At 35.2% G+C, this 72,089-nt stretch overlaps 3 protein-coding genes and 2 long non-coding RNA genes across 12 annotated transcripts; 4 read left to right on the top strand and 1 right to left on the bottom strand.

Moving 5' to 3' along the window:
• Positions 1-31,843: 31,843 nt before the first annotated feature.
• Positions 31,844-33,241, top strand: LOC140991715 (uncharacterized). The gene is made up of 2 exons (XM_073461837.1): positions 31,844-32,558; positions 32,991-33,241. Exons 1-2 carry the CDS (start codon positions 31,844-31,846, stop codon positions 33,239-33,241), a joined length of 966 nt encoding a protein of 321 aa, XP_073317938.1.
• A 2,587-nt stretch (positions 33,242-35,828) lies between these two features.
• Positions 35,829-38,875, bottom strand: LOC140959196 (uncharacterized). The gene is made up of 6 exons (XR_012171945.1): positions 38,837-38,875; positions 38,638-38,737; positions 37,257-37,900; positions 37,009-37,179; positions 36,359-36,921; positions 35,829-36,281 (listed from the first exon to the last, which is right to left on the bottom strand). It is a non-coding gene; the product is annotated as an uncharacterized lncRNA (long non-coding RNA).
• Positions 38,876-41,076: 2,201 nt separating this feature from the next.
• On the top strand, positions 41,077-44,849 carry LOC140959199 (uncharacterized). 2 transcript variants are annotated; one of them, XR_012171946.1, is made up of 4 exons: positions 41,077-41,349; positions 41,602-42,474; positions 44,191-44,273; positions 44,621-44,849. It is a non-coding gene; the product is annotated as an uncharacterized lncRNA (long non-coding RNA). The 2 variants fall into 2 exon arrangements; XR_012171947.1 differs by having other exon boundaries at positions 41,602-41,759.
• Positions 44,850-58,147: 13,298 nt separating this feature from the next.
• Positions 58,148-67,489, top strand: LOC140966007 (probable helicase MAGATAMA 3). 7 transcript variants are annotated; one of them, XM_073426291.1, is made up of 9 exons: positions 58,149-58,301; positions 58,406-59,004; positions 60,339-61,841; positions 62,527-62,709; positions 63,169-63,270; positions 63,358-63,514; positions 64,172-64,301; positions 64,388-66,154; positions 66,246-67,489. In XM_073426291.1, exons 3-9 carry the CDS (start codon positions 60,503-60,505, stop codon positions 66,669-66,671), a joined length of 4,104 nt encoding a protein of 1,367 aa, XP_073282392.1. In that variant the 5' UTR covers positions 58,149-58,301; positions 58,406-59,004; positions 60,339-60,502; the 3' UTR covers positions 66,672-67,489. The 7 variants fall into 7 exon arrangements, with proteins under 7 accessions (XP_073282397.1, XP_073282392.1, XP_073282388.1 ...); XM_073426296.1 differs by lacking the exon at positions 58,406-59,004 and having other exon boundaries at positions 58,148-58,301; XM_073426287.1 differs by lacking the exon at positions 58,149-58,301 and having other exon boundaries at positions 58,308-59,004.
• Positions 67,490-68,934: 1,445 nt separating this feature from the next.
• Positions 68,935-70,414, top strand: LOC140959207 (non-specific lipid transfer protein GPI-anchored 31-like). Its single transcript, XM_073417051.1, has 3 exons — positions 68,935-69,375; positions 69,478-69,516; positions 70,048-70,414. The coding sequence occupies exons 1-3, from the start codon at positions 69,012-69,014 to the stop codon at positions 70,221-70,223; spliced, it is 579 nt and encodes a 192-aa protein (XP_073273152.1). The 5' UTR covers positions 68,935-69,011; the 3' UTR covers positions 70,224-70,414.
• The last annotated feature ends 1,675 nt before the right edge of the window (positions 70,415-72,089 follow it).

Below are 72,089 nucleotides of genomic sequence, written 5' to 3' on the forward strand. Positions count from 1 at the left end.
TGATAGATTTCGGTTTTTGCATGGAAATGATGATCATGTAATGTTAAATAATGATAATAGGACTTGATTGAAGAGTCAAGGAAGAACATATGCATGCCTGGTTTCGTTTGAAAGAAAAACGAAAGAATGAGACGATTCGGCGCGGAGGAGGTGGAGCACTTTCTTTCCTAGCTTCTTGCTCTCGGTTTTTCTTCTTGATTCAAGCTATGAACCTCACGGTTTAAACACTCTGAATGCTCAAGGATTTCGGTGGAGAGGAGGGGAATAAGTGGTTAGGGGAGTGAGGGAGATGGGTGCAAAATATAGGGAACAAATCAAGACCAAGTCTCCACCATTTTGAATTTTGAATTGTGGGTTGCTATCAAATAATTTGTTGGTGCTTTGTTGGAGGTGGAATCGCCGAAATATACTTGCTAATCTAGGTTAGAATTATGCTTATTAATTAATTAATTAAGGTTGGCCAATAAATAAAAAGGTTAACATGCTAAACTAACCAAGAATGGGTCAAAGATGATGAGTTGGTAAAGCATTACACACACAACTAGGGGGCCGAAATTACAAAATAAATTGAAGGGAAATGTTGATTATTTTTGTAAATTTATAACCCTTAAAAGCCTTACCTATATTTTAAATAATTTAGTGAATTAATCCCTTAATTATTGGAACTTAAATGAACTACTTTCCTACTCACCTCAAGTTGTATAAATAATTCCCAAAACCTCCTTATTAACCTAAATTAACTTACTTGCTAGTTAAAATAAATTCTGGAAATGTTTTCTGAATCTTAAATTTTGTCTCAAAGCTCCAACTCCAGTCCGGCCTCACTGAAACAACTGAAATGCTAACAAATAAACTGATACGGAAACAATTAAATTTAAATACTCATGCAATAAAATCAATTTAATTTAAATACTAGAATTATGCATGGCTTGTACATAGTCTAAGTTACGGGCTCTACAATAATACATTCAAAATTTCATGTTCTTAATTGTTTTGAAACTTTAAAAATTCATATAAAATTGAAATCATAATAAAATTCAATTCCAACTTTGAAAGTTAGTTTCTCGTCAGTTATTCTATTGCATATATTGATTTTGAATTCAAATACATATTATTCCAGCAATTCAATAAATAAAAGTGTTGAATCCAATAGAAAATTACTTCAAAAGAATACTTTCAACACGATGATTCAGAATATATAATTTTTTTGAGTTGCGAAAACGTTTCGAGGAAGATTCGGACAATGTAACATGAATTCCTTGTTTTCCTTCTCAGTTGGAGAGAAAAGGAAAGGGTAATTAAGAGAAAAACCATGCTTATCGACCTTAAATGTTGTGCAGGTAAGGTGGTGGGTGCGGTTACATGATATCACACTCGTCTTCATTGGTGTCCGGAAGGAGTTTGACAGAGTATGGCAAGCGGGCGCGCAATTTCAATGCATGGGTATGCGCCTTGTTCAGTCCGAAACTCTATTTTGCTCTTCGAATTAGCAAAATTCATCAACATTAAATTGAAGATATGTCTTGACTTTCGTTTTCCATTGACCACACTCAATTTGAACACCAGACACGGAATTTATGCTCATTATTATAAAATGTGTCAGTGCAGGAACTTCAATACACACGACACACTTCGAGATGGTTTTGCCCCTATTTCCAAATAAATTTGGATAAACTCAAAACATTAAATTTTTAGTGTTATGTATTAGTTTATAATGAAATTGATTTCATCTCATTTGAAATAAAACTCAGATTATTATGCTAGAAACCATAACATTTGTCATTTCTCTATTGTGGTTCAACATACTTTTCAAACATAAATCAATTACTAATACAATCTTTCTGTTGGAACATCTCATGTTCGCAATCTTGATTTTGATGTTAACAAAACTTGTTATTTGGTTTCTAATGATTTATCGTAGTGCGCAGAAAGCTGGAACTGATTAGGCTTCGAACTGATCAGTTAACCGAGCCAAATACTGAAGCTATCGAGACGCAAACAAAAAGTGCCAGCTGATTGCCAAAACTGAATCAGCTCAACTGCTATATCAAATAACAGTTCAACTGATTGTCCAGCTGATAGGTGGTTCAGCAAGAGAACTTCAGAAGCCCGGCAAGCTGATGAAGTGCTCAACTGATTAAGAGCCCAGTTGACCAGTTCAACTGAAGGAGTGAAATCAGTTCAACTGACTAGTCAAGTGATTTCACCAGCCCAGTTGAAGATCAGTTCAGATGACTAGTTAAGAGCATCAGTTAGGAATCAATCAGTTGCAGATCAAGACAAGCTTATCTAAGTAGATTCCAACTACGCACAAGGGTACAAAGAGCATCTCTACTATCAATAGTACAATGATGGACGTTGTAGCAAATCATGAAGCCAAAATGTTCCAGAATGGCTGTCGGAAAAGTCGAGACACAAATCTCAAGGAACACATTCAAGCTGCAACGTATACAATTATTGAGTCTCACTGTACAATAAGTTTCCCGCCTATAAATAAAAGATCAGTGAAGACTAATATAGACAGATACAGAACAAGTGTGTGTGTGAAGAAGAGAGGAAACACTTCAACGTGTTATCAACTTAGTATAGAAGCCCTATTTCCCTCAGTGTGTGAGAAAACCTTCGTGAGGTATTCATTGTTCCGTTCTCTCACACGCACACACACATAATCACTCACATATATCAGATAAGTTGAGCGTATTGAATAATTGAGTGAGTCTTGCACAAAGACAATAAACTTGTGTATGTAGTCTTTGACACACAGACGTTAAACAAGTGTTGATTGGAAGGTGCTATCTTCAGTCTAGTCTAGGAGTTCAGTTAGGCAGTTGGGTAAGTTTTAAGCTGAGTGGGTTTGTACAAATCAATTGTATATATCAAAGTCTTCTAGTGGATCCTACCCGAGATGGTAGAAGGGGTGACGTAGGAACAGTTGAAGTCTCCGAATATCTATAAACGTATCTTGTGTATTTAATTGTTTAACTACCGTTCTCAAACTGATTTGATCAGTTAGAGTATCCGTCAGTTCAGTTTTCACCATAACTGAACTGATATATGCCACAACTGATTCCCTTTATTTTCAGTTATTCAGTTGCACTGGATATAAAATATATCAGTTTTTCTTAACGAATGATTACTTCGAGTGTTTTTCGCTTGATTTAATATCAAACTCGATTTAATTTATCGGTGTAAACATTCTAAGAACACGAGCTATTACAGCTCCTGGAGAATATTATGTTTGAAGCACCTCAAGGTGCCCAGCACACGATCTTTCACTTTCATTATCACAACATATTTTCTCACTTTCATTGTTCATTATATACTCCATACACTCAATAATATGACAAATATCATGAATTATCGAGAATCAAAATACAATTTATGATAATATGATATGAGGGCTTTACATTTCTCCCCCACTTAAATGATTTTGTCCTCGAAATCTTAAGTATCTATATATACATAACATTGACAATCATATAATACCTCACCAGTTATAATACATATCAAAAATAAAATCAATAAATGGATCATCATACATTGAATACAGTGGAACAGATCCTGATATGATTATCTCATCTTGCTTTCCAATTCCCACGTTAACTCCTCCATACCACGTCGTGTCCATTGTACTCTTACTAGTGGAATCGAATTGTTACACAATACTTTTCTCCTTCCGATCCATAATGCAAACATGTTGTTCAACATAGGAAAGAGAAGGATCAAGCGCAAGCTCAACAGGTCAAAGCGCGTGTGATGGATCTGGTTCATATTTTCTCAACACAGAAACATGAAACACATCGTGAATGACAGATAAAGTTGGCGGCAATGCCAATCGATAAGCAAGATCCCCAACTCGATCAAGGATCTCGTATGGAATAACATACCGAGGAGATAATTTCCCTCGCATTACAAATTGAACATTGCCTATGAAGGGATATATTTTCAAAAATACGCTATCACCTTTCTAGAATTCTAAGGGTCATCTTCGTTTGTTAGCATAACTTGTTTGACGATCCTGAGCAGCTTTCATTCATTGTTGAATCAACTGAACCTTGTCATTCGTTTCTTGTATCGTTTCAGGTCTAGTCATTTGTCTTTCACCAATCTCATCCCAGAATAATAGTAACCTACATCGTCTCCTATATAATGCTTCAAACGGTGTCATGCCAATAGTCATTTGGAAGCTATTATTAAAAGAAAATTCTACTAATGGTAAAGTATCTTGCCATACAATTTTGAAATCCATCACAATATAACGTAACATGTCTTCTAATATTTGAATCGTACGCTCAGTCTGGCCATCAATCTGAGGATAATAAGCATTACTCATAGCAAAACGTGTACCCATAGCTTCTTGGAAACTACCCCATCATTTACAAGCAAACCCAAGATCACAATCGAAACTGGCACACCGTGTATTCTCACAATATTCTCGATGTATAAACGTGCCATTTTCTTATAAGGATAATTCCGCTCATACGTAATGAAATGTGCAGATTTTGAAAGCTGGTTAATAATAACCCAAATAGCATTACAATCCCTGGGTGAACGAGGTAAATGAGTCACCAAATCCATAGCAATATGTTCTCAATTCTATTTGGGAATTTCAAGACTATGGAGTAATCCTCCATGTTTCATTATCTCGACTTTCACTTGCTGACAGACAAGATATTTAGAAATAAATTTAGCAATATCTTTCTTCATATGTCTTCACCAGAAATGAGGTCTCAACGAGAAATACATTATCCGACCCCCGGGGTGACACTACAACAAAAATGGATTTCCGCAGCACGCATATGGGCTTTCCGCAGCGCGCATTGCACGCTTCAAAGTTACAAGCTGTTGAAAGTTCAAGATTATCCGCGGTGTACATGTGCACGCTGTTAATACTATTATTCACGGCGTGCATATGTACGCCGTTAATACAACTATCCGCGGCGTGCAATGTACGCCGTTAATATCTTTGAACGTATAAATATTAGCGACGGGTTTATCACAAACCATCGCTACTTAGCGACGGTTTATAAACGAAGAGCCCGTCGCTAAATTAGCGACGATATTTTAACCGTCGCGCATTTAGCGACGGTCATAACACCGTCGCTACCTTTAGCGACGGTTCAAAACCCGTCGCTAAAGTTTTAGTAAAAATAAAAAAAATTTAATTTTATAGTTTAATAAATTTTAAAAACAACTATAATACAACGTTGATAACTAACATTATTAATCAAAATTGAAAAAAAAAAGTACTTAGATCGAAACAAAAATCGTATAAGAGAGAAAATTTAAAGTGTTGTAAAGTAATGTAGAGGAAAATGAAATAGAAATCGGATATTTATAGATAATTTGCGACTATTAGCGACGGTTGTCCTTTAAACCGTCGCTAAAAATAGAACTGTCGCACATAGCGACGGTTTAATATTTAACTGTCGCTGATTTACGCCATTAGCGATGGTCTAAAACATCCGTCGCTAATAGAGACGGTAAAAAATAAACCGTCGCAAATATTAAATTAGCGAAGGTTTTAGTAAAATCGTCGCTAATTTAAAATTTCGAACCAATTTTCCGCAGCATGCTAATAATATGCATGCCGTGAATAATACTATTAACGGCGTGCAATTAATGTATGCCGTTAATGTCTAAATACGATTTTTTTTTTTAAAAAATGATTTATTTTTAACAGCGCACAGAAACATGCACGCTGTTAATAATACTATTTACGGTGTGCCTTTATTGTGCGCTGCGAAAATTTCATAGGTTATCCGCAGCGTGCTTTTACTGCACGTCGTTAATAATACTATCCGCAGCGTGCTTTTACTGCACGCCGTTATTTCTTTCAAGTGCAACACTAATCGCACGTATGGGTGCACACCGTGGAAAGTAGTATTCGCAGCGTGCTTTTAATGCACGCTGTTGATGAAGTGCTGCGGAAAATCATTTTTCTTGTAGTGTGAATACTGTATTTGCTACAATGTGTTTCACGAAGAATGACAGATTTCAAATCAGAATTATCAAGGACTACCAGCCGACCATGAAGCCGTAAAAAACTATATGAAGAATTATGAAAGCTAGAAAGATGTCCTGTAGATACTAGTTCTTTAGAATTTTTCATCTGAGCATCGCTTTGTTGGGCCTTTCGTATTTTAGATATCAAGTTAGGCTCAATTTAAAATGCTGAGATGGTGAAAGAATTTCAATTTGAGTGAAAAGTCCAGATAGAAGTACATATATCCTCGTGTACTTTGACGACATTAACATAAGTTAAACAGAGTCATGAACTTTCAAGTAAGGGAATCTATAGTAACGTTCATCGATCCAGGGTGATACTGAATCTCACAATCAAAGTCCTTCAGGAGATCCATTCACATGCGTTGCCTCATATTTAAATTAGATTGAGAAAAGAGATATTTCAGACTCTTATGGTTTGAATAGATAACAAAATTTTCTCCATATAAATAATGGCGCCAAATCTTCAGAGCAAACACAATGACAATCAATTCAAGATCTTGAACAAAGTAACGAGTTTCATGAGATTTAATCGATGAGAAGCATAAGTGACCACCTTGTCATGTTGCATCAAAACACAGCTAAAAAATTTACTAGATGCATCTGTACACACTACAAATCCTCTGGTACCTGAGGAAATAGTAAGTACAGTTGTTGTGCTCAATCTCGTCTTCAATTCAAGAAAACTTGTTTCATATTCATATGACCAAATGAATTTCTGATTCTTCTGTATCAGTTGAATAACATGTTTAGCTATTTTCAGAAAATTTTCAATAAAAAGACGATAATAACCAACTAAACCCATGAAGCTACGGATTTCAGGGACATTCGTAGGTCTCGACCAATTCAATACAACTTCAATTTTCACAGGATCAAAAGATATGACATGTCTCGAAATGATGTGGTCCAAAAATACTACTTTGTCCATCCATAATTAACATTTGAACAATTTGGCATATAAATGACCAATGCGAAGAGTTTGAAGTATCAGTCTCAAATGTTCAACATGCTCCTTTTTTGATTTCGAATATACAAGAATATCATCAATAAGGACGACAACGAATAGGTCAAGAAAATCCCAAAATACACTGTTGGAACTTTTCCAGTTCGCAATCTTGATTTTGATGTTAAAAAAACTTGTTAATTTGTGTTACTAATAATCTATCTTATTGTGCAGAAGCTAGGATCAGTCACGAGCTGTTTACATCACAAATTGAAGACCTAACTGATCGCACAAACTGAATCAGTCTAACTGTTATGTCAATTGAGCAGTCCAGCTGATTGTCCAGTTGATAGGTGGTTCAGCAGGAGAACATCAGAAGCATGGCCAGCCGATGGAGTGTTCAATTGATGAAGAAACCCAGCTGATCAATTCAACTGAAAGAGAGTGAAATCAGTTCAACCGACGAGTTAAATGATTTCACCAGCCCAACTGAAGATCGGTTCAGCTAACCAGCCCGAAGCATCAGTCAGAATATTTCAATTATAGATAAAGACAAATTCTTTCAGTGGATTACAGCTGTGCTTAAAGGTACAAAGCCATTGTCCAGTCAAAGAACAATAATGGACGTTACATCAGAGCATTAAATACAAAACATTTCGGAAGTGCAGTCGAAAAGTCGAGACACAAAGTCCAAGAACGAATTCAAGATGCAACGGATACAATAAATGAGTCTCACTGTACGATCAGTTTTTCCCGCCTATATAAAGATAAGATCAGTGAAGACTCAACAACAACAAGAAGAAGAATAATCAATACAATGCAAATAAGAGAGTAAAGAAAGGGCATGCATATTGAAAATCAGCTTTCAAAAGAAATCAGCCCAGAGGGACACTTAAACGTGTTATCAACTTAGTATAGAAGCTTTTATCCCTCAGTGCGTGAGAACATCCTTGTTCAGTTCTCACAAACACTCTCAACCACTCAAATACCGTCTTGCACAAAGACGTTAAACTTGTGTATGTAGTCTTTGACACATAGACGTTAAAGAAGTGTTGACTGGAAGGTGCTGCCTTCAGTCGTAGCTAGGAGTTCGGTTTAGGCAGTAGTGTAAGTCCTAGCTGAGTGGGTTTGTACAAAGTGTTGTATAAATCAAAGTCTTCTAGTGGATCCTACTCGTGGAGGTAGAAGGGGTGATGTAGGAGCAGTTGAAGTCTCCGAACATCTATAAACATATATTTTGTATTTAACTGACTAACTGCTGTTTTCAAATTGTTTTTGATGAGTTAGAGTATTCGTCAGTTCAGTTGTCATCATAACTGAACTGATGAATACAAAAACTAATCTACCCTTTTCAGTTATTTAATTTACATAAGATAAAATGTTTTCTAATAATAGTCTTCTTCACGAAGGATTACTTCGAGTTTCTTCCGCTTGGTTTTAAAACAAACTCGATTTAATTCATCGGTGTTAACTTTCTTAGAACACGAGCTATTGCAGCTCATTGGAGAATATAGTGTTCGAAATGCCTTCGAAGGCACTAGCACACTCGATCCTTCATACACTATTCATTAGGTTCATGAAGACAGAATGATCATTAGTGAGACCGAAAGGCATAGCCAAAAACTCATAGTGTCCATACCTCGTACTAAAAGTAGTTTTAGACACATATTCTTCTAGAATTAGTACTTGATGATAACCAGAACGAAGATCGATCTTAGAATAGACAGAAGTGCCGTGAAGCTGATCAAATAAGTCATCAATATGAGGAAGTGGACACTTATTTTTCACGGTATCGCGATCAGTTACCTATAATCAATACTCATTCGCATAGTACAACCTTTCTTTCGAACAAATAAAACTGGAGCTCCCCAATGTGATATACTCGGTCGAATGTATCCCTTATCGAGAAGATCTTGCAATTCTTCTTCTTTCAATTACAAAGGTACCATGAAATAACGAGCTTTAGAAATAGGCACAGTCCCCGATAAAAAGATCAATACTAAATTTGACTTCTCAATAAGGAGGACAATCAGGAATCTCCTCGGGAAATAACTCCAGGAACTCTTTAGCAACATGGATATTAGATAAAGATGGCTCTTTTTTATAGACATCAACAACATAAATAAGAAAACCATTATCTTCGCTAAATAAAATTCGGGACAATTCTAGATAAGATACCAAAGGAATTTTAGTTTGGGAAAACATGTCATTAAAATTCCACTGAGTCCATGAACAGGTCGAAATCGAACCATCCCATGAAAAAAATCAACAATTGCTCGATTGGTTGTCAAGATGTCCATGCCAACAATACAAAGATGGACAATCAGATTTAGAAATATCACATTATCCTCATAGATCAATATACAATTATGCACAACTTGTTTAGACATAATAATATTTCCTGTTGGTGTAGCTATTGATAAAGTATCATACAGTGGAGTACAAAATGTAATGAGATGCAACAAATGCATGAGATATGAATGATTGAGATGCTCTTGTATCAAATAAAACACGTGCAAGATATCGCAAAGCATGCAGATAGCTGTAATAACACCACCAGGAGCTTCTCTTTTCTGATCCTCAGTCATGGCATACACTCTAGCTTGGGGAGGGCCTTGGACAGTCTGACCACTGGGTCTTTGATATTGTGGAAAGTTTGATTGCTGGAAAGAGGGAGTAGGAGTAGCAGGTCTCATCGTACTAGGGCCATCTCGAAATCCTAGCTGGGGTTGGAAAGAAGTCATACCCATGTTCGGACATACACGTGAAAAACGACCTTCCTGCCCACATCGATAACATGCACTAAACATACCTGACATTGCTGGATAGTATGATTCCCTCCACGGTAGCCACAGTAGGGAGAAATAACGCACTCCCTCTCTGGGATCCGTTAGAACTAGAAGAAAATGAAGAAGTAGTACAACCAGCCTTTTTAATATTTTTATCTTTCGGATGCAAAGTAGGCTGCTGAGCTGGCACTTGAGGTGGAGAAAAGTACTGAGGACCTCCTCGCCTTAATACAGCTTCGGTTTCCTTGGCTCGTTCAACCGCCTCTGTATAGATAGTACGCAAACCAGAAGTAACAAAATTATATATAGCATGATGTAAACCATTCATAAACATGTTATATTTTGCTTTTGGATTTGCAGCTACATGAGGCGAATATTTTAGCAAGGTAGAAAATTTAGAAGCATATTCTGCAACAATCATCGTCTCCTGCTGCTGACTATTGAATTCATTTTTCTGGGCAGTATAATAAGATGAAGGAGAGTACTGCTCAATAAACTTGGCCTTGAAGACATCCCACGTGACTTCAACACCGGCCTCATTCTGTCCAACCTCAGCGGGTTCCCACCAAGATTTTGCACGGTCCTTTAATTAATAAATGACAAGTTTCATTCTCCGAGGCTTTGAATATTCCACAATGTTAAACAATTGCTCGATATCCTTCAGCCATGCCTATGATCTTTTTGCACTCTCATTGCCAAAGAACCTTGGTGACTTCAGATCTTGGAATCGAACTATAACCATATCCATGGACATTCTTTTGAATTGTCCGACCATCCTATCCGTACCAATACTCATAGTAGTTTCAAGATTTGTGGGATCCATCTACAAAAGTATAAAATGAATATCATAAATAAATATCAACTATACATACTCATCATATCATATAATTAATCTCATCAACAAATTATTCAAACTAAATCAAGTAAAAACAAGTAATACAAATAATTCAAGGCACAAACGCACAATTAATCTGTGCCTATTTAAGTGTACACAAGAATAAATCGAGCTTTCCCAGTTATGCTCTAAATCAAGTTCCAGAATTGTTTTGAAACTTTGAAAATTCATATAAAATTGAAATTGTAATAAAATTCAATTCTGACTTTTAAAGTTAGTTTCTCGTCGGTTATTCTATTGCATATATTGATTTCGAGTTCAAATACATGCTATTCCAGCAATTCAATAAATAAAGGTGTTGAATCCAATAGAAAATTACCTCAAAAGAATGTTCCCAACACGTGAATTTTGAATATATAATTTGTTTTGAGTTTTAATAATGTTTCGAGGTAGATTCGGATGGCGTAACATGAATTCCTTGTTTTCCTTTGTAGTTGAAGAGAAAAAGAGCGCGGTCGCATGCCTGTTCCTATCTAGAAGGAGTTTGGCAGAATTTGGCTTACTCACACGCATTTTTCTGTCCGAAACTCTATTTTCCTCTTCGAATTAGCAAAAGTCATTAACATGAAAGTCGTAGATCTATGTCTTGGTTTCTTTTTGTTGACCACACTCAATTTAAACACTTGATGTGAAAGTTATGCCCATTCTCATAAAATGTGTCACTGCAAGAACATCAATACACGCGACACACTTCAGGGTGATTTTACCATTTTTTCAAATGGATTTAGACAAAACTCAGAACATAAAGGTTTTAGTGCTATGTATTATATTTGTAATGAAATTGGTTTCATCTCATTTGAAATAATACTCATATTATTATGCTAGAAACCGTAACATATGTCACTTCTCCATTGCGGTTCAGCATAGTTTTAAAATATGAATCAATTACTAATACAATCTTTTATCATCGCAATATATTTTCTCACTTTCATTGTCAATTATATACTTCACACACTCAATAATATGACAAATATCATGAATTAGCGAAAATCAAAATACGATTTACACTAATACAATGCGAGGAATTTTGTGGTGCCCCAGGTCCAACATTAATACTAAAAATTATATATATAACAACCCAAACGATTTAGTAAAACACATAATATGTGGTTCACAAACCGATATAAATATTGTCAAAATAATTTAAAGGACTTAAATGTTTGAAATATAAGTTTTAACATGCCCAAAATAAACTAGTGAACCAAAGTAATCCAAACATCATCAAATAGCTCTTAAGACCCGAGAATCCCACTCTAACTCGTATCTCCTCGCCTGGAGCCGGACTCTAGCATCCCAAGCCTCGCCTCACCTACCGTCAAGCACATGAAAACAAGAGGTAGCCGACGTGCCGGTGAGTATAAACCCAGTATGATACAATCAATAACATGTGAGAATTAAAATGATAACTAGTTCATATAAAATCCATAAAGATGCACAATAATGCAATGCATGATCAGAAGCTGTGGGCTATCAATAAATCTCAAGATCAAGTAAATCATCTGGTCATAGGGTACCCAAGGGAATAGAATCCCCCAGCAAAATCCACCGACTCATCCGCTAAGGGTGAGATGCTGTGTTCTACAATCCCAGGACTATGGTGCGCCTATAGAGAGTGTTCAGGCCATAGCAGCTACCTCCGCATACACTATGCCAACTCAACTATAGTCCCATACATCCAATAAATCAATAAACCAAGGCGACCTCTGCCATATCAAATCTTAATTGACAAGTGGCTCAATATGCAATGTAATGATGCAAATCAATATCATCATCTCGATATCATAATAAACTCTTCTCAAGACAATCATTATCATCAAATCAGAAGTAATTCATCGAGCCATAGAATTTTTCATTTAAAATAAAAATGATACTTTTACCTCATATGTTACCGACCGTAAAATACCTTTCAAATATTACCAAAAAGAGATCGAAATGTGTAGTTGAGAACTCTTGAACTTCTGAAGTATACTATAACTCAAGTACTCGGATCATTTATCAAAATAGAGCAGTTCTGTTCAAAATTCATAATTAATTCCATACTGCTTCAAATCAAGATCCGAAAATTGGATATGCAAGAAAACTCAAAGTCCAACAATTATTCTTCACAAAGTTTTGTCAAATAAATTCGTTTACCCAGTCGTTCATAATATAAAACATACAACAACATTCGGTCGAATTCTGCATAAGTACACATCTGGCACATTTTAGTATTTTGAGCATAACTTTCTCAATATCCAATGGAATCAAGCCAATTTGATATCATTTCGAAGACAACACAATGTTCTATAACTTTCATTTGAAATCAAATCCAGAGTCCCAACCAATAAATCCCAAAATTTGAATAAACAGAAGGCATGTACACAAATCTGCACTAACCCGGAATACTAGACCAGTTTTAGTAAAAATCACATATCTCTTTCAATTCTTCCTGAAATTGAGTGATTCAAGAACAAAATCGAAGTAACTTGATGATCTACAAGTTTGATGAAGACCCTAACTCCAAAATCCAAACACAACTGTCCCATATACACGAAATACAGAAGGTGTATATCTGTTTGTGCATAGAACAAGAAACCATGCTCATATCCTTTTTTAATTCAAACAAACTCAAATAAAACATATTCAACAGCTTAATATCTCAAATATCAACTCAAATATCAATTTTAAATTTCAATCCATTTCCAAACTTGAATAAAAATGGGAAATACTTGCATCATCTTGAAGCTCGTGATGAGATAATCACAAATCTATTTTCATTTCATATATTTCTTGAGAAAATCTCCCTTAAATTGAAGAATAAGTTTAGAAATGGAAGGAGAAAAAGGGTTTTGATGGAGAAGGAGGAGGAAAAATGATGGAGAATGAATGGTGGAAGTCAAAGTGGGTTTACATAATCACTTTTCGCGTCTGTAGCTCCTCAACCCACTTTCCAGTGCCTCAGTGCCAAAATCCCACAGCTCAAGCACCTAGGCGTTAATATTCTAGCGCCACAACGCTTGAATAGTAACCTCGTGGTGGTGGTTCTACGCGTTCTCTGGCCCGTTGGTTGTAAGCTGCCCGAACAGCTTGTCATTCTAACTCCCGTGCTCCAAGCCCGATGCTGCTAGTAAAAACAGTGATTGGTCCCTTGGATTTCAAAACCTGTCCATATGGTCCCCATGATACACCAGCATGATGACATAATGCAGTGATAGTATGTGGACACGGGAGGCTGACGGTCATAAGTCCCGCACCAGCACGCATAATGGAACATTAATTATCCTCCCAAGATCCACTGTCTTTCCCGACATGATGGCGTAGATAAATGCCACTTTATCTTTTGTAATTTCTGTCTGAAGGGACGATGGCATGATTCTCGATAGGATGAACGAGGCCCAACGTCTTGGGTCACGGAGAAATTCAGATTTTTTTATAGTAACCGGAGAGCCTTGATTCAATCGCCACTCTACACCTTCGATGCACAATTCTCGGATGATAACACCATAATCTACAGTGCCGGTAATAAATTGTCTATACTCATGGTCATCAAATCTCGGCAGATTATGTTAGAGTAGATGCCCTGCAAGCCAACGGTTGGCTAGGGAACTTATTGACTCAAGTATAATAAACAATCTTTATTTTAATATAATTTACTTTTTAATGGTTTCGTTATACTTTATCTGTATACTCATGCAAACAGCATAGATAAAGTCCTTGATTATGCTTTAATACAAATGAATCGTAATTCGATGTTGAAACTCATTTGTAAACACTGCATATTCTAAATTCGTTCCTAGTCGATTCAGCCGCCTAAAACATGGATAAAGGTCGCTTGAGCTCGAGACTAGCATCTGTGATGTTGTGTACTGCGTTTCTTGGTAAGGGCATAGAGATGTCCAAACATGCAGATGGGTAGTCATATGATGATTATACCGAACAACCCTCCCACGGACTTTCCAAGTGGTTATCATTCATCGAGAGGATAAGTTCGTGGTTATGATTGTGCATCATTAGTCCTTACGACCCGGGACAACACTGAGGCTCTATATGCTAGGGCTGTGCTTTGACTCGTTTACTGGCTCCAGGAGAGTCATCAGGTGGCGAGGTTGGGTACAGTTGCGAAAAATATAAGAGCCAGTGCATTGTAGTCGGGGATTCACAGCTCACCTGCGGGTGTGGATATCCTATGTGATCTGATGAAATTATAGTGCATGGAATCTCTGGCCAGAGTATGAGATGTACGTTGGAGAAGGAGTTCTCGAACGGTACATGTGATGCCACTATTTATAGTTATCACATAGTTATCGAATTAATATACAACTCTCGATGAACCAATGGTTGCAGATTCGATCGTGATATATGAGATGAAGGGACTGTACTGTACGTTAATCATAATCGACTGGTTCTTGCAGGCACTATCAATGATACCTAGGGGATCATGGGACGATGCTACTAGAAGCTCTTACCATGATCTGATGGGTGCAATCAGAAATGAGTTCTGACATTCTTGATCAAGGTGTTGATGAAAAGAATGGGGCTAACTAGGGTAAGCCCGAATAAAGGATTATGTCATGAATCACAAAGAGTTGTGAACTCACGGCTAGCTGTATCCCTGAACCATTGAGGGTCACACAAGTACTGGATCGTTTGTTCCCGTTGAGAGAATAAATTCAAGAAGTTGAATTTATATTATATAGTAAATTCAAGGAGTTGAATTTATAAAATTTGATAATTTAATTTATTAAACTCAAATGTTGGGTTTATTAAATATTAAATTTTGGAGGTGATAAAATTCAAGGAGTTGAATTTATAATAATAAATTCAAATGTTGAATTTATAATGGATTTGATTTATTAAACTCAAGAGTTGAATTAATTAAATATTAAATTAAATATGATGGGAGGTATGTTTAATGGGCTTGTAGGAGTACAAGTCCAACATATTAAATGATTAAAGTTCTTGATGGACTTTAATATAATTAATTAAACTAGTTTGACTACTCTATTTAATTAACAAAGCCCATTGGATTTAATTAAGGAACCTAATTAATCCATAATTATGGAATTTAGGTTAAAGGTCTTATTTTTAATATATAAATTTAAAAAAAAAAGATAGCCTCCACACATATGATATGAGATTTTCGAGAATCTCAAACAAAAATTTCTCCAAAATTTTTGGCCACTTTACAAGAACAAGAAATTTGAGTCATCTCTCAAATTTTTGATCTCAACGTAAAACTTCTTTCAAATATTCTAGTGCTATTTGAAAGATGAACAAATCTTCTGGTCGTGGACTTGATAGAAGAAAACTCGAAGAAAGTTCGTAAAGAATTTATCAAGAGCTATCTCCGCTAACCCCGGAATAGTTGGAGCCTTGTGAAATTTTCACCGAAGGTATAAATTCTAACATCCTATGAATGTTTTGATTTTGAAAACCATACGAACGCCTAATCAAATATATTTTGATTGTCAAAATAAAATTAAAAAAAAATTTAAAACTTACGCTGCGTTTGGGCGTGTAGAAAACCGAGATCCAACATATTATAGATAGAATTTATGGTTTCCAAGGCAAAAAAGACCAATTTCCCTCGCACCAAGACCTTGTAGTCCTCATGTTTGATTCTCAAATTGGCATAAAACTCGCGGACTATAGATATAATTGCGTCTAGCGGTGACTGGGCTATCTCCAACCACCCTCTTTGCTCAACCTCTTCAATTACCACACAGTCAGCGGTGGTGAGATCTAGCCCTCTTTCTTTAATAATGGACCTAGACAAAGTGTTCTCGTAAATTCTGAAGGCTTCCTCGTTCCAAAATTTGTTGGCGTCATAGGAACGAGAAGAGGAGGCGACACCTTTTGATCTCCTTTTAGGCATGATATTTCAACTCTATCCCACACTTTCAACACAAATATAGAACAAAACCGTACCCAAAATTGCTTGATTGCTAGAAATTAACCCAAATAACGACAAAGTAGAGGAATCGGTAACCTCAAGTGTAGAAAAATAACTCAGATGACACTCGGCGGTGGTAGGCGATGGAGGTGGCGTTAGTCGACGGCGGTTGCGGCGGTGTGGCGGCTCTGAGAGTGGTGGTGACTGTCGGCGGCCGAATGGCAGCGGCTGTGGGGAGATGGTTGTTTTGAGATGGGGAATTGTTTAAGATTTGTGGTGGAAGGGAGGAGTGTTTGTGGGTAATTTGATGGAGGAGAGTGGTGTTGGTGGAGTGGAGGAAAGATTGTGTTGGAAGAATATAGATTGTGAGGGAGGGTGTGCAGATGGGAGATTTATGTTGCCCTGGCGTGCCCTTCCGTCCATCTGAAATAATTGAGCGTGCGCGGTAGCGCGTGAAGTGGCGCGGCCACGTGCGCCCTTCTGTCCATCTGAAATAATTTAGCACGCGCGGTAGCGTGTGAAGTGGCGCCGACGCGCACGCCTCTCTGGAGTTTTCCATCGATCTTTGGTACGAAACTGCGCGAGATGCTGAGCTGCAGCGCGCATGCTTCTGTTTTTTTTTTAAAAAAAATAAAAAAAACAAATGTGTTGCCTCTCATTCAGCGCTTGGTTTAATGTCGTCAGCCAGACTCTGTTTCACTTTAAGTAGACTCGGCCAGTGGGATATTGTCCATGTTCCGCACCTCGTTTCAAAAATAATGTTTCACTAGCTGGCCACTCACCTTAAATGTTCTGCCATCATTACATTTGAGGTTGATTGCTCCATATGGGTGCACTGCCTCCACTATGAACCGTCCTGACCATCTTGATTTCAACTTTCCAGGAACAGTCTAAGACGAGAATTGAAGAGCAACACCTGTTGTCTCGGTTCAAATTCCCGTTGCACAATGATCTTGTCATGCCACTTTTTGGTTTGCTCTTTGTAGATCTTGGCATTCTCATAGGAGTAATTTCGAAACTCATACATCTCACTCAACTGTAATTTTTTAATATCCCCCGAGGCTTGCAAATCAAAGTTTAATTTTTTCACTGTCCAAAATGCTCTATGCTCCAACTCCAATGGCAAGTGACATGCTTTTCCAAAAACCAGCCTATAGGGAGAAATCCCAATAGGTGTCTTGAATGCAATACGATAAGCCCACAATGCATCATCTAACTTAATGGCCCAATCCTTCCTGTTTGTGTTGACAATCTTCTCTAGTATTTGTTTAATCTCCCGGTTGGATATTTTTCAGCTTGTTCATTTGACTGAGGATGATATGCTAGTGCCACCTTGAGCTTCACACTGTATTTAGCCAAAAGTGAGTTGAAAATTTTATTGCAAAAATGCGTACCTTCGTCACTTATGATAGATCTCGGTGTTCCGAATCTGGTGAAGATGTTCTTATGCACGAATTTAGCTACAACACGAGCGTCATTAGTATTGGTGGCGATTGCTTCCACCCATTTCGAAACATAGTTCACAGCTAATAAAATATAGGAATGACCCAAAGAAAGAGGGAAGGGTTCCATGAAATCTATGCCCCATACGTCAAAAAGTTCCCTTCCAAAATATTTGTCAGTGGTAGTTCGTGACGTCTAGAGATGTTTCCTAACCTCTGACATCTATCACATGATTTTACTAAGGTATAACTATCTTTAAACAAACTAGGCCAATAAAACCAGATTGTAATACCTTAGCTGTTGTTCGTGATGCTCCAAAATGTCCACCATACGGTGACGAATGATATTGCTCCAGAATTTGGTGTGCTTCGACACCATCCACGCATCTCCTAATAACTTGGTCAGCACACCTTTTGTACACAAATGGATCATCCCACGAGAAGAACTTGATATCATGGAAAAACTTCTTTTTCTGATGATGGCTCAAATCTGGAAGAAGGGTACCACAAGACAAAAAATTCGCAATATCCGCAAACCAAGGAAGTACAGAGTTTACCTCGAAGAGTTGTTCATCCAGAAATGTTTCCTGTATAGCTCTCTCTTCTTTCTTCTCTTCCAGCTCAAGTCTCGACAAGTGGTCAGCCACTTGATTCTCACTCCCCTTTTTATCTTTGACATCGAAGTCAAATTCTTGTAGTAGCAAAATCCACCTTGTCAAGCGTGGTTTTGCATCCTTTTTGGCAAATAGGTAGCGAATAGCTGCATGATCAGTAAAAACAACTACCTTGGTGTCGATCAAGTAGAGCCTGAATTTGTCGAAGGAAAATACTACTTCAAGCATCTCTTTCTCATTTTTAGTGTAATTTTGCTGTGCGTCATCCATTGTACACCGGTGCAGTCACCAATGCCTTCTCGATCTTCTCAAATGCCTGTAAACAATCATCATTAAAGATAAAAGTAGACTCTTTTTCAAGTAAATTACATAGGGGTTTAGTGATCTTAGAAAAATCTTTAATAAATCTACGATAAAACCCTGCCCGTCCTAGAAAGCTCCTTATTCCTCCGATGTTCTTTGGTGGGAGAAGTTTTTCTATTGCAACCACCTTGGCTCTATCTACCTCTAATCTCCTATAAGACACTTTATGTCCAAGAACAATACCCTCTTGGACCATAAAGTGACATTTCTCCAAGTTAAGAACTATGTTCTTTTCCTGGCATCTCTGCAACACAAGGGATAGGTTGTGTAAACAATGATCAAACGAAGACCCAAATACCGAAAATTCATCCATGAAGACTTCCATTATTTCCTCCATCATGTCTGCAAATGTGGCCATCATGCACCTCTGAAAAGTAGCAGGTGCATTGCATAGCCCAAAAGGCATTCTCCTAAAAGCAAACGTGCCATAGAGACACGTGAAAGTAGTCTTCTGGCGCTATAGCAATTTTGTTATAACCTGAATAGCCATCTAAAAAATAATAATGACAATAACTAGCAAGCCTATCAAGCATTTGATCAATAAAAGGCAGTGGGAAATGATCTTTACGTGTGGCATTGTTTAACTTTCTGTAGTCAATACATACTCGCCAGCTACTTACAGTACGAGTAGATATTAGTTCATCATTTTCATTTCTAACCACAGTTATTCCACCCTTTATGGGTACAACTTGCATAGGAGACACCCAACTACTGTCGGAAATAGCATAAATCACACCAGCATTTCATAATTTCAGTACTTCATTTTTTACAACTTCTTTTATCGCTGGGTTCAAACTAATCTACCCCATAACCAATGGACAACCCCACGCCTCAATCCCCTACACACTTCAAACTCTTATTTTCTCTCAATTACATGGCACAAACATTATTTTTGAAGGGTGAAGTTCGAAAATTGCAAGGGTCTTCAAGATATCGTCTTCGGGACGTCGTTCTTCGATTCGTCAACGTAAAATCGTGCGTTTAAAATGCAAAGACAAAGCATATTTATTTTCTTTAAACATCTATCACACCAGAATAAATATTTAATCATGTTTTGTGTGAAAATAAGTGACATTTTTAATTATTTTCATTTTTGCATGAACATGAATTTTTAAGGCATGATTTATAATTCAAAAGTTGTTGTTTTCATGTAAAAAGGGGTTGCCATGATTAGGGGAGGGTCAAGGATTGTTTTTACACAATTTCAAGAGTCCTAAAAACACACACACGCTGCAAACACGAACCGATTACGCTGGAACCGAATTCGAACGTTTGGGTCATAGGTGATCGGGTTTCATGATGTATGGTGCATAGCTTGGCTCGGTTGCATCCAGGGCTGGGCTAGAGTCATGAGGGGTCAAGGATCGAGTCCTAGCCAGGCTAGGACTCAAGGGTCACGGTTGGGGAGGAGTCCTAGCAAGCTAGGACTCCACCCAAGATCACCCGAGAAGCTGCGCAGGTACAGCAGTTTGTGCAGTGGAGAGATGGCTCGGCCTGGGGGCTCTGGGCTAGGGTAGGTCAAGTGGTTGGGTCCTAAAAGAGTGCTTGGGGGAGTGGTTCAAGGGGTAGCTCAATGGTTGGGTGTCTAGCAACAGAAACCAAGAGTGCAAGTCAAGGGTGATTCTCGGCCAAGCATGAAATCTGGTGCAGTGCTTCGAGCGCGAGTTCAAGGGGCTGGGCTGGCCTAGGCTGGGTCTGAGCGTGGTCCAGGGAAGGTTAGGGTTATGAGGGGTCAAGTGATTAAGGGGCTGGTAGAGTCCTAAGGCATCTGGGAAACCTAATACAACTAGGATACCCTACACGTACACACACGTGCAAATGGGTCTTCTGTCCAGCAAGTTTTTGAGCGGGCCATTGCTGGCTCTTTGGGCTGGGCTTGGTCAATAGGGTCCCTAGGGGGGTTGACAATGATTTGCCTCGAGGTGGCTCGAGCGTGGCTCGAGTATTTTGGGAGATGGCTCGGTATGTTCGTCTAGGTGTCAAAAACGAATATAATAAAGCTAAAATTGAATCCATGGGTCCACAAGTGTTGCTCATGACTTGGAAGGGTAGAATAAATCATAAAAATGTTATGTTTAAAATTTGGGATCAAAATACCGAGTTTTGAATTTATCCGGGATTTAATCGCCGCACGAAACGTTAATTAAAGAATTAAATCTAAAGCCTAGTTTTATTCTTAATAAAATTATGAAAAATTATATTTAAACTCAAATAATTATTAAAAGTCTAATTTTTTTAATTTGGGAATTTTATATTAAGGTTTGGTTTAATTCGGAATTAAAACGCAGTAATATGTTATATTTAAAGAATAATTGAATAGTCCTTGATTTAAGCTAAATAAAAATACGAGAAAATTCATGTAGGCTTAAATAATTATTTGGGACATGTTAGAGTCAATGAAATTAAGAAAAATGTCAAAAATGGGAAATTTTACGTCTAGAGGTAAAACGGTAATTTTACACCAAAAAATTAGTAAACGTCATGGAAGTGCCCTGAATGCTGTTTTATATGCTAATATGATTATTTTGAATGTTTGTGAATTTTTATATGTTAAATTATGATTTTTAAATGTTCATGGATTTTATGGTTTAATTATGGACATTTAAAAGAGATGTTGCGTTCTTGGTTTAAAAGAAAAACGTTATATGCATGTTTAAATTTTATAAAGTGATGAGAATACGAAACGTTGAAGGAAGCGAAGTAATTGTGACTAATACGATGATATGTTGGAGATATAGTGAGGGTTATGGTCCCAGTAAGAGCCCGACGATCGTGTTTCCTTGGATACGGAAATGTATATGTATACGATGATATGGTAATACGTAAGGCCAAGGCCCTGTTGATCGGTGAGAGTGTTGCTGGTATCCCCGCTGCCCAGTACTGTGGTTACATGTAGATGGATCCATCGCCCAAAACGTAGACGTAGATGAACACGAAAGTCACAATTAACGATCTGAATTCAACGAAAGGAAAAAAGAATACGTATATGTTGATGATGAAATGAATATGTTGAGGATGATATGAATATGAATATTATGATATGAGTATGTGGATATGAATATGGATACGAATATGAATATGTTTATGTTTATGTGAAAATGTTTATGTTTAAAGTTGATGCATCATTATGAAAATGTTTTTATTTAAAGTTTATGCATCATGATAAAAATGATATTTTAAATACAAGTATTTTTACGATACATGCGATCTGTATATGTAGTACTTGTAATCAAGAATATGATGTGTTGACTCTTTAGACTCACTAGGTGTGATTGATGCAGGTGATTATGATAATAATGTTAATGAAGGCCTTGATGGTTGACTTTGCTGGACTGAAGCTGCACATGACCCGAGGACCGACGCTAGTTTTCCGCACTAATTATTATTTATGATTTCAAGTTAGGTTAAAGATATTTTTATGACTTTGATTATGTTTATGAGTGGTTTTTGAGATGTTATAGTATGGGCTATACTTTTCAAATAATGTTTTTAGGTTTGGTAAAACGTTTAACAATTTAATGATTCAAGCTATTCTCCTTTGGATTTTTAAATGTTAGTTGGTTGTCTTATTTTAAAAGTGGTGTCAAGGTATTTAAAAGTATTTATATATATGTATATTTGGAGTTATGGAGATTAAGGAGAAAAAAAATTTCCTAGCATGTTTTAAGGAAACGAATAGCAGACGTTTCAGTGGCGGTTCCAGCAAACTGGTTCTGCTGAACCATATTTATAAGAGCATGCTTCAACTTGAAATTATTGGCGTTGATGGTCCCTCGAGCAACGCCATAATAATGAGTGTTGATCACTGGTCGGAAGTGATCTCTGATAGGTATAGCCTCTGGCAGGTTATGTCAGTCATTCTCTCTGTGTTCAGCCATTGCTTGGATCTCTTCTCTTCTCGCTTATCTTAATCTTCTCGCACTTCTTTCGATCTCCGGATAAAAAATAAGCAAGTCAGGGCTTTGCGATCTTTGCATGCACTGTCAAGCAGAAAAATGAACAACTCAATAAATATTAAATAAAATAAAAAGATCTAAATTAAAATCTAGACTAATTGGTAACAATAACGATATAAATTCAAATTTTGACACTCCCCGACAACGGCGCCAAAAACTTGTTGCTTATTTTTCGCTCGCAAGCACACAATTGTCAAGTTTTAATATATGTAAGTAAAGTATCGTTCCCACGAGGAGTGTGTATGTGAGAATGTAACATTACTTGTAATTAAAATAGCCACGATTTTATCTAGAAAAATCAATAAAGAGTTGATTTGTTTAAAACAACTTAATTGCAAGTAAATAATTAATCTAATCACCGAAATGAGAAATGTCAAAGAGAGAAAATATCTAGAGGACTGATTTCACTAAGTTTTCACGATAATTATACCTGGTTGAATTTATATTCATGAGTTCTTATTATTTAATGGCCAAGAACACTTAATTATTTTATTCCCCCTCTCCCAAGTGACGAATGAACTGTATCAATCAAATGTCGATTCAAACATTCCTAATAAGAATATAAATTTAATTGATAAATGCAAACAATGTTCTTACCTAGGCCTCGCTAAAGTTATACCTCTTCCGAACAATATAAACATTCAACGATGCGTCTCTAATGATCTATAATCCCAGTCCCTCTCCCGAGTTTTAGAATTAATCAGACAACACACAATTTATGGCCAATAAATTACAGTCGAATAAACACTAAGAAATACAATAAAATCAAACGGAATTTAATCATATAAATAACCACGTTAAATCATCATGTCCACAGTTACATCATCCTCTAGAATGGAAAATTAGTTCATCACAAAATCTAAGCAAAAACAAGACATGTTCAAGGTTTTAGACATGGCAACATAATAATATAAAGAATCAAAAGAATAGATGACAAATCAGAAGTGGCGTCTCTGTCCTAAGATTCGTCGTTCTTCGTCTTCGTGATCAGTCTTCGTGCTTCAGGGCGATTTCCCGCGTGTGCTCCGCGTCTCTCGTGTGTTTTCTCTCCAAAAGAGGCTGTCCCTCCATTCCTGACCTAGCCTCGCGTATTTTATAATTTCTGGACGCTGCGCGCGGTTGCGCGTGAAGTCGCGCGGCCGCGCGCGCGCCTCTGGTCTGTTGCTTGTATCTACACGCACGGTCGCTTGCACGCTTCTAGATATCTTGCTGCAAATGTGCGCGCGCGCTGTCCGAAGGTGTGCTACGCGGCTGTGTGCTTCTTGGTCCACTTGGCTTCGTGTGCACTTTTTTCTCCATTCCTGTAATGACAATCAAACCAAACCAAGAACGCATAATTCCATTCGAAACTAACATAATTCAAAATGGATTCTTAAGTAAATTAAGTGCAAATTTTGCACTTATCAAACCCCCCAAACTTTAACTTTTTCTAGTCCCGAGCAAAATAGCAATGAAAATAAAAAATCAAGGAAAAATTAACGCCAACGACTAAGGTATATGCAAAAAGTTAACGCCAACGACTATAATCATGTATATGGAAAAATCAAGGAAAAATGAACGCCTCTGGTCTGTTGCTTGTATCTGCGCGCGCGGTTGAACGTGAACTCGCGCGGTCACGCGCGCGCTTCTTGATATCTTGCTGCAAATGTGCGCGCGCGGCTGCGGGTGAAGTGGCGCGGCCGCGCGCGCGCCTCTTGTCAATCGGCTTATTTTCTGTGCACGCGGCTGCGCGTGATGTCGCGCGGCCGCGCGCGCCTCTGTCTAAAGGTGTGCTGCGCGGCTGTGTGCTTCTTGGTCCACTAGGCTTCGTGTGCACTTTTTTCTCCATTCTTGTAATGACAATCAAACCAAACCAAAAACGCATAATTCCGTTCGAAACTAACATAATTCAAAATGGATTCTTAAGTAAATTAAGTGAAAATTTTGCACTGATCATGAATTTAGAGTAAAATTTGTTATAGAATGACTAACTAAAGTCAAGCTCTTCAGTGTCAATGTTTTCTGAGTGATGCCATCATCATCTTCAACACCATTGCTATCCTCATTACCATTTTCATCATTATCATCCTCCAAGTCTTCATCTACTTCAGCATCATCACTTTCTATAGTATGGTCTGAAGAGTCCGAGTCAGAGTCGGAGCCCGAGGTATCAGACTTTCCTGGCCTAGTGTCATCAAATTCCTACTGCATCTTGATTGATATAAAAAATTTATATTTATTAAATGTTTTGTATAATATTTTATAATTTAAATTGAATTAAATATTTAAATTTTATAATAATTTTTGTATAAAAAATATGTATTGTATAATTTTTATTATTTTTAATGGTTCGGTAACAAGAATAACGTTGGCTAGAAAAATGAGAATGAGATGATTCTTAAACTTGTATAAAGTTGATTCCAATATCCACAATATTTAAGAAAATAATAAGATAAAGTTATTTTCACAATTAAGGTCAAATTGAGCAACAAATGAAAGTGGTGCCAATGAAATTACTGTTTTATCAAGCTTGAGTATATGTGTCAAAATACTTGGTAAACTAATATGAAAATTTACCACAATTCAGAAATTTCAATTATTAACAACATTTGTTTTAAGTGGAAGAATCAAATCCAATGGAAAGATTGTCAAAAATAGAGTGCAAAATGCAATAAATGTTTGGGTCATTCATGAAAAAAAAGAAAATTACATCAATTATATGTACGAAATAATATTTTATTTTCTCTTGTCTCCCTAAATTGACCAATAAATAGGAGTGTATTGTGATGAAATAAATCATCCCTAATTCTATTAAATAAACTTTGATTTAATATTTTTCTCTTTTTATTTTTTTACTTAATAAAATTATCATGCTAAGTATTTCAAAGCTTCATTTCCATCATGAATAACTAATCTTCCAAAGTCGAGATGAAAATGTGAAGCTCTTGATATGATAATAAGGTAATAATATTCAATTAACTTATTTAATCTTTATTTATTATTTATGTTATATATTTTCTTTTATTACACATTTTTATACCCTACTGTGGAAGTTTTGATTTATTGATGTTATATGTTACACCAAATTCTTGGTACCACTTAAATATTAGTTTGATATTACCAACAATTTAAAATGGTTAACTAGATTTATTATATATGAATATTATCATAATATTGAATTCTTGGTATCATTTAAATGTTAGTTTAGTATTACCAACTATTTAAAGTAGTTATATTGATTTGGTGTTTACAAATATATAGTTCAATAAATAATTGACAACAGTTATAATTTTTTTGTGTATATAATATATGAATAATAATAATAATAATAATAATAATAATAATAATAATAATAATAATAAGAATGATGATGATGATGATGATTATCTAATATGTTAGAACCATTTTATCAAGTGGATCTCAATTATGTTTATTTATTCTAACTTTCTTTAAATATGAAGAGTGAATCTTCTAATTTCGACTATTTAATTTGAAATTTTAAACATATAAAAATTATCATCTAAGGTTAAAATAAGTAAAAGATAAAAAAATATCAAAATGGATTTGTAATTATCTTAACTTCTCCCTGTATATGACATTAAGACTTACTGAATTATACTACTTGTAGATAACTATTATTGGGAGTGGAACAATCGAAGTTGTGGCAAGTTTTTGCGTCCTTGTTGGGAAATATATTTGTGAGGGTCTGTGCTCTTAATTAACACTTAATTACCAAACAATAAGGATTAATTAGAGTAAACAGCGAAAACGAATTTAAAATGTTCATTTGAGCCTACAGAAATTTCGGCATTAACCTCCCCGTAAATAAGACATCCGAAAAATTTCAAAACACAATAACAACAATATACGCTCGAAAGTAACACCAAGTTCACAATCAAACAAACTAATATCCTACGGCCACACTGGCCAAGACTAGACACAACATAACACAAACAAAATCCAAAATAACATAAAAGCATCATAATACAACTACACAGGCCATATCCCTAACAAAAGTATCAAATCAGTATAATATATATATATATATATATATATAGGAACTCTGACACAAACAGACTGACTATTGGATACCACTCGCTGATGCTCCACCAGACGCGTCAAATCCCCTGGAATTACCTGATATGCCATAAAAAAACAACCACAACGTAAAAGAAAACAGGGATCGACCCCAATACGACAAACCAGTAGAATTACTACGTATATAAAAGACATGTAATAATACCAAGTAAATGCAATGATATGCGATGCATGAATGGTAACAATGGACTAACGGATACCAAACGGAGTCCAAACGAATAGCATCATCAACAGTAACAGTGGCCACCCATGTCAGGAATGCAGTATCAAATCGCCGCTCGTCCACGCACGTAGCATCGAGAATGCGAGTAGCTAAGTCGCTCGTCCTTAGCTGTAATCTGGGAATGTGGCTAATCCAAACCCACTCGTCCCTCTGATAACTCGGTATATATCTCAACAGAGTCAACAAAAATCGTCAAATGAGTCAATGCTCAATATGTTATGCCAATACAATTAATGAATGAATGCATCAGAATAAACATTCAAGGCACATAATAGCAAACAACATCCACTGAATATTCCTACATTCCAATATAAGCGTCATAATAATATAGGTTTGAGCGTACCTCAACTACAACTTACAATAGCACAATAATTTTTAAGGACTTTCTGATGAACTCATCCAACGATATAACCTACAATATAAATTCACTATATACTTCAATACACTTTATTTCAACTTACTAAAATAATTTAAATTGGATCGGTTAAAAATCGAATTCTTGGCAGCCTATAAACCCATTCAAAATCTGGAATTTCAAGCTTAATACCTCAAGAATCGAGGCTTCATACACAACGGTTATCTCGTAGAGGTGGCTCGCCGGAAAAGTCTCCGGAAATACTGTTCACGGCAGAAAACAAGCTGGATAACAGGGAAAAGCTTAATACTTCACTTATATAAACTAATCCACCAAGAACAATCAAGAATCGAAGCCAAAATATTACCTAAAACGGGATCAAAGCTCACACGCACAAGTGATGGAAAACAAGCCGATCGAGCTCGTAACCTTCCGATTCATGGCAGGAAAAAGGCTAATAGTTTGGAGGAAGAAGATTGCTAGCTGCAACCGCCCCACTTCTCTGGCCGCTAGCGGCGCTGCACTACTGCTACAGAAAGAGGAGAGAAAAGCGACGAGGTGCAAGGCAGGGAGAAACTTTTCTTTCTATTGTTGTACGCATAATACATTACAAGAGTTGGGTTAAATAATAAAATGAAATGGGCTGGGATGGGCTGGGCCCAAATGAGTTATTGGGCTCTCACAATATTTTACTTTCAAGCCTATTTAATTTTGTTTTAATTTTTATTTTTCTTTATTTGAATTTTTATTGTTTGGTGTGTTTTTTCTCTTGCATTTACATGAGCATTTGATCACGTTCACCTAGTGGTAAACTCAATAGAAACAACCATCTATTATTACAAAACATGGATGAACAAACCGACCAATTGGAACATGAAGAAAATAATGATGAAATTCAATCCCAACATGATCTTGATAGACGAAGAACACTCAGAGATCACATGAATCTTACACGAACTAGTGCACTTTCATGTCTAGTTTTTCCCTCTAATTCATCTCATTTTAATTTTAAGTTTGACATTATTCAAATTTTACCAAATTTCATGGTAAGATTCTGAAAATCCATATATGCATTTACAAGAGTTTGAAGAAGTGTGCAACTCATATAATGATTTAAATTGTAGCATGAACATTATTCGACTTAAGCTTTTTTTCCTTTTTCTTTAAAATATGAAGCTAAAATTTGGCTACAAAATATTAGATCAGGATCCATTAGAACTTGGGATGAATTACAACAACATTTTTTGAAAAAGTTTTTCCATTTCATAAAACAAATTCTTTCAGAAAGCAAATCATCACATTAACTAAATAAAACAAGGGGAAACTATTTATTAGTATTGAGATATATATAAATAATTACTTAATATTTGTCCACATCATGATTTTGAAACTTGAAGAGTCATTTATCGGTTTTATAAAAGTTTGACACATAAAAATATACAAATGGTTGAATTTATGTATAATGGAACATTTGAAGATAAAGATCCAACTGAGGCAATTCAGTATCTCGAGTCACTAGCTGAAAATGCTCAAAATTGAAACACTATAGGCACAATTGAACCATCAAACAAGATTCAATCTCTCACATCTGGTGGATGTATGTACACCCTAAAAGAAGAGCATGATCTCCAAGCCAGATTTGCATCTTTGGCAAAAAAAGTAGAGGCACTTGAAGAACAAAGTTTCTCAAATTCAAAAGGTGAGAACATGAACAAAAATATCATTTGCGGCTACAATAAAATCCCGCAATGAAGTACTATCTCAAGTCCCACACTGAGATAAGTCACCAAAAAAATTGTGAAGAATTTAAATCAGTTGAGAAGCAAAAAAAAAAAAAAAACAATAAAAACCATAAAAGTTATATAGTCAGATTTGCTTATGACAACTAAAGAAAATCATCAAACATTTGGAAGGCATGCCATTTGAAAAACATAGTTAAACTTGAAGCATAAATTCAAAATAATCAAACATATAAAAGACACGATACGTGAAAAACACACTCAGACTATAAGTATAAACTCAAATTCATAGTTCAACAATTTCACATCACAAATCGTCTGTATATTTGATTTTTGAGTTGTGTCTTTCGAAATCAATAAAAAAATAAGATGTCAACCAGCTTACACTGCTGATCTTGACATTGAATTTCATTTTTTTATGCCAAAAAAGAATACGATGGATGAGAAGATGGACAAGCTTGGGGAAGAGGCCGTTGGAATTGCTCGAGTAAATGGATGGAAGATTTATATTTAATAAATATGTTAGTAATAAAAAAATAAAATTGTAAAGTTAGCTTGATAAAGAGTTAAAATTATTTTTAATGTGCTGTCGGATATCAATCCATAAATTATATTACATAAGTAAAAAATTCTAATATAAACAGTAGCGGAGAAATTTTATCGCAATTTACCGTTACAACTATCTCAATATAAATCATTTATGATATAAATATATATATCTGTACTATGACTCACCCGCCAATTTATGAGAAAATTTGTAAAATAAACTCGGTCAACTATTTAATTAAGAAAATGATCTCAAATGAGAAGATCATTTTCTTAATTAAATAGTTGACGGAAGTTAAAAACCAAAATTCCCCTATTTATCTATACTTCCCCCACTTCAAAAGGGGCACTCTAAAATCTAACCCTAAGCAAATTTTAATTTTAAATATTAGCTTTTAGAATTCAAAATTTGATAAATAACATCCACTTAAAAAAAATAATTAATTAATTAAAAAACAAAAGAAGCGTACAAAACAGAAAGGGGAGAAAGGAAATGGGTTCTTGTTCCCTCCATTCTTCTCATCCGTCTCACAATGATTCTTCTTTTCTTCATCCTTCACTCATTGGTCTTCTCTTTAATTTTTTTTCTTCCTCTACATTAAGTAAGAAAATATTGTAGTACTTTGTTTTCCTAAAAAAAATTTCAATTTTTCTCAACATTGTCAAATATTTTAAATCAGGTGTAAGTTCTAATATCATCTCAATTTTTTTATCGATTTACTGGTTTTTATTAGAATGTATGTATTGTAAATATAATTTTTCATATATTTCATTCTTAATTGTTCGGTCGCACAAACATTCTGTTTTCAGTCGCCTAATTCTGTTTTCGGTCGCTCAATTCTGTTTTCAGTCGCCCACTTTGATATGTTATGTCATCCGATTATATGTTAAATCATTTAATTTTTATAACATCTTTATTGCTTATTTTGTATAGGAATGACGATCATCCAGATTTTGATTAATTGTAATGGAGAGTGGAAGAATGATGAACAAGAAACTTATACATGGTTATCCGAATCTAAAGCATGGACATCTATTTCCATTGATGGTAGTAATTTGACCATAGAATGTGTCATGAATGAAATATACGAGACACTTGGCCTGGCTAAATCAGATGTTGAATTGACATTGAGTTATTTACCAGAAGTAGATTCTTGCAAACCATGCCCAATCTATATACGAAATTCACGATCTTTGGGAACATATCTATCATTTGGTAATTCGCGTACTAGACATGTTTTGCATGTGGAAGTAATTGAGATTTGTGATATTGGAGTTGATAGAGAAAAAGTTAATGATAGTGATGTGCATTTTGGAGATGTGGAAGGTAGTGCTGTGAATTATAATATTAATGTAGAGATAGAAAAAAAAATGTGATTTTGATGTAAATGTAGAATGTGGAAGAAAGGAAATTGATTTGGATATGGATGCTTTTAATCAGGGTCTTCATGATGAATATTTTGGTTGTACTTTTATCCAAGATGGTTTTGAATTGACTGCAGCAACAAAAGAAGTCTTTGTTGAAGAAGCTAATGCCAATAAAAACTTGAACCAAAATGATGTCTTCGATATACCAAGAACACAAAGTCCACATGTTGATTTCTATCATTCTGATTTAGTGGAAGCGAATACACAAAATTTGTTGGCGATTAACGATGGTGATGGTGCATTTTCATTCACCGATGGATCGAATTTATCAGTTGGTCAAAAGTTCAACGGTAAAAATGAACTTAAGAAATAATTGACTAAGATTCCTTTGAATGCTTCATTTGAAATGAATGTTGAAAGGTCGACAAAGACACTTTATGTGGTGGGATGCATTACAGAAAAATGCAGTTGGAGAGTGCGAGCAACACGAAAGGCTAATTCAACTCAGTTTGAAATTCGAATTTATTGTAACATACACACATCTGACCTTTCTGACAGAAGACGAAGGCACCGACAAGCAAGTTCTATTGTAGTTGCAGATGTATTGCTAAAAAATTTTAGAGGGCAACAAATCATCCCTCTGCCAAAAACAATAATGACGATGATGCAAAATAAAAGGCTTGGTGTTAGCTACTACAAAGCTTGGAAGGGCAAGCAATTTGCTCTTAATCATTTGAGGGGAGATCCAGAAGAGAGTTACAGAACTTTGCCAGCCTATTTATTTGTTGTTAAGCAAGTGAACAAAGTTACTATAACTCATTTGGAGACTAACTCTAGTGGAAGATTTAAATACATGTTCCTAGCTTATGGGGTATGCATCTTTGGGTTTCGTAGGATGCGAAAAATTATAGCAATTGATGGGACTTTTTTGAAGGGAAAATATAGAGGTGTTTTGCTTCTTGCAACAGCACAAGATGAAGATTTACATCAATACCCCATTGCATGGGCTGTTGTTGACTCAGAGAATGAAATGTCATGGACTTGGTTTTTGCAGAAATTGCATGAACTGATTCCAGATGATCCTGATTTTGTAATTATCTCTGACATACATGCTGCCATTATCAGCTCAGTGGCTGTTGTGTACAAGCACTCACATCATCTACATTGCACATGGCACCTTTCGCAAAATATCGTTACCCATTGTGGTAAAAAGGGTGGTGGGGTTGAGTTGTTCATGCAAACTACATATGCTTGCAAAATGTCCGACTTTAACATGTTGTATGAGAAGTTGAAAAATCAATACCCAAGTGTGGCTTCATTTATTGAGAAAAGCAGTTCACCAAATAAATGGTCTAGAGCTTTCTGCCGAGGTAACCGATATGATATTATGACAACTAATGGGGCTGAGTCGATAAATTCTAGATTGTCTGAGGAAAGAGAGTTACCAATCATAGCACTGTTGAATGCAATTCAAAATATGGTTTCAGTTTGGTTCAACAAACACCGCACAGCAGAGTTAGCTTCATGTAGAATGAAGTTGACTCCATCTATAGAGGTGATTTTGCGAACTAGGTTTACTCAATCACAATGTCTAAAGGTAACTCAGTTGAATTATTTTGAATATCATGTAGTTGGTGATGATACATATGAAATAGTTGATTTCTCCACCTACTCCTACAGTTGTTGTGTGTTTCAATGTGATAAAATTCCATGTAAACACGCATTAGCAGCTTGTTATCTAGCAAATTTTGGTATCTATAAGTTATGATCACCTTATTACCTTGTGCATATGTGGCGTCAAGCCTACTCGGGTACCATTTACCATGTGCCTCATTCAAGAGATTGGAAGATTCCCGATTATATTTCTAATTTCGAAATGCTACCTCCTAACTTCAAGCCAAAACGAGGCGACCAAATAAACGAAGAAGACCATCTATTGGAGAGTTTGGACGACAACGAAAAAAGAAATGCAGCTTATGCAATGATGTTGGACATTATGAGACGAAATGTACTCGTAAAACCACTTGATGTACTAGAAAATATTGTTTTTTGAAAGTGGATGGTTGTATGTTTTTTTAAATGTAATTGAACATTAGTGATTTAGTATGAATTAATCGAAGATATTTTGTACTATTCAATGTATAAAAGGTGATCAAATTAATGTTTTGTGGACTATTTACTATATTATAGTATATTATAATCGTGTGAGTATAAAATATAAAAGTAGCGTAAAATAATTCAAAGAGTGATTGAGTGATATATGATTCTTATAATAGAAAATACGAGCAACTTCACGTTTGGGGTCTATCTACTCTATTTTAGTATAGTATAGTGGAGTGATAGTGTAAAATATAAAAATAATATCATAATACAAAGAGCGACTGAGTAATATATAAGTGATCTAATAGAACCACTTGATGTACTAGAAAATATTGTTTTTAGCTTATTTCAATCTATTTTTCATTTTATAATCTCTTATCCATAAAAATATATCATAATATATTAAGTAGCATATAAAAGATGAACTTGCTCACTATTTTTTACTATATAACTCAGTCGTCATTCTGTCGCCCCCAGTCGCCATTCGGTTGCCCTCAGTGATTTTTGCCTTATTTCACACTATGTTTAATTTCGTAATTTCTTATCCATGAAAACGTACCATAATATAGTAAAAAGGATATAAAACACGAATTTGCTCACTTTGTTTTTACCATATCACTCAATCGTCATTCTGTCGCCCTCAATCGCTTTTTAGCTTATTTCACACTATTTTTCATTTTATAATCTCTTATCCATAAAAATATATCATAATATATTAAGTATCATATAAAACATGAACTTGCTCACTATTTTTTACTATATAACTCAGTCGCCATTCGGTCGCTCCCAGTCGCCATTCGGTCGCCCTCAGTCATTTTTGCCTTATTTCACATTACGTTTAATTTTGTAATTTCTTATCCATGAAAATGTACCATAATATAGTAAATAGGATATAAAACACGAATTTTCTCACTTTATTTTTACCATATCACTCGATCGTCATTCGGTCGCCCTCAATCGCTTTTTAGCTTATTTCACACTATTTTTCATTTTATAATCTCTTATCCATAAAAATATATCATAATATATTAAGTATCATATAAAACATGAACTTGCTCACTATTTTTTACTATATAACTCAGTCGCCATTCGGTCGCTCCCAGTCGCCATTCGGTCGCCCTCAGTCATTTTTGCCTTATTTCACATTACGTTTAATTTTGTAATTTCTTATCCATGAAAATGTACCATAATATAGTAAATAGGATATAAAACACGAATTTTCTCACTTTATTTTTATCATATCACTCGATCGTCATTCGGTCTCCCTCAATCGCTTTTTAGCTTATTTCACACTATTTTTCATTTTATAATCTCTTATCCATAAAAATATATCATAATATATTAAGTAGCATATAAAACATGAACTTGCTCACTATTTTTTACTATATAACTCAGTCGCCATTCGGTCGCTCCCGGTCGCCATTCGGTCGCCCTCAGTCATTTTTGCCTTATTTCACACTATGTTTAATTTCGTACTTTCTTACCCATAAAAACGTACCATAATATAGTAAATAAGATATAAAACACGAGTTTGCTCACTTTGTTTTTGCTATATCACTCAATCATCATTCGGTCGCTTCCAGTCGCCATTTGGTCGTCCTAAATCATCATTGGCTTATTTCGCCCTAAAGACTCACTATAAAAATGTAAAACAAATAACTAAACCATGGAATCCAAAAAAAAAACACACAATTGCATAATATCTAGTAGAAACACTAGAAATCATTAGTTTTTTTTTGCAGTTATACATGATCAAAAAAGCTACAAAACATCCCAACAACCACCATGGTATCGCTACAAAATCCAATCTTTATTCCAAGTACATGCTGTTAAATAGGGTCTACATGAGTCGACTATCTTGTCATTTATTTCATATGGATTGCGCCGCGCTAATTCCACCTCGATGGTCTTGATCACCCATGCACCACAATCACCTCTGCAAAATTAATATTATTAAAATTAATCATGGAATAAATGTAAAATAAAATAAAATTGAATTTGGTAAAACAAACCCAGCAATGTTATGAGGGAATGACGGCGGTCGTGTAATCTTCCATGTATCGGTTGTTAATACGCCCACAATATTCAATAATCGAGGAATTAGAACTTGTAGCGGACGAACATACGACTCCATGTTAATTTCTTTGGTTAAACAGATTCCACAATCATAAATTATGATATATATGGCATTTATATCGATTTTTACAGCAACCCAATGGTTGGGGACATGGTAAGGCACAATAATAAATGATGTTTCTTTCCATGGCAATGATTTCCATTTTCTACTTGATCCTTCAGCTATTCGAATCAAATCCTCCCAATGACAATGAGGCATACCCTTTTCAGCTTTGGAATGGACAACACCCAAAAGTCCACTAAAATAACCACCCATTATAGCAATGTCTTGTGCCACTAAATGATGATACTTTTTTGAAGCAACAAAAACCCATTCGTGCATTCGTTAATGTGCTATAAATAAGAAAAAGATTAATGATTAGCACAAAACACATGAAGAACATATATATTAATTAAATAGATGAAATCATATATAATCACAGAAGATCCAAGCCACGACCTAGGCAAGAGCAAATCATTAAACCATTTCTTATCGTAGGCGGCCATTAGGCATTGACGAGTTCTTTTCATTGTTTTAATTTGCTCCTTCAAAGCTATAGTTAGCTTCGGTGACTCTGCTATTTGAAGTGGTTGAAATGTGCCACTACATGATCCAATTTGATGGCTAACTAATGCAGGGGGCATCTCTGACAATTGCATGAAGGGCTACGATAAGTACGATGACTTCTTGATTTGCCTATTAACCCTGACATAGGTTAATAACATGTTATTGTAAGCTTTCTTATCATCATTATTGTTTGCATCTCCAACTGGCTGGGCATTGGAAGCTCCTTCATCAACTACGAATCGTTGGGGAGTGTGCAAGATATGTTTGCTTTGTTGGATCATGGAGTGTCCATTTTGAGGAGATGTAGAACCTGTATGTAAAAATATATATATATCTTAAAATATTTGATCAGGTGACATGACTTATCCACTAAAGCATGTGACTTACCTTCTGATGGAAAGACTTCTTCATTAACACATTTGATATCAAACATCTTTTATCTCTTTGCTTCTGGAAGTATACTAGTTGGTCGACGTGATGTCTCTGCTGGATTTTTTTCCTGTTTTTTTTACCTGGACAGATACGTCTTCAAGCTTCTCCTCAATCTTAGTAAATCTTTCATCCACGTATGCTTGCAATTTTCTAAACTTCTCATCTATATAATCTCGAAGTTGGACAAAATAATTTGGAACACCGGGAACCTCTCCAACAAAAGCACTCGGATCAATATGTGTGGAGGTGTGTGGTCGATCTTTTTCTTGACGAAGTGAAGGTGATTGTTTGTCATGTGTATCTGCTCTCTGGCTTTGCATATCTTCAAAAGATTTTTGCTCTTCTAAGGGTTGATCAACGTTTTCGGGGCTGATATCTGCATAGCAGTATACATTTTGTCTCTCCGACAACAATGACAGAACATGCTATAAATTAGGATCTGAATCAGAAAATTGACCATTTGCGATGTATGAGGCTTTTAGTTCCAACTCTGTAGGTGTCAACACGCCAATAACCATCTGTATATCTCAAATTATAAAATTCCAACACTCAATTACAATTAAATATCTTTGAAATATTAAATAAATTATTGGTAAAATACTCACTCTATTTAAACACTCATGTGATGCTTGAACAACTTCATTGTACTTTGGAGATGATTTAACATGCCAATCATTTGAAATCCATCCACACATACGCGGAAGTAACATGTTATATCTATCTCTTTGCTTAGCAAACTTCTTTGCAATGCTAGGAATACATTCATATGCAAGAATCTGCATTAAAAAAAATTATAGCCAACTTAATATTAAATAAATTAACTAAATAAACACAAAACAAATAAATATCTTACTTGCAATGGATGAACAAATCCGTTCAAAGTAAACGCTCCATATTCGACAATCTTTTCGTTCTTCTTCTTTTTCTTCAATTTGATTGAAGTTAAATCTCGCTTTATACTTTTAAGAACTTCGTTATAAGCTATCGTACCCTAAGGATATTTGTTAAAAAAATCCAAATCCTCCACTAAACTCAAAAGCATGTTGTCAACTTGAGGAACCGTCTTTTGTTGAACGGGCCAAAGAACAACAGCACCAAAGTACGAACATGCTAATTTCAATTTTTCCAAATTTATAGTGCGTTCAGGTGTTTTTCTCATTTCCATTAGCTTTGTTGCCATCTCCTCAATATATACATTTTCATTTCCACAAAAATGTATATCCCGAAATTGCATCGTCTCTCCAAATTCAGGAAAATATTCTGAACAATCAAGCCCAGTTATAAGTGCATACTTCATTTTCGAAAATCTCAACGGTCGTTGATTCACAACCATCCACAACTTATCACTAGTAATCTTACATGACTGTCTAGCCATCAAGAACCATATAATCTGACTGGATAAATTGTAATATCTTACATACTTAATTAAATTACCAAATTGAGTTCCATCAATCATATTTTGCATCTCTGCATCATTGAGGCATTCCTTGATAGTCTCTGATACACTTTTGAAATGTGAGTTAAACTTTACTTGCATTCAAAGTGATTCTTTCTCAATAACTGAGATTTCAATTTTACCTACACTCAAAAAAACATTAATGATATAAAAAATATAAATATTTTTCAAACATAAACAACAAATACAATGTTGAACACAATTTTTCAACAAAAACACAAATAGTTTATTCATTTATCAGTTACAGATATGTGAGAAAGTTTAGGCAAAAACTCAATTCCACAAATCTAACTAAAAGTAAAAAATCTATAAAAATCATATAAAACGATAAACTTACCCAAACTTCTTCTTCTGTCATTTTAATTATAAATGTTAAATGTATGGTTGTTTAAATGGTCCTTGATTAGTGAATTAGACCATTGATTGATGGAAAATTTCAATGGAGCAAAGAGAAAAACGGTCGGTCACCTAAGAAGAAGAAGGAATAATATTGTTAGTTTAACGTCACTCATAAAATATTTATATCAAAGAGAATATTCAAAACTAAGAATTGAACTCATGCAAAAACAAATTTATAAATGATTTACTAAAAAGAAATAAATTAACCTCAAACACAAATAATTTATTAATAATAAATCATTTAATTGAAAATAATTTTTTACTAAATTATGGATCTTTGACGACAATGAGAGCAGCTGAATGAAGGGTACATATACTTAAACAGAAAAGAAAAATAAATTGTATGAAATGGATTCAAAGATTTTATTTATTATTTTACATGAAAAAATTCATTTACTCCACCAAACTTAACCCACTATTTGCAATTTGTAAAGGATTTTACAGAGAGCGGAGAATAAAGATAGCTATTTCGATCGATTCTGCTTAAACATGTGAAATGAAAGAAAATGTGGATGTTTTCTGATGAAAAAGACTAAAAATCATAATATATTTTAATAGCTATTTCGATCAATGCTCACATTATTATTCACATTATCTCAAGCTCCAAAATACTTAGTAAAATAAGATAGAATGGATATTTCAAAATAAACGTTAGTTTTTTTAAATATGACGTTTTTTTGACTAAATTTTCACACTTCCAAAAACTTCAGTTAACTCTTTCATGGAGTTGCAGCAACAATCTTCGCCATCATCTCTGCCTCGAGGCAACGCTCAGCGAATCCTCTCAGCCGCCATTGTCGTGCGGAAGCTAAAATCCACAAAGAGAGTCGTTGCCAGACGACACTCCCCATCTATCAAAGAGTTTGGGACCTGGTGTCGCGGCTGACTCTGGACGAGAAGATTGCCCAGCTGGTTAACTCTGCTCCCGCCATTCTCAGGCTCGGAATTCCGGCTAACGGGTTGTGGTCGGAGGCGTTTCCGGCTACGGGTATGGTATAATGTTCAATGGCAGAATCAGCCCCGCCACCAGCTACCCGCAGGTCACATCCTCTCCGCCGCCACGTTTGATTCTCGTTTTTTGTACCGCATTGGTCACGTGGTGGGAAAAGAGGCTCGAACGATTTACAACGAAGGGCAGGCGAAAGGGATGACATTTTGGGCGCCAAACATGAACATATTCAGGGATCCGAGGTGGGGGAGAGGGCAGGAGACGCCTGGGGAAGACCCATAGGTGGCGGCGCAGTACGCAGTTTCCTACGATCTCGATAACTAGAAGGGGATTAGACGCTTCGGCTTCAATACGATTGTAACTAACATTTTTTATTTTGTTTTTTTATGGTCGATAATTATTATTAGTAAAAAAAAAAAGTAAATTACTTTGGTATTTTTTTAATTGAAAAAGATATATAATTTTTTCTCATTCTTTTTTTCTTTAAAAAAATTTGAAATACCAGATTTTAAATGTCACATGTGTGAGTTGGAAACGAGCCAAGAAAATTCAATGCTTTTATGAATGAGTGCCCACAGATTAATTAATCCAGTTCTTAAATGATCAAGATTTTCATCCGGCGCCAACGCCTTTTCGGTCGTACGGTCGGCCTTCAAGCTCCTTTATAGAGCGATCGACCGGCACCTAACACTTAAACAGTTGTCTAAGACGGTATTTAGAACCCTGATATTTTCCAAATGCTCACAATATTATAAGTTTTTGTTGGTTATCTTTGGTCTTTTGGTTAGGGCTGGAAAAAACCAGAAAATTCCCGACCCTTCCCGACTTCCGACCCGGGCCCGACCCGAAATTTTCCCGACCCGAGTGGTGGATTTTTCTCGACCCGCTCAGAGTCGAGAAAGGGATCGGGAATATAAGATATACCCGACGGGATTCCCGACCCGACCCGAATATATTAATAATATTTTTATTAGATTTTTAAAAAAATAGGAAATCCCCGCTTTCTGTACAAGCAAGGGCGAAGGGAGTGTTTGTAGACCGGGTGGCCCAAAAAAATCAAATTATTTTAATATATGAAATTTGGTCCAAATGCAATTTAGCCCAGTAGCCCAATTAACAAAAATAATAAACATATTCTCACCCTAATTAAGAAAATGGGCTTAAAATTTTTTGAAGAGCTTAGGTCTTGCGGCTTTTTTACTCTGCCACTGAAGAGAACGGATTCAATTGTTGAGTGTGGTTGTTTATTTTCAGGTTGCGGTGCCGTTGACGAAGTAAGAGGTAATGTTAATAATAGGAAATCCCCACTTTCTGTACAAGCTTCTTCTTTTTTCACGTATTGTTTAAGAACTTCATGGGTTCCTAAAGCTGCTCAAATTCAAGTTGAATTTGTCATTCTACTGGTGAATGTATATTATGTATTGATTGTGCATTTGTGCTCTCCCTTTTGTGTATTGATTGCATTTTGAAGAAGCCTGGGAATAAAATACGTCCAAATCTAAAATGAAGGTGGTGTTTGCTACTATTTACAACTTGAAAGATTTGAAAGTGGCTTCTGAAATATGTTTGATTATGTTTTACAGATGTGAGCAGGAAATTTAAACCTTGATAGTGTGTATGTGAGTATGTTTATTGGAACTGTGTAAATGAGAGAACTATTTTTACAAATATAAGAAGCACACGAAAACACACTAAGAAGAAACACACACTCAAAACCACAAAACACACACAAAATGATATCCCATTATCCAAAATAATGATAATGAATTTATTTGGAACTCAATCATAGTTGTTTAAAAAGTATAGTACGCTTATTTCGATACATTTTATTATAACAAAAGGTAAACATTATAGCAGAAAGACTTGCCTTAAGTTATTGACTTGCCTCTCTGTTGTGATATTGTTTTTGACTCGTGTGGGCACCAATTTCTTTTTGCATGCTGCTTTAAATTATTATTGTCACTCCCCTAATTACGTAAATTCCTAAGCACCTTTTGACTGTATTTTTTTACTCTACTTGAATAGTCTTTGATAGGATGTCTTTTGGTTGTGATGGATTTTCTCTCAGGTGAAGATTAATTCTTAAGAGCTTGGGAAATTATAAGGCTTCTGATTTGGTTTTCTCCTCTTTTAACATTCAGGGTGAGTTGGTTTCAGAGCCTATTTTGTGTTTTATATAGATGTGTATTTAGAATTATGATATTAATTGAAATTTTGTTAAGTTAGAGATTAGTAGAAATCGGGGAAGCTTGTGAATGATTTATTTCTAATTTTGCATTAGAATTATTTGAATTGTTTGTTTGGTTTACTTTGTTCAAATATTTGTTTTTTAATACACTAGAACTTCTGAATACATTTATAGACAACTCATCTTTTTCTTCTATTATTGATTAGGTGAACATGGATGCATCTAGTGGAAGTAGTAGCCTTCCTTCTACCAATAAACCTGAAACATTATCTCCATCCAAAACACCTGTCATCTAAGAAGAGGTAGTGGATGTTGGTGCTAAAAGAAAAAAGTAGCAAATGTGTGGTCACATGCCAAGAAAATTGTGAGAAAAAATGACAAAAATGAGGTCATTGCTATTGTTGTTGTCTGCAATTATTGCAAAACTGAAGTTCCTGCCCATAGCAAAACACATGGGAATAATGGCATTGATGGGCATGTGAAGAAATGCAAAAAAAATCCTCATAATGTAGTGAATTCGACTTCTTCTCAACCTATCTTAACACAATCGTCCATGAATAATGCTTTGACCACCCCACATCTTTAGCCAAAAAAAGCTTGATGATAAGGTTGTTGCATTTGTTGTTAAAGATGAGATGTCGTTTAGGGTAGTGGAAGGGGCAGGGTTTATAGAGATGATGAAGGAGGCTCAACCCCGATTCAAGATACCTAACCGAAAGAAAATTGCATCTCTTGTGTGGGATTTATATGCTATGGAAGTGGCTAAGATAAAGAGTGTCATCCGTGATCAAAGGGTAAGTATCACGATTGATACTTGGACCTTGATTCAAAATATCAACTATATGGTAATCACTGCTCATTTCTTGGATGATGATCGGAAATTGCATAAGAGAATAATAAATTTCACCAAGATCACCTCTCACAGAGGATATGACATCGGCAAAGTTTTAGAGACATGTTTGAGTGATTGGGGATAGACAAAGTTTTTACTATAACGGTTGATAATGCTAGCACGAATGATAAAGCAGTGGAGTACATGGGAAAAAGACTAAAGGAAATGAGCACTCTGTTATTTGATGGTAAGTACTTGCATTTGAGATGTTGTTGTCATATTATAAATTTAATTGTCAAGAGTGGGTTGAAGTTTCTTAATGAGTCAGTTGAGTCTATTAGAAACTGTGTGAAATATATTCGCTCTTCTGGGGCCAGGTTGGACTAATTTAGTGAGTGTGCTATCCTATTGAAGATGGATAAAATGGCAACCGTTCCAATGGATGTGCCTACAAGGTGGAATTCCACCTATAAAATGCTTTTTGTTGCATACAAGTTTAAGAAAGTGTTTGGAAGGATGACAGAGAATGCACAATTTGTTGAATATTTTGAGTAGATTGATGGCTCGGAGAATAAAAAGAGAGTGGGGCCTCCCAACGAAAAGGATTGGGAAAAATCACAAGTCTGTGTCAATTTTCTCAAGAGGTTTTATGATACTACGTTGCAACTTAGTGCTAGCAAGACAACTACATCAACTTTTATTTGGGAGGAAATAGTTTTAATGGGGACCGTCATTAACGAGACAATGCTTGACATCATAGATCCTTCATTGCAAGAAATAGCTATGAGAATGGAAAGTAAGTTCAAGAAGTACTGGGATGATCTTGAGAAGGTGAACAAGCTTATTTTCCTAGGTCATATTCTAGATCCTCGTTATAAACTTCAAATGATTGCAATACATTTGGGGGATATGAAATTGGATGCTACTAAAATACAATCATTTGTTGATGGTTTAAAGAATTGTCTAATGGATTTGTATCATGCATATAAAGGCATTTCACCTTTTGATACTTTTAAGAGATTGATGATGGTGACGTCGACAAAGAGTTGATGGAAATTTATGAGAATGATCCCGTTAAATTGAACTATCATCTGAAAATGTCACAAGTAAGAAAATCTCAAAATCAAGAAGAGATAACTAATGAAGTGGACAAGTACTTGTCGCACCCTTTTGTGAAATGGAGCTCAAGTTTTGATGTTTTGGAGTGGTGGAAAGAGAATACAACAAGATTTCCAGTATTTTCAAAAATTGCCAAGGATATTTTTGCAATCCCTTCATCTACTGTTGCTAGTGAGAACGCTTTTAGCCTTGGGAGGAGGGTCGTGAATCCATTTAGGGCATCATTGCATCCCAAAATGGTGGAAGCACTTGTGTGCACTAGTGATTGGCTTAGAGGTGAAGAAATTAACTTATACAAAGAACCGACAGAAGAAGAATTAAATTTTTATAAAGATTGTGAATAAGTGGTCACAAGTAAGTAAATATTTAATTTTTTAGTACTTTTTATGAATACTTAAACTCATTTCCTATCATTCTTTTATTATTATTATTATTATTATTATTTCTTCATAACCTAAGATCAAATAAAATGATAGATTTTTATCTACTTAAATTTATTTATAATAACTCGTAATAAACAGCACGTCATTGGTTTTAAAGTCTTTGTCATTGAAGTGACAACTATTGGATGAATGTTTATGTTCAATTATCGATCACCTATTTGTAATTGTGAAAATGCTCACATGATTTTATTATCTATTTTATTTAGTCATTGACGTTCATGGATAAGAATGTGACTCAGTAAGTTGGAGCGAAGTAAGTTCATGCTTGGTATATATTTATAGTTTTGTGTAATGGTAAGTAGGTGCTTGGTATATTTCTTTTTTAAAAAAAGGTTGGTGCTTGATATATATTTATATTTTATATTTTTAGATTATGTTTATATAATATATGTTGTTTGTAGATACTCTCATGCACACAACAAAGTAATGCATCCCTCAAGTGTAAGCTCCAAAAGTCTCGTGGTGGAAGAATAATGGATAAATGGTAAGAATCTAATTTTTTTTTGCTTGGATATATTTTTATATTTAGATTGGCATGATATGTTATGAAGTCATCTTGACTTTAAAAACCTTATGCTAAAGACTCAAAGTGTGTATGTTGTTTGCTCATATGTTATTTAATTGAATTATGATTTTGTCATTTTCTTTCATCAACTTTTAGGTGCATGTGATTTCATTAGTTTATATCCTAAGTTAATCATATGAGACGTTTCATTGTGATTTCCCCTTTCTCAAAGCAAACTTACTGGATGTGTATATTCATGGATGTGTTTTTGTTAAATGATCTTGTAGACATAGTGATAATTACTTTGATGTTGTATTTGCTTGCAGATGCCAGCGAGGAAGGCAATTAGGGAACTATATCTAGTGGTGTGATCGAAATGTATGTTGTGAGCTCATTCTCGCCAACAGATGTACACCAGGGCCACTAACACCTCGTTGTCATAATTGGAGAAAGTTTTAATTAGTTCCTCGATTCAGATTTATGTTTCTTCTAGCTTAGATTTTATTTTTCGAGAACGCTGTGTTGTATTTTACTGCAACGTTGTTTCTGTGTAAGCTTCTGAAATTGTCATAATGTTCAATGAATTTTTTAATTAATATTTATCGGGATTTTGTCTCCCTTCCCGATGTTCGGGATCCCAAATTCTTATCGGGACGAGAATCGGGTTAGGAGGTTACGGGACGGGTCCCTACCCGATTCCAGACCTACTTTTTGTTACAGTGGTAAGTGCAAAAGAAAATTTCTCAAAGCTAAAGTTCAAAATTTTTCTTCCCATTCAATCATGTTACAAGAAAATATTGAATGAATTGATTATGCTGTCAATTGAAAAAGAAATTACTGAATAATTTGATTATTATTTTTAGTTTTAAAACTCTAGGACATAGTGTTTTTAATAACTGCTTTATATATGGTTGATCTTATTATTCTATTATAATATATATTGACTATTATTATGCATTGTTTAGTCTGTATATTATCTCTATAATAATGATTTAATTCAATAATATTGTTATGAGTCTAAAAAAAATATGAATTCAAATTATGATTTAAGAAAATCTTTTTAAAAACATACTTTGGACTTAAAAGTTAGTAGGTTATGATCCAGATGTCACTATACCACTAATGGGTGGATTGTCAACTCAATCTGAGCACGTGAGCCAGTTAGAACTTGTGTGCTTCGATATTTTCACCTTAATGAGCTCACTTTTTAATGATCAAAATTTTTTATCGATTCAGAAATACGAAAATTAATGTATTTTATCTTGGAATTTTATGATTCTGTATATTTAAATTTATTTATTTGAGTAAGAAATCCCCATATCCCTCAAGTCCATATCAGATAGTCCTATGTTCTTGTAGCATTTATTCAAATTGTTGTTGAGATGCATACGTTAATTGAACCCACTGAAATAATACAATTAGTATATGAAATCATAAACTTTAAATTATGAGGCCCAATCTTTCAATTAACAACATTTCTGTGCTTGATACTGGATTATGCTTTATATATGATTTTTTTTTAAAAAAAAAAAAATAAGGTCAAATCCCTTACCCATTTGTGTGCAATTTGTGAAAATCCCTTCATGTGGATAAGGAGGATAACTTGCTTTATCATTATCTTTATACTTATACTTCAGGTACCGTTTGGTATTAATCATGATACATTAGTTTATCTGACATTTGATTCAAATATTGTTAGCCACTTGAAAGAGCTTCCTTGGCTCCGGAAATAGGAGCAGCTCGAATCCCTTACCCTCTCTATAAAAAAAAAATCTTAATTTCAGTAAAGCTTCAACCTTATGGAGTAAGTCTTTTCCAAACAAGTATTTTTATTGATGTCCGAATATTGAATGAAACAAGACATTGCCGGCTGGAAGTTTTTGAAAGGAGGAGACTCTAATAGGCTGGATCTCGGTGAAACACACGTGCGCGCATGGCTAGTCTGGTCGGCTCGGCTCGATGTGGTGTGGTGAGATGAAGTGAAGCCTCTTGACACAATTAATCTTTTTCGACAAAATTTATTTGGAAAATAATTTTTTATTTTGGAAATATTATATAAAATATTGCACACATTCAGGACACTTTGTGCCTATTGACCTATCACAGAAGGTTGGTTGTTTTCGGACCAAACACTGCGTCCTTTGAATTATCACAGAAGGTTGGCTGCTTTTGAACCAAACATTGTTTCCCTTGGCTTATCACAGAAGGTTGTGTTCCTTCTTCGCAACTGGTGAATAGGCTACAAATAATCTCTCCATCAGCATTGATAATAACTTTGACATCTTTTTTGCATTTCCTTTTCATTCATTTCTTGCTTGAAAGTTTTTGCATATTTTCGTTTGCTGTTATAAAGAGTTTGTAGTGATGCATTCTCTCGATTCGAAGTCTTTGTATCTTAGAGTCGATTGTCATCAACGTAAAGCATTGTTATACAGGCAATTTCTTCTTGCGGATAAAAGATTCATCCTTGTGTTGATTTTATATTTTGTGTTGCTGCATATTTTCTCGGTGAAAGAGATCCAGCTTAATAACAACCGAAAGACGAAATTTTTTTTATTTCTTTCTGGATATGTCGACTTTGTCATTTACATATTTGGTTACTGCTCCTGCTCACGACGAAAAGTAGTCCAAATTCTTTGGTGCTGACTTCAAACGTTGGCAGTAGAAAATGCTTTTCTATCTCACCACACTTAGCATGTTTCGATTTCTGAAGAAGGATCCCCCTGTTGTCTCAAAAGGCAATACTAGTACCCAAAAAAGAATTGTTGTTGATGCTTGGAACCACAGTGATTTACTCTGTAGAAACTACATATTGAATGCACTCGATGACATATTATATAGTGTCTACTGTTCTGTGAAGACTGCAAAGGAACTGTGGACTCCTTGGAAAAGAAATACAAGATTGAGGATGCACGCATCAAGAAGTTCGTTTTTGGAAAGTTTATGAAATTCAAGATGGTGGACACAATAATAATAATAAGCCAAGTGCAAGAAATTCAAACATTCTTCGTGACTTACTGGCTGAAGGAATGGAAGTGAATGAATCTTTCCAAGCAACAGCAATCATTGAAAATTTTCACCTCTGTGGAAAGATTTCAAGAAATATCTGTAACACAAACGTAAGGAATTAAAACTCGAGGATCTGATCGTGAGACTTCAAATCGAGGAAGACAACCGAAACACTGAAGCCAAGACATACAAAAGGAAAACGGAGGCCGAATCCAAAGCCAATCTAGTAGAATCAAGTACTAGTCAATAGAGAAAGCGCCCCTACAATGATAAGAAACAAGGAAAAGCCAAGAAATACAGAAGAAATTGCTACAATTGTGGCAAACCAAACCACATGGCCAAGGACTGTCATCTTCCAAAGAGAGCCAATAAAAACATAATCAAAAGCAAGCCAACGTTGTCGAACAAAAATTTGTACCAATAGAAATTTTGGAACTTGATCTATCCGTTGTTGTGTCTGAAACCAACTTGGTAGATAATCAAAGAGAATGGTCAATAGATACAGGCTCGACTAGCCACATTTGTGCTGAGAAGGAAATGTTTTCATCCTGTACTCCTCAGTGAAAGGAAACTCTTTATGGGAAACTCCACTACTTCTTAAGTCGTATGACTCGGAAAAGTGGTACTAAAGATGAATTATGGCAAAAAAGTAACGCTCAAGAATATATTGCACGTGCCAGACATTCGTAAGAATTTAGTTTCTAGATCCCTATTGAGTAAGGCCAGTTTTAGGCTTGTGTTTGAATCAGACAAGTTTGTCTTAACCAAAAATGGCGTATTTATAGGTTAAGGGTACCAAGACAATGATATCTTTAAAATGAATGTAATTAATCTTATCCGTCAAGAGGCAAAGAATAAAATGATTAATTATGTTTACTTGATTGAAATTTATAATTTATAACATGAAATATTATGACATGTTAACTTCAATACCTTGCAAAGACTTGCAATATAATACCTACATTTAAAATAAATCCACAAGATAAGTGTGAGATTTGTGTTTAAGCAAAAATGACAAAATCTCCATTCCATTCTGTAACAAGAAGTATTGCGCCACTTGAATTAATCCAAACTTATGTATGTGACTTTAAACTTGCGCAAACTCGAGGTGGGAAAAAATATTTCATAACATTTATTGAAGACTGCACTTGGTTCTGTTGTGTTTATTTATTGAAAAGCAAAGACGAAGCCTTAGAAGCTCTCAAAAAGTGTAAGAATGAGGTCAAGAATCAGCTCAGTTCAAAGGTCAAAATGGTTCAAAGTGATCGAGGTGGAGAATATGTCGTTCCATTTGAAGAATTCTGCTCAAATTCTTGCATAATTCATCAAACTATAACCACATACTCACCTCAATCCAATTGAGTTGCAGAAAGCAAAAATCATACTCTTAAGGAAATGATGAACTTGTTGTTAATAAATTCTTGTTTACCTCAAAACTTGAGGGGGGGGAGCTATTTTATCTACAAATCACATTCTTAATAAAATACCAGACAAAGGGAAAGATGAAACTCCATATGAACTATGGAAATGTTGTAAACCATCTTATAAATATCTCAAAGTGTGCGGGTGTTTGGCTAAAGTAGAAGTACCTAAGCCAAAACAATTTAAAATTGGACCTTAAACATTTTACTACATTTTTATTAGATATGCATCTAATAGTAGTGCATATCGGTATTTGGTGCACAAGTCAACAATTCTTGATATAAATGAAGGCACAATATATCATTGAATCGATAAATGATTTAATCTTTGAAAATAATTTTCCTTGTAAAGAAAGGAAGGAAACAAATTTAAACAAAAGACCTCATGAGACTACAATTGATTTCACTCAAAGTAAAGAGGAAATAAGGTGTAGTAAAAGCGCAAGAATTGATAAGTCATTTGGTCTTGATTTTCTAACGTATATGTTAGATAATGAAGCAAGAATTATTCAAGAAACTCTATCCAATCTAGAAGCCCTTTTTTGGAAAGAAGCAATAAAAAAGAAATATATTTCATCATGCATAATACTTGGGAGTTGACTTGTAATGAATCGTGTCTTAAAATACTACTACTTTAATATGTGCGGAAAAATTTGATATTTTCTTATTAAATAATTTGTTATTAATATAAATCGTAAAATAAACCACAGTCACCACTCGTTCTAAAATAAAGTTAATCTTAAACCTCCATCATCTAAAACCACAACAAAAAATACAAGTTAAAAACATTCACCATACTTTGAGAAATCCAACATAATATAAAAATTTAGCATACTAGTCACCAAAAATCAGTGCAATAAAATCAGAGTAAAGAGTTTTAAAATGTGCTTAATAACATCCCGTAAACTACAAGGTCCTCGGGTTTGAAATGCCACCGCCTCCCGTCTCCTCGACTACATCATCTACATCGATCAAGTCTAGTGAGCCTAATTACTCAGTATGCATAAACTGTAAATAACAAGTAATACATAATAAAAATTCATGCAATTTAAACATAACTCGTACATAGCATAATATAAACATAAATATGTATAACGCGACTTTCCTGCATAAATTTTTTTTATAAAATCCTATTTTTGTGCTCATCATCATAATCGTAAATCATTTTGCGTGTAGAATTATGTTCAATGTAAGTAGAACATAACATAAATCGTTTGATCAAACTAAACCACAGTACTGGGCCAGTAGAGATCACCACAGTCCTGGACTGGATGCCCGCTCTCTCACATAACATAATTCCTCCGAAGAGGTTGGAGAGGTCCCCGGACACGTTTTACGGCTTCCAAACCCGTAACATAATTTGGCCACAAGACAAATCGCATACCTCAAAAATAATTATTTTGCACGTCATACATACTTACGAACATCGTGAACCTTGTTAGATCGTCCTTGGACTCGCTACCCTAACATACTAAAATTTATACCCAAAATATCCCTTAAGGTGCATTTTGCACATACGACTCCCGGTTTAAATAGAACCACTTATGATGTATCAATCGACTGGGGACTCGACCCATACATAAAACACATCCTAAACTACTGCCCAAGGCCCTAGAATAGCCCCAAACCAAGCTCGAACTCCGTACCATGCACAACGAACAATCTAAACACAAGCTATCCAAAGAGTAACGCTATGGCACTTACGCGTTCCGTACGACTTCTTATCGATTCTAACTCGAACCAAAATCCAAACCAAGCCCTATACTCCACCCTTAGACACCACATAAGGCTCTGGTCCTGCATGTTCCAGCCCAAACACACGCACCAACCCTTAAACAACACAAAACAATAGCCCTAAGTCGCGAACAACACCTCATACGTGCAAGCTTGTAACTTACGGCTCCAATAGCTATTTCCAACCAAACCCTAAACAACCACTACCAAACCTACCTTGAGACCTTAAGACCCCGCCTAGACCCTGGCTAGGCACCTTGGTCTAGCCAACAACCAACCCAACACCACACAAGGTCGCGACCACCCTTATGCGCTGTCGTGCGCTGTTTCGTCCCATGCTGCACCAACATCTTCTCCACTTCCTATCGGGCCACTTAACGACATCTAAAAACCTCCTAAAACATAACCATATGTAGCATCAAGCCATAGCATCGGTCCAGCGAAGACGGCGATTAAAAACTCGATAAAACGATAAACCAATGAGTTTTCATGCATATTTTATATCAAAATACAATATATAACATGATCGATGCATAAAGTAAAGGTTCAGACATGCCTTTGCGTTGAAACGCGTGAAATATCCACAAACGAATGCGTGGAAAAACAGAGGCCGAAGGGAGACGGATTGCTGCGTTTAATGGTTTGAAAAGTGACTAAATCTATCAAATAATTTTGTTTGATGGTTGGCTAAGCTTGCTGATAGAAGGGGAAAAAAAATCTCCAAGCTTTTCCCTTGCAAAATATGGCCGAGAGTTGGTGTGATGCTAGTGTGTGTGTTTTTGGTGCTTGTGTGTGTTTGTCGTTTGATGACTATAAGGTAGGGTAGGATTCTTTTATATATATTGCTTAGGATGTTTATTAGGTGTTTTAATTTAATTAAAACTTTATTTAAATTTACTAATTAAGCCCACACAATTTTAAATTAGGGGTCCTACAAATGTTAAATTCTACCCATAATTAAATTCCACCTATTTTAATTAATTAAGTCATAAAAATAATTATTAAAACATTTTTATTTCAAGTGGACGTATTTAAATCCATTATTTCTGAATTTTGTTAATTAAAAATGCTTAGCATTTTATTTCACTTGATAAATTAAATTTAGTCCTAAAAATGAAAAAAATTTATAAATCTTTTAAAATACTATTTTATTGACTTAAAATAAAAATATAACTTAAATTTTTAACATCTTAATCGCTTCCGATCTCTTTTCCCGGTTCGGTATCGAATATTCGTCTGAAAAACTAAAACTCGAGAAATGTTAAATTGCATAATAAAATAAATATATATGTGTTTAAACAATTTAATACATAACATGCATTACTTAGATTATTAAATAAATTAATTAATTCAATCATGCATGAGGTTTACTTGTACTAGTTTTTGGGCACTATAGTTCCTCCCCCATTAAATAAATTTCGTCCTCGAAATTAAGACTTACCAAACAACTGTGGGTAGCGGCTCCTCATATCGGTTTCGGTCTCCCAAGTAGCTTCCTCATCGGAATGGTTCAGCCACTTGACCTTGACCAACTTGGTAACTTTGTTCCGCAGTCTCCTCTCATGTCGGTCTAAAATCTGAATAGGTTTCTCCTCGTATGACAAGTTTGGTGATAGTTGTAACGGTTCAAAGCGTAGTACATGTGAAGGATCGGCCATGCACTTCCTTAGCATCGAAATGTGGAACACATTGTGTACTCCTGCCAGATTCGGTGGCAGTGCTACTCGATATGCTAGTGTTCCCACTTTCTGGAGAATCTCGAATGGTTCTATGATTCTCGAACTTAATTTAACTTTATTTCCAAATCTCATAACACCCTTTATAGGTGTTATTTTTATGAAGGTGTGGTATCCTACGACAAATTCAAGTTCCCATCTTCTCTTGTCAACTTAGCTCTTTTGATGACTATGAGCAGTATTCATTCTATCCCGGATTTTGATTACTACTTCTACAGTCTGCTGAACAATCTCTGGATTAAGTTCTGATCTTTCGCCAACTTCATCCCAGTGAATAGGCGATCTGCACTTCCTTCCATATAATGCCTCGTAGGGAGCCATATCTATAGATGACTGAAAACTATTGTTATAGGTGAACTCCACTAGAAGTATCTTCGATTCTCAATTCCCATGGAAATCGATCACGCATGCTCACAGTAGGTCATCTAAAATCTGTATCACCCTATCAGACTGACCATCTGTCTGATTGTCACTCACGATTTTTCCTTCTGATTGTGCAAGGGGACTATCGTATAGTGTGACTGGGGTCTGTTATCATCGAGAAGGAGAGGGTTTGTAGGCTGGAAGAGACCAAGCAATGTTGAGTAAGGGTTGGTCACGGTTCTTGATGGTTTCGGCTCGTTAGTGGGTAGATCGGTGAAGTGGCAGGGACCAGCATTGCAGGGGCCGAACCAAGTCATGGAACAGACCCTGGAGGGTCTGAACTACGGCCCAGGAGGGCTCATCCATTGCTGGGACAAGCCACGAAGCCGATCAAGCTTGGGGTAGAAGGTTGGTCGCGTTGGGCTCTTGGGAGGGTAGCCGTGAGTTCAGGGGGTCCAGTAGGGTCCTAGAGTGGCCTTAGTGTGGTCGAGTCATGGCTGGTCGTAGGTGGTGCGGTCTAGGATGGTGAAAAACGCGATTGAGTGCCCAAGCTTTAGGTAGGTGGCTCGCTGGATTTTTCCAGCAGCAGCTTCAGGAGGGTTCGAGTGTTTGAGAGCTCAGTTTTGGGGTTGTTAGGACCTTTTAAGTGTTTTTAAGATACGATAAAAAAATTGGGAGAGATTTTGTTAGGTTTCGAGTCGATTCGGGTTAAAACCGGGACTCCGGTCCAAGTTTTAAAACGAATCGATAAAGTTATGAAATGAGCTCAACTTTACGTCTAAGAATAGTTTTAAATATGCTTTGGGATGTTTTAAGGAGTTTGGTAAGCTTCAGGTCAATTTTAGAAGTCCAAGGGTAAAACGGTAAATTTTGGGTTTCCAGAGGCAAAATGGTCATTTTTCACCCTGGGTGAGATTTTGATCCTGACAACGCCCTGAGCACAATCTTATCATGTTTTTAAATGTTTATGCAGCATGGTAATGATTTTTATTGAATTACGATGAATATGTTGCATGCTTGGTTTAAAGAAAATTTATCTATATGCATGCTTTTATTTAAGTGGTGAATATGATGACATGTTTTGAAGGATGAGAGTTGGTTGTGACTAATACGATGACACGAAAGGTTGGGGCTTAGTGACTGGTAATGCTGTCGCTGATGCCTCTGTCGCCGGGTACCTCGGTTACACGTAGATGGATCCATCGAATGGCATGATAATACGAAAGTCACAACTGACAAACGGAATTCAAATCAAGAAAAATGAACACGTATATGCTTTTATAATGATATATGTTATGATTATTAACATGTTTTGACAGGTCACGATTATGCATATAATTTTACTGGAGACATGAAATGTATGTTGATTATTATATTTTTCAATGCTGCTTGTTACATATATGTATTTGTTATCACGATACATGTGTGTTGAGTCTTTAGACTTACTAGGCGTGTGTGATGCAGGTCATGATCATGATTTAGAGGGGATTGGAGGGGCTGAATTCTGAGCTGGAAGACCTGGTGCGGTGACACAACCCGAGGACCGCATGTTTTTTTTTCTGCATAATGATTTATGAGTGTTTGAGAGGAGTTAAACATTTTCATACGTTGATGATTTTACGATTTTTACTCGTTTATGTTTACATTTGATCTTGGATGATTATGGATATTTTAAACTGCGCTATTTTTTACTGTCAAACAATTACGATTATTTTAAATGTTATTTTGAAAATGCGAGCCTTTAAAAAAATAATAATAAAAAAAAAATTCCGTATTTTTAAAACGATAGACGTTACATTTTCTCTATTCAATTGTATCACTGTTCATCGACTAACATATTATTTATTCATGCAGTTACAAGTAATTAATCTTAAAATTATAGGGATAGTCGCTCAAATCCTTATGTTTTCCTGATTTAATTGACTAAACACAGCATCCAGTCAAGACTTATAAATAACTAACTGGACACGATAGCGTTACATATTAATTAAAAATAAAATTTTCATTTTGTGAAAAAAACTATCCTAAAATCTAACAATCGAGATAGCTGTAATTGATAGATCTAGTTTCGTCGATTTATTTATACTAAATATGTTTGATAGCACAACACACGTAATCCAGTGCTACTTAGGTGTCAATCATTCATGACAATTAAGGATCATTGAATTCATGGATAGAAGTAGAAAATTATATATCGAATTAAATTATCAGATTAATCAACATATAAATTTCATATAAATAAATGATAAATCAATAAATACTTGAACAAACAAGAATATTAAATTAAAGTGAAAAAAAACCTCACATAAATTACAATAGTAAAAATATCTCTTGAATCAGAAATAAAACTTAGCCTAGAGTTGTGCAAAGAAGATGAAAAATTATTGCGCTTTATTCTTGTTCTTCACGTTGAAGATGTAGACAGAGAAGAGATAATTATATCTTCTTTCAATTGTGTGTGCCTCCTTCTCTTCTTCTATACATGTAGTGCTTATAGGGTAAAGGAGAAAAGCACACTAAAATTAAGGAAAACCTAATGCATAAAATATCTCAAAAAGGAAATATAGAGTTTTTATGGAATAAAAATATATCTAATATACTTTCTCCCAAAAACTATTTCTCTCTCCAATAATTATTTTTAAGTCGAATAACATAATTATGACTCTAAATTTTGGCATAATATTCACAAATTTTGAAATCCACTCCTTGAAATTATGCTACATTCAGTTTCGCATAGATCACGCCTTGTTCCAAAACTTCTTCTGTTTTTGTCTTTTTTCACATCTTTATCTTGACAACTTCAAATGTGATAAAAATCACTTCTTTAGCTCAAATTTGCTCTAATACCATAAAATTTCTTCTCACAACAAAATAACACAAAAGTGTGTCAATTAAGAACGTTAGAATTTGCAACAATGAGAAATATGACAACAAAAATACAAAATATTACGAGCTTATCATCATTTAAATTTATGCGAAAATTATATTTTTAGTTTTGTAACTTATAATTTTTTTGGTCATATTATCAATCAGTTCATGATTTTAGTCTTGTAGCGTACACTTTTTACTTTCAGTTTCTATATTTTTTCACCCAAGTGCTAACGTATCACCTGGAACGTCAGCAATGTCTAGTGTCTTGTCAGCATTTTCAGGCGCTATGACAGCTTTCCGGTGAAAAGAACTAAAGTTTTTGATAATATACAAGTTACAATACTAAAATTATGAATCAATCGATAAAATAATTAAAAATAAAAATATACAATATACGAGATCAAAAAATATTTTTCCATCAACATGATGATTTTTGAATACATTTAAATGTTATTCTGCATTAAAAATAAACATATGGATATGCATATGTACAAACATAAATTTTTTCTTTTTAAAAAATTAACTGTTATTTCCTTGTTATCATTTCAAACCAACTGTTATATATGGATTATTATTTGTAAAAATATAATTAAGAAAATAAATTGTTTAAATTTTTTTATACAGTTGGCTTAAATGTCAGTAAGATAAACAAGACCAAGTATACCTATCAATAAAGAAATCTTAAACTCAACTTTTTAGAATAAAATCAACTTATCAATAATCATATCATCAAACATACTTAAGTTATAAGTACTTTTTCAAATAATTGATGAATAATATTGAAATAATATTGTTTGCACAATATTTCTATGATGTGGGCGTGTCAAGTGTAAAGATGCACTAATTTGTTTAAAAATAATAAAAATCTAACTTCTAAATACACAATGATTGTAGACATTCCGTTATGATCTGCTAAACAAATTCAACGCAACAAACAAACAAACAAACAAATATAAAGAAAAACTACCGAAAATTGAAATATAAACTTATAACATGATTTATATTTTCAATAAAATGTAAGAATTTTAAAAATATTAACACATAACGAAATAATATTACTAAAATCTGAAATAAAATAACTTGAATTACTGAAATCTGGAATGAAAACTATCAAAACACTTACTAAATCTATGAAATTTACACAAAGAGTTATTTAGCATTTGTGCGAGAGATGTCTGTGTGTCATCTCTGACCGATGCCATCCTTTTCTTCTCTACACTTTATGGTTTTCCCACTCTCTCCATGACCTACGATCTTTTGCTTTATTCTCCGCGATCTCTTCAAGCTTCTTGAATCAATTTAAATGATTTAAGTTCTTGATGGGTTACTTGTATACCTCTTTCTTTTTGGACTTGACTTAATTAATTAAGCTTACACAATTTTAGCTGAAATAAATATATATTATTTACCTATATCTTATAATAATACATTAAGGCTATGTTTGGTAGCCATGATAAGTGAATGATTATTAAATAATCATCCCTTATCTCGCGTTTGGTTCATTTTTTATTTAGTCTCTAGGCCTTTGATTATAATTGAAAGCCCTCACTATACATGTTATTTGTGTGATTAAATATCCCTTCTCAATGGTGTGATAATCTATAATTCTTAAATAGTGATCATGATATGATTGTATATTGATCATAATACCCTTGAATTGTCTTCTTCAATATAATATGGAAATTAAAATTAGTGAAAATTTAATAATTAATATAATATTTAAATTTTTATTATATTTTATTTATAAATTAATTTCATATATTTTTATTATTTTCAATCATTTAAAAAAAAAATTATAATACAAATCAATCTTAAATTAAATTTTTATAAACTTGTAATCTTGTTAATTAATTCTTTTATGAAAATAAATATTTATTAAATTTTAATTTATTTTGTTTAATGATTTAAATTAATTTTAATAAATGTAAATTATAATTATAAATATTTAATTATCTATCAAATTGTTTTAAGAATATTTATAATTATTTTAAAAAACAATAATATTGTAATTATTATTAAACTTTATTTAACATTAACATTCAAAATATTATTGTTATTTTAATTATTAAAGTAAGTGCATATTCGGAAATTTATTTCTAATAAATATATTTAAATTAACTTTAATAAATGTAAATTATAATTATAAATATTTAATTATCTATCCAATTATTTTAATAATATATATTTAGTTAGCACTTGGGTATTTTGGTCATTACAATAAAATTTACAAAATTAATCTATCATTTTAAAATCATACCAAACACCATGTTATTTATCCCACCATACTATTAATCCATATATCTCATTTTTTATCACTCTAATTACTAATCATTTACTTATCCCATCACACATACCAAACGGAGCCTAAAAACATGTAGAATTAATAAAAATAAATAAATAAAATAATTAAAAGAATACTTAAATATGTCATCCGAAATCGGAAGATTAATCAAAGTCAATGTACAATTATCTCCAACTAGATCGGCACCATCCCCGCTAGGCGAAACTCCATATTCACCCTCAGTCTTGCTTAATCTCCAAGGGCATTTTCGGGTCTCAAAACTCGAATTTACCAAAGCACCCTTCCGGTTAACATTATGTGACTATTTAAGCAGGGTTAACCGGACATCCCGTTAACCGGTGACTATGCCCAAGTTCCTCCCCCCGTGGCCTATAAATACCCCTCGAACCCTTTCTGATGTGTGCGCAAGTTCTCCCTTTCTCTCTCTTACCTTTTTCTCTCTACGCTGTCTCTATCGATCAGCCTATAGATACAAAAAAAATACCAAATCGTAAATTTTTTTTAATATTAATTTCCAATTTATTTTGGCTAAAAAACTGTTTCTCTCTCCAGATTTGATATCACTTTTGAGGTAAAACTCTCTCTCCTTTTTCTCTCATGGCGAAAGATTTTTATATAAATTATCAGTTTGGATTAGGGGGAACTTTGATTGGCAACGGTTTCATGTGGAAATAGATCGAAAATAATCCGCGGGGTGATGCATTTGACTATTGAGATTGGCTGATCTTTTACTGGGACTTGTTCTCGACCCGACTCAGATTTCTGAAGTGTTCGGCTAATGTTGTTCTGTTGTTGACTGATTTGGAGTTAATTGTTTATTAATGCTGTTGTTGATTAAGACGTGAATTCAATTATTGAAACCCGAGGGTGTTTTCCTGTGTGTTGTGTGTTTGGGGGTGATGAGTATTTTGGACGTCGGTGGTTGTTTATGGTTTGTGTTATTTTTTGATTTAATCTGATTATGGGTCGTGGAGCGGGTTTGGTTTATGGGGCGGGGGACTAGGGTTTGCAAGCATGGCCTTTGTGCTAGGGGTTAAAAGTATTAATTTTAGAGTAGAGTTGGAATAAAATCTAGGAATAATTAGTTTTCTATTTTTGTTGCTCCGATGCGTGCATATTGGCTTGTCCCATGAATGAGAATGAAAAAGATGGGTTTTGCGACCCTGAGTGAGCTAGTTGTCTGTGGCTGGGTTGTTGACTATGACTGTTGAATTGGATGTGTAGAAGTACAATCTTGAGCAGGTGCAGTTGCCACTCCTGACTGCCCAACTTAGGTATTTGGATTCGCTTGTGTTGCTTCTCATGTGCGTCAGTTTGACGTTTCACTTTCCAATAGATGCCTCCATGGAATTATGGGGATTCTGATTTTTTCTCCATCTTAATGATGATCCTTATTGACAGAAAAACATTCACTTGTCAAGTTACACAGGCACTGCATGCTTATGGCAATATCAGTGTTAATATCTGGGGCTTAAATTTAAATTTTAAACATCCAAAGGCATAAGTAGGATTTAAAATTTTATCTTCCTCAAATTACTAAATTTTTTGATATATGAAACTGTTACAGAGTTATTGAGTGGTTTCTAATAGAGTCCTTTTTTCCTTTTTTGGAGCGTGAGCGTATGACCAAGGACAGCTACTCGTTTTTCATGGTGATGAGCAGCCTTTATCTGTGTTCTTTCCTCCATTGGTCTAATTGATTGTAATATTTGAGAAGACGAATACTGGGGCTTCATATTTTATTTTAATATTTATTTAAGTAAATTGGCCATTCTCTTAATTAATTACCGAGGCTCTAAAGTTTATATATTTTTGCTTCTTATGCACAGTGCTATACACTTGTTCTATTTTATGGGCAGAACCTTCATTTTATGATTGTTTGTGTTTTGAACAAGCAACACCCTTTATATCTTACAGAGTTATTGAGTGGTTTCTAATAGAGTCCTTTTTTCCTTTTTTGGAGCGTGAGCGTATGACCAAGGACAGCTACTCGTTTTTCATGGTGATGAGCAGCCTTTATCTGTGTTCTTTCCTCCATTGGTCTAATTGATTGTAATATTTGAGAAGACGAATACTGGGGCTTCATATTTTATTTTAATATTTATTTAAGTAAATTGGCCATTCTCTTAATTAATTACCGAGGCTCTAAAGTTTATATATTTTTGCTTCTTATGCACAGTGCTATACACTTGTTCTATTTTATGGGCAGAACCTTCATTTTATGATTGTTTGTGTTTTGAACAAGCAACACCCTTTATATCTTACAGAGTTATTGAGTGGTTTCTAATAGAGTCCTTTTTTCCTTTTTTGGAGCGTGAGCGTATGACCAAGGACAGCTACTCGTTTTTCATGGTGATGAGCAGCCTTTATCTGTGTTCTTTCCTCCATTGGTCTAATTGATTGTAATATTTGAGAAGACGAATACTGGGGCTTCATATTTTATTTTAATATTTATTTAAGTAAATTGGCCATTCTCTTAATTAATTACCGAGGCTCTAAAGTTTATATATTTTTGCTTCTTCTGATGTTGTTGGTACCCCTTTGAGGGATATTTATGTATTATGATTATATTTTTGGTTCTTATACGTGTTTTCCAATTTCAATGCAGAATTTTCCTGTATTTCTAGTTTCAACTTTACTGGGATCTGAAGATTTATGCCGATTGTCTCTGTGATTGGCATGTCATATCCATTTTCTTCTAAAACTTATCACATAATAATTAACGCCAGAATTGGTTGGAATATCTGCTTGCTTGTGTCCTCCTGATGTGAAATGGGCTCCAAAGGAAGGCTTTTATTTGATCTCAATGAACCCCCTACCGATGATGAGGATGGGAATAATGATGCTATTTTCTGCTTCCAGCCACAAAGGGCTATTCCTTCTTCAAGTACTGCTACATCTGACTTGTTTTCTGTCTCAACTGCTCCCCAGGGAATAGTAAATAACCATGCCTTCTCCCATGCATCTTCTGTATCTGGTTTTCAACCTTTTGTCCGGCATCAGATTGTGAAAGGCAGCAATCACGCTGTTGAAGAAAGGAGTTCTGGGAATGCACCCAACAATTTTGCGCCGTTGCCTGAACCAAATAATGGACAGGATGTAAATGCTGTTCTAAACCTGCAATCAAGTTCTGCTGAAGCACAAGCTGAAAAGGAAGAGGGGGAATGGTCCGATGCGGAGGGTGCTGTTGGTACGGACAAATTTTTTTTAACCCCTGAGGAATCAAGTATTGGTAGTTGTAAGCATTTGCAGGAGAAGGGTATGCCTGAGATAACTGGAAGTAATGACATGGTGGGTGAGGGAAACATGTCTCTTAATTCTCATGATGCTAAGATTGAAAATATCAGTTCTTCAGTTGGATTGGATCAGGAAACAAATAACAAAAGAAGCGATGTACCTGTGGATGCTCAGGAAGGATCTGCTCTAGAGACAAAACAAAAAGAAATTAGAGGAGTTGAGGCAAATCAAGCCTTGAGGTATGCAAATAATCTTGGAAAGCGTCCTAAGCTTGATCAACAAAAGGAAGCAATGCTAGGAAAGAAGCGCAGCAGACAAACCATGTTTCTCAATCTTGAAGATGTTAAGCAAGCTGGTGCTTTAAAAACTTCAACTCCTAGAAGGCATATTCCTGCACCAACAATAATTCGGACATTAAAAGAAGGTCGTGCCACAATGCCATCTTCTGAACAGGGGGATAAACAATTTCAGTCTATAAACAGGGACGCGAAACAGTCCGATGTATCAAGCGATGGAGGAAACAGTCTGATCGAGTCAAATGACTTGAAAAATGAAGCTAATGGAGAAAATAATTCTATGCCTTTAGGACGTTCTAGGAGCTCGAATAGTTCAACAGATCTTATCTCCGAGGGACAAGTAGCTTCAGTTTCTAGACATGGTGCATGGAAGTTGTCCACTGATACAAGGATTGTTAAAAGTTCATTAATCCCTGTTAGGAAGCCAGCTATAAGCGGGCAGAGTTTTACTGGCTCTAAATTGGCAGCAAAAAAAGTACCTTCCAAGAAGGTACCTGTATTGAACACCCAATATCAAGATACTTCAGTGGAACGCCTTTTACGCGAGGTGACAAATGAGAAGTTTTGGCATCATCCAGGTACTAAAGTATTTTGCACTCGAATAGAGAGATTCTATAAAAAATTTCTGGTGTTAATTTACTTGTTAGTTTATTCAACTTAATGACACATGCTTATTCAACGTGATGACTGATGACACACGCCTTTACAATTATAATAGTTCAGGTATTTGCGGTCGTGTGGTTCATGTGGATTCCTGGACTATCAGTATTGAACCCAAATGGACAGGCACTAGTATGGATAACTAAGATAATTGAGCACTTAATTTGTTGGGGATAATGTGGTCGAAATTCAATGTTAATTTTTATAATGATAATCCAGTAGATGGTGTTTCTTTTTGGGACTTATAGTTCTTCATAGAACGTAAAGCATTATGGATCATGAAAGCTTCCCAAAATTATTTGTGAATCCAGAATTTTCAGGAACAATAATCAATGAGTGTGAATTCTTTTCTTGTACTTGTCGTCACTCGTCATGATGTCTTTGACATATACTGACTGGAAATAAAATATTCTCTCCACAATTTTGCAACCAGATATAATAATTAAAATGTAATGAAGACCCACCAATCGAGATAAGGTGATAGTCTCTTAACTTATTACGTGAATGATTGTACTTAAGTGATGAAGTTTTCTCAGTTTATAGTGTTAAAAACCGAATTTTTGGTGTTTTAGTTTGCTCATGGCTATTGTTTCTTTTAAACAGAAGACGAGGAGCTTCAGTGTGTTCCTGGTTGTTTTGAATCTGTTGAGGAATATACCAGAGTTTTTGAACCTTTGCTCTTTGAAGAATGCCGGGCACAACTTTACAGTACATGGGAGGAGTCATCAGAAGTAGCAGGAAGTCACGTTAGGGTTCTCGTGAAACGCATAGAAAAGAGAGAAAGGGGTATTGACCTATTTCCCTTTACTTTCTGCCTAACTAACTTAGTATTTCAGTAATCAATAAGAATGCAGAAGTTTTGCATTCCAGTTGGTCCGAGGTGTTGGTTCTTGACACTAATGGATATGCTATTTAAGTTACAGCAGTCAGCAGTCAGCAGTCAGCACTCAGCAGTCTGCTGTTAGCTGCTACTCTTTTGGCATCCCGAAAATGGTGATACTAGGTTGCTGATTTTCCTCTTTTTGTTGTCTTCTCGAGTTTCTTGTCCTGAAAAGTGGGCTTTGCTCTTCACATTCTTCTTCAGTTGTTCTCCTTTTCATCGGTCCATACATGTTCTAACAAAAGTGATTTTTTATTCATTTTTGCTAGTTTCGTGGTCGATTTTCCTTTAAATATCCTTACAGAACTTTATCCTTTATAACACCATTATCATAATAATTTTTTCAATCATTGTACTTTTTGCAGGATGGTTTGATGTAATAGTGCATCCACCACATGAACACAAATGGGTATTCAAGGAAGGGGATGTCGCAGTTCTTTCCACCCCTAAACCTGCATCAGGTTTGTGTATGATGTTATGTTGTCTCTTTTAGATCTTACCCTGTTTATTAATTGGAATGATTCATTTTTTAATCATTGTTTTCTGACATGCAGTCAATTACAAGAAGAATAACTCATCAGTACTCGAAGATGAGGAGACAGTTACCGGGCGTGTCTGTGGTACTGTTAGACGACATATGCCAATTGATCCCCGTGAGCATACCGGAGCAATCCTTCATTTTTATATTGGGGACTCATTTGATACCACTGGGTTAGTCAGTTTTTTAATCATCCCTTTACAGTTTGGCTCAATTCATTTTGTTGCCGTTTATTTCTTGGTTTGTGATGATCTACTAGATTTGAAAATGATGAATGTGATGCACCATTTATTGAATTCAACTAAGCATATCACAAGTGCATTCATAATTATTAAAAGCGCACAAGGTGTTTGTCTAGGCTCCAGGTGGACTCCAAGAGACATGTCAAGACTCGGTCCTTTAATGTGGTGCACGCCGTGAGCATAAAGGACACCTCTCGGTGCCTCGTTTTAAAATCATCTCAAATGAAATGATTATGTACTTTTAAGTCAATACGTTCAATGATCATTTCATTTGAAATAATTTTCTCCATGCATCTAAATTTTAAAATAACATTACTTTGTGTGCTTCACTTCAATGAGGAGCGCACCTCCGCAAGCCTTGAGCCTAGTCTTTGACCGTGTGCTCCTCAACAAGATCTGGCGCTCTTAATAACTATGAGTACAATTTCACCTGTGTTATGATTGGTTACTTGTCAAGGGCAATTGTTAATCACTGGCCTCATGAGTAACTTTGATCTGATAGGACCTTATAGGGGATGGTATTCATGCGTCTATTGGCTACTTTGCAGTTTTTTTCATGGACTGATTATTAATTTAACATTAATATAGCAAAAACGACGATCATATTCTGGGGAAGCTCCAACCAGGGGGTGTCTGGTACCTGACTGTGCTTGGTTCTCTTGCAACCACACAGAGAGAGTATGTTGCACTGCATGCATTTCGCCGTCTTAATCTGCAGGTTTTTATCCTTTCCCTTTATGCGCTAATCATACGTGTTAGCGTTGGTGTTTCAAGATTGATAGATTAAGTAATGTGTTCTTTCAGATGCAAAATGCAATTCTTCAGCCTAATCCTGACCAGTTTCCGAAGTATGAAGAGCAACCACCTGCCATGCCTGAATGCTTTACTCCGAATTTTGTGGATTACCTACGCAAAAATTTTAATGGACCCCAGTTAGCAGCAATTCAGTGGGCTGCGATGCATACAGCTGCTGGTACATCCAATGGTATGGCAAAGAGGCAGGATCCATGGCCTTTTACTTTAGTCCAGGGACCTCCTGGGACTGGTAAGACTCATACAGTCTGGGGCATGCTTAATGTGATCCATCTTGTTCAGTATCAGCATTACTATGCTGCATTGCTAAAGAAACTGTCACCTGAAAGCTATAAGCAGGTTAATGAGAACAGCTCGGATAGTGTCGCCGTTGGATCCATTGATGAAGTTCTGCAAAGCATGGATCAGAATCTGTTTCGAATTCTTCCAAAACTATGTCCGAAACCTAGGATGCTTGTGTGTGCACCTTCAAATGCTGCAACTGATGAACTGCTCTCACGTGTTCTTGATCGTGGTTTTATTGATGGTGAAATGAAAATTTATCGTCCTGATGTGGCTCGAGTTGGGGTAGATTCCCAGACTAGGGCTGCCCAGGCAGTTTCTGTGGAGCGCAGAACTGAACAACTATTGCTGAAGAGCCGTGATGAAGTTTATGGATGGATGCACAGTTTGAAAGTCCGTGAAACTCAATTAGCTCAGCAGATAACCTGCCTCCAAAGAGAACTTAATACTGCTGCAGCCACTGGTCGCTCACAAGGGTCTGTTGGTGTTGACCCTGATGTTCTAGTGGCCCGAGACCAAAATCGAGATTCTTTGCTTCAAAACCTTGCTGCAGTAGTAGAGAACAGAGACAAAATATTGGTCGAGATGTCCCGGCTGCATATTTTGGAAGGAAGGTTTCGTCCTGGTAACAACTTTAACTTGGAGGAAGCTCGTGCTAGTCTGGAGGCAAGTTTTGCAAATGAGGCAGAGATAGTTTTTACTACTGTTTCAAGCAGTGGGCGCAAGTTATTCTCTCGTCTAACTCATGGCTTTGACATGGTTGTGATTGATGAAGCAGCACAGGCTAGTGAAGTAGCAGTTCTACCTCCGCTATCTCTTGGTGCAGCTCGTTGTGTGCTTGTGGGGGATCCCCAACAGCTTCCTGCTACTGTCATCAGTAAGGCTGCTGGAACCTTGTTGTACAGTAGGAGCCTGTTTGAGAGGTTCCAGCTGGCTGGCTGCCCAACAATGTTGTTATCTGTGCAGTATAGGATGCATCCACAAATTAGGGATTTTCCTTCTAGGTATTTCTATCAAGGGCGTCTTACGGACAGTGATAGTGTTGTAAATCTTCCAGAGGAGTTGTATTACAAGGATATGTTATTGAGGCCTTTTGTCTTTTATGATATCTCTCATGGCCGTGAATCTCATCGTGGGGGTTCTGTGTCATATCAAAATTCACAAGAAGCACAGTTCTGCGTTCGTCTATATGAGCACCTTCAGAAAACTCTAAAAACCTCAGGGGTTGGTAAAGTATCTGTTGGCATAATTACTCCGTACAAGCTGCAGTTAAAATGTCTTCAACGGGAGTTCAAGGATATATTGAATTCAGAGGAAGGAAAAGACATTTATATAAATACAGTGGATGCTTTCCAAGGCCAAGAGCGCGACGTCATTATAATTTCTTGTGTTCGTGCATCCAGTCATGGTGTTGGGTTTGTTGCAGATATTCGGAGAATGAATGTTGCTCTTACTCGGGCAAGAAGAGCTCTTTGGGTATGATTTTAACTCCATTTTTATTGACCTACTACACAAATTAACTATTTTGAAGCAAAATGGTTTATTGTTTATCTTGTAATTATGGCAGGTCATGGGAAATGCTAATGCACTGTTGCAGTCTGAAGATTGGGCTGCATTAATCGCTGATGCCAGAAAAAGAAATTGTTACTTAGACATGGATTCTCTGCCAAAAGATTTCTTCCCAACCGACTCGAGTACTCATGGCTCATTCCCTTCCAAATTACCTAGTGCTAGAGGCTTGAGGTCTGGACAGAGGTATAGATCACATGATTCACACCTGGAGTCAACTTCTGGCATGCCATCAGAAGATGATGAGAAGTCAAATACCTCTTCAATTACCAGGAATGGGAGTTATCATCGGCTCTTAAAGTCAGGAACTGATAATTCCTTCGATGATTTCGATCAATCCAGCGATAAAACTCAAGATGCTTGGCAACAAGGATTACTAAAGAAGCAAAATGCTGCTGGTGTCTTGGGAAGGCGAGACTTGTAGTTACTGGCATGATGCAATGCGCTGTTTGGTTTGTAGGGCTCTGATATTATCATGGAAGCTCTTCAATATTCACCTTGTTTTCAAGGATACTCAAACAGCACATAAGGTGTCCTGGTGAGTTCAACAACACCCGGAAAGGAATCCCCTTTTTGAACTATGGCCTCAAATTCGGCCCCAGCAATTGCATCGCGGTAAGGCGGTGATAGACTTTAAATGCCTCAAGATGTTGCCATTCGTGCCATATTGTCATGGGAGATAGTGGTAAGGTTTATTTTTCTCTCTGCAAGTGCTAGGTATCTAGTCAACTTTGCAAGTATCTGTGTAGGTTCATAAGTTGGAATCTCAACTACACCATAATGATTCTCAACTAAACCAGTTTCTTGAGGTGGATTGCAGTTTGGAAAGTCGAATTTTCCTTGTCCAATGATTTTTGGCACTCTGTATCGCTTTCTGTGGTGATCTGAAGATAAGGGTACAACATTCTCTCCTGGGGCGATGCATCACCATGGTAATCAACTGGTGGAAACGGTAATTGAAATGTGGAAATTTGTGATCCTTTTTGTGTGAAATGTTCCCCGAAGCAGGAGGAAGAATAGCTATTATTCATTTAATCAGGAAAGAAGACCGACATCTTGGTGGTTGATTGATAGTTTATATTTACATATTTTGAATCTTTAATTAATATCATATATATGAAAGTACTCTGGTCTAGATAGATGTACAGAACTTTGTGCTACAGGAATTCTGGTAGATATGTATTTTAGTTTTTGGGCAGAAAGTAATCTTTATTTATTTTTAATTATGCTCTTAGAATTTGCGCAGACACCTCTGTAGTTTTAGTTCTGATTGTTCCTATCATTCTAGGAGTGCAATTTACTTTGATTTTAGACATCAACAATGGTAAAGCTTTTTCTGCTGCTCTCTCTGCTAGGGCGGATTACGGATCAACTCCGCACCCGGAATCACGTACGAAACTTAAACAATATTGCAAACAAGTCTCGGGTAGTGTTTCTTATGTTCTTGCACTATGCAACATATGTAATCCTCAAATTTCCAGTCGGAGAAAAGACCTCTTGGTGAATCCCATCCCTCTGTGTTCAAAGTTCAAACCCGGAGTTCCAATAGAACATCTTCACGACTCCTACCCAAAAATCATACGAAGTAGGCGGAAAAAATGATGGTCAGAATCTGGTGAAGGGTATTAGTTTTTCCTATGGGTAATACAATTAAACCAATTTTGCTAATAAAGATCTTATGTTTTAACTTATAAAATAACATTATCATAAAAAAATAAATAATTTTAGGAAATAAAAATATATGAAGAAATTAATTTTCTGACACGATTAAGATTTTAAACTAGATCTGTATGATATATAACTGTGGAATATATGGAAAAGTATTTAGCAATATGGAGGACTGCAACCAATTACACAAAAAATTGGGCATATCAAGGTGTAAAATTCACTTGCAACCTCTATTGCGAATTAGAGTAGATGAATTTCATTGGATTTATCGCGCAATGAAAATTGTTTTACATCTACTCTTGAACACAATATAATTTAATGTATATAAAAACTTATTTATCTATCCTCTTAAAAAAATGTTTATCATTGTAAGTCATAAGATCAAGTAAGACACTTTCCTAAAGTACCTCTCTCTCTTGTCAATGGTTGGTTTGTATTGTGACAATAATGTTTAAGTTTGAGACGAGATTTAGATTTCAGATTCAATTGTATCAAACATCACTCGTTCATTGTATTATAAATAGGTATAAGACCGTCTCACGGATCTTAATCTGTTAGACGGGTCAACCCTACCAATATTCACAATTAAAAGTAATACTATTAGCATAAAAAAGTAATATTTTTTCATGGATGACCCAAATAAAGATCCGTCTCACAAAATACAACCCGTGATACCGTCTCACACAAGTTTTTGTCTATAAGTAGAATAAAAAAACCGTGTCTAAATTTTAAGAAGAAAAACAATTCTATTATCCTTGCACTTTAATATAAAACAAATTATCTAGTTTCTATTGAAGTATAATGCACGTACTTGCTTCACGTGCCAAGATCCTATTTTCTAGTTATAATTGCCCAAAATTTCTCATCAAACATGATTTGAATCAATACAATAAAAAATGTTCCATAATTAAGCACGACCAAATCCACATAATCAAACCCCAAGAACAGATTCATCGATATTACAGGGATACGCCTAACAAATTCCTAACAATATAAGCCCTTAGTTAAATCTTCATACATCATCGCAACAAAGCTCCAGTAGTACTCCTAAAATAACAAAAACCATTCCCGTCTAAATCACACATATTTCAAGAAAATGAAACTGACTTTCTCGATCCTCGCATGCATGTGGGCTACATGGACCGCGATCGATGCGAGTAGCGCCACCCAGCACCACCGCCATACTGCGGTGGCTCCCTCCCCGCCGACGGATTGCTCCACCTTGGTCATGGACAACATGATAAGCTGCATGCAGTTTCTCAGCAAAACCGGGACCGAAACGAAGCCGGATGATAGCTGTTGTTCGGGTTTGAAGACTGTACTGAAAGCAAATCCCGACTGTCTTTGTTATGCCATAAAAAATGCTCCCAGTTTCGGACTCGATCTTAACATGACCAGGGCGGCCGCGATGCCTTCTGATTGTGGCATCGACAATGCTCCTCCCGTTAGCAACTGCACTGGTGTGTTATCTGGATATAGATACTTTTTTAGTGAATATATGTATTATTATCTTTTATCATAAAAATTGTATAATTTTGTCTAATTGGTTCATTTTCATGCAGCCACTCCCACTCCCACTCCCACTCCAGGGCTATCACCAGGTATTTCTTTATTTATAATCTCTGATTTATGTAACTTGATCTCTTTCATTGTGTCCTCGTGATGATAAGAAATTAATCGATTTGACAAATTGATAAAATTTATTTTTGTCCTCATAAAAATATGTCAGTGGCATATGTTCCATGCAAAAAAGAAAAATCATCCATACATTTATGGAGAATTTTTTTATTTATTCTAAAATGATTATATTAAAAATATTTATAGAAAAGAATGGCAACCCACGAATGGAACCAGCTGCTACATCTCATAAAATTGTGATATTTTTCAAACCACAATTTTTATTCTGTTGATATTTCAAGAAATACTAATAGACGATTTCTTTAACATAAATGAAGACCGATTAATTTCTTGGTCATCTATGAAATCTACGATCTAGAAATATACATATAAAATTCTACAAATTTATTTATTTTAAAATAAAAAACTTGAAGAAAATTTTTTTTTTTAATTTGATCCATATATTCTCTCTTTGATCTTCTTCAAACATTTTACTTATAGTTGATGTAACACAGTTATTCCTCCGAATCTCCCCCCCACGGCTCAGCCACCGGCAGAAGTCCCCTCCGCCAGTCCAGGCCCTTCTCCGACACCTTCCAAGCCGAAGTCTGGCGCTCACTCGATTTCTGCCACCTTTTCAGTCACTATTACTCAACTAATTTATTTCTCAATATTTATTGCGTTGGCTTGAGGAATCGAAGTTGATGCATTGGTCCCAAAAATAATAGCGATGTCAAATCTAATATTTTTGTCCACCAATATTTAGTCCTAGGTTTCTTGATTTTCTTAGTTTTTGGCTCTTTCTAAGGTTGTTATTTTTGCCTTACCATGGAGATCTAGTTTATTTATTCAATATTTAATCCATTTTTGCCTTTGGTTGGACCTAGAGATTTCAATTTTTATTCAAGTTTAATTTTTATTTATTTTTTTCCAGCATTTTCAATTAGTTACAAGCCTCTCAAATATAATATTTTTATAGTGACTGATATATTTCAAATTTTGGAAATATGTTTTGTTCATTGGGAATGACTAAACAATATGATTTTATTTATTTTAATTGGAGAAGAGATCTCGTCTCAGTTGAACGTTGAATTTAAAATATCGTCTCAATTGAAATCTTGATGCTACATAGACTATCACAAAAACTCTTGTGAAACGCTTTCACGGGTCAATTTTGTGAAACATATATTCTATTTAAGTCACTCAATATATATATATATATATATATATATAGGGCTACCTCAACCAACTCCTCGAAGCAGTCAAGGATGGAAGGCAAAATTCAAGCTCTATGTCTCGAGTCTAAGGGTAAGATACGTGGAAAGAACATGGCCATGGACATGTCCGATTTGCTAGTTTAACCATAGGTATATAATCGAGTTGAGTCGAACCGAACTCTTGAATGTTTGAGCTTGACTCGTTTATAGTCGAACCGAACTTGAACTTTATTTAACGAATATATTCATGGCTCACGAGCTTATTCAAACTTTTATCGACCATAAACGAGCTTAATAAATATAAATTTTAAATATTCATTAAATTCATTAGAAAGTAAAATTATATATTTAGAGCAAAATATAACATTTTTATTAAAATTTGTACATTTAATCTAATAAATAAATTTAATAGATTTTTCTATATATTTTATAAATAACGTGCAAAATCAATAAATCAAATATCAAAACTATTATTTTTCATCTAAGAGATGACTCATGAAGTTATCAATAAACATGTTCACGAGCTAACAAGCCGAATATTATAAAACTTGAGTTTGGTTCATTTATATTAAAGATCCTCGTTAAACGAGCTCAAACAAGTTTTCATCGAATCGAACTTCCAATAACTCACAAACAATTTGGTTCATTTAACTTATAACGCTTGACCCTTACAGCCCCATTTAATTTCCAGGGGTTAATAAGATGTGACCTCGGTGTATGTTGATTCTTACATGTGTGGTGTAGAAATAAATGTTGATTTTTGGATCGATTCACACGACCTAAGAGAAGATTGAATTCAACCACATCCATTGACTCTTGATCATGTAAATCAAGGAATATCTACTCAGATCATAATGTGAATCTCTGGTTAGATTGATGGATTGGATTTTGAAATTTGAAGAAAAATTTTATGAATGAATTTCAAATGATACATATATTGCTTATATTTGAAATCCAAAATAATTACCGATGAAATTATTTCCTGATAACAATTAAGAAATTTGAAATCCGAAACTTATCGATTCAAACACAACATCAAAAAATTTGGATTCCCGACTTATGTGCCTAGTTTTCAGCATCGAGTTTAAAAATGTGATCCACACAACCCATAATATGATCCATTGTAAAAAAGAAAAAAAAAGAAAAAACCAATAAATAATGATCACGATGGATACGTAAAAACGAAAATTAACAAGAAAGTTAATATTCAAATTCATTTTTTATTTACATGAAATTTTGAAAACAAAAAGATATTTATGAAAAAATGAAAAATTATATAAAATATATGGGAGATAGTTGGAGAAGAAAAGACATGAGATAGGGGGAAGAAAAATTGAATA

The sequence above is a fragment of the Primulina huaijiensis genome, chromosome 2 (assembly GCF_012295235.1).
Source record: "Primulina huaijiensis isolate GDHJ02 chromosome 2, ASM1229523v2, whole genome shotgun sequence".
NCBI classification, from domain to species: Eukaryota; Viridiplantae; Streptophyta; class Magnoliopsida; order Lamiales; family Gesneriaceae; genus Primulina; species Primulina huaijiensis.

Excerpts from the sequence above, each read along its gene's own strand:
- LOC140991715 (XM_073461837.1), top strand. The coding sequence starts at position 31,844 with ATGACGATGATGCAAAATAAAAGGCTTGGTGTTAGCTACTACAAAGCT. Across the intron at positions 32,559-32,990 it reads GTCTAGAGCTTTCTGCCGAG|CCTACTCGGGTACCATTTAC; the intron begins GTAACCGATATG and ends TGTGGCGTCAAG.
- LOC140966007 (XM_073426296.1), top strand. The coding sequence starts at position 60,503 with ATGGGCTCCAAAGGAAGGCTTTTATTTGATCTCAATGAACCCCCTACC. Across the intron at positions 62,710-63,168 it reads CATAGAAAAGAGAGAAAGGG|GATGGTTTGATGTAATAGTG; the intron begins GTATTGACCTAT and ends TACTTTTTGCAG. Across the intron at positions 64,302-64,387 it reads TTCGCCGTCTTAATCTGCAG|ATGCAAAATGCAATTCTTCA; the intron begins GTTTTTATCCTT and ends GTGTTCTTTCAG.
- LOC140959207 (XM_073417051.1), top strand. The coding sequence starts at position 69,012 with ATGAAACTGACTTTCTCGATCCTCGCATGCATGTGGGCTACATGGACC. Across the intron at positions 69,376-69,477 it reads TCCCGTTAGCAACTGCACTG|CCACTCCCACTCCCACTCCC; the intron begins GTGTGTTATCTG and ends ATTTTCATGCAG. Across the intron at positions 69,517-70,047 it reads CACTCCAGGGCTATCACCAG|TTATTCCTCCGAATCTCCCC; the intron begins GTATTTCTTTAT and ends GATGTAACACAG.